Source organism: Zea mays, chromosome 8 (genome assembly GCF_902167145.1).
Source record: "Zea mays cultivar B73 chromosome 8, Zm-B73-REFERENCE-NAM-5.0, whole genome shotgun sequence".
NCBI classification, from domain to species: Eukaryota; Viridiplantae; Streptophyta; class Magnoliopsida; order Poales; family Poaceae; genus Zea; species Zea mays.
Window position 1 is genome coordinate 165691402 of NC_050103.1, and position 71678 is coordinate 165763079.

Here is a 71678-nt window from a genome sequence, read left to right on the forward strand (position 1 = left end):
GCGACATCCCTCGGTATGCTGGGCATGTCCGAGGGACTCCACGCGAAAACGTCGGCATTTGCGCGGAGAAAGTCAACGAGCACTGCTTCCTATTTGGGATCGAGCTTGGAGCCGATCCGGATCTGCTTGGAGGCGTCGCTGCTGGGGTCGAGGGGACGGACTTAACCGTCTCCGCTGGCTCGAAGTTGCCGGCGTGGCGCTTCACGTCTGGCACCTCCTTAGAGAGGCTCTCCAGGTCGGCGATGAGGGCCTCAGATTCGGCGAGGGCCTCGGCGTACTCCACGCACTCCACGTCACATTCGAACGCGTGTCGGTACGTGGGGCCGATGGTGATGACCCCGTTGGGGCCCGGCATCTTGAGCTTGAGGTAGGTGTAGTTGGGGACGACCATGAACTTCGCGTAGCATGGCCTCCCCAATACTGCGTGGTAGGTTCCTCGGAACCTGACCACCTCGAGCGTGAGGGTCTCCCTTCGGAAGTTGGAGGGTGTTCCGAAGCAGACGGGAAGGTCGAGTTGTCCGAGGGGCTGGACGCGCTTCCCGGGGATGATCCCGTGGAAAGGCGCAGCGCCTGCCCGGACCAAGAACAGGTCAACACGCAGGAGCCCGAGGGTCTCGGCGTAGATGATGTTGAGGCTGCTGCCCCCGTCCATTAGGACCTTGGTGAGCCTGACGTCGCCGATGATGGGGTCGACAACGAGCGGGTATTTCCCCGGGCTCGGCACGTGGTCGGGGTGGTCGGCTTGGTCGAAGGTGATGGGCTTGTCGGACCAGTCTAGGTAGACTGGCGCCGCCACCTTTACCGAACAGACCTCCCGACGCTCTTGCTTGCGGTGCCGAGCCGAGGCGTTCGCCGCTTGCCCACCGTAGATCATGAAGCAGTCGCGGACCTAGGGGAACTCTCCTGCCTGGTGATCTTCCTTCTTGTCGTCGTCGCGAGCCCTGCCACCCTCCGCGGGTGGCCCGACCCTGTGGAAGTGGCGCCGAAGCATGGCGCACTCCTCAAGGGTGTGCTTGACGGGCCCCTGATGATAGGGGCACGGTCCTTGAGCATCTTGTCGAAGAGGTTGGCACCTCCGGGGGGTTTCCGAGGGTTCTTGTACTCGGCGGCGGTGACAAGGTCCGCGTCGGCGGCGTCGCGTTTCGCTTGCGACTTCTTCTTGCCTTTCTTCTTGGCGCCGCGCTGAGTTGACGCCTCGGGGGCATCTTCCGGTGGGCGGCCTTGGGGCTGCTTGTCCTTCCAGAAGATAGCCTCAATCGCCTCCTGGCTAGAGGCAAACTTGGTGGTGATGTCCATTAGCTCGCTCGCCCTGGTGGGGGTCTTGCGACCCAGCTTGCTCACCAGGTCGCGGCAGGTGGTGCCAGCGAGGAACGCGCCGATGACATCTGAATCAGTGATGTTGGGCAGCTCGGTACGCTGCTTTGAGAATCGCTGGATGTAGTCCCGGAGAGACTCTCCCGGTTGCTGTCGGCAGCTTCGGAGGTCCCAGGAGTTCCCAGGGCGCACGTACGTGCCCTGGAAATTGCCGGCGAAGGATTGGACCAGGTCGTCCCAGTTGGAGACCTGCCCCGGAGGCAGGTGCTCCAACCAGGCGCGAGCGGTGTCGGAGAGGAACAGGGGGAGGTTGCGGATGATGAGGTTGTCATCGTCCGTTCCACCCAGTTGGCAGGCCAGCCGGTAGTCCGCGAGCCACAGTTCCGGTCTCGTCTCCCCCGAGTACTTTGTGATAGTAGTCGGGGGTCGGAACCGGGTCGAGAACGACGCCCGTCGTATGGCGCGGTTGAAAGCCTGCGGACCGGGTGGTTCGGGCGAGGGACTCCGATCCTCCCCGCTGTCGTAGCGTCCCCCACGCCTGGGGTGGTAGCCTCGGCGCACCCTCTCGTCAAGGTGGGCTCGACGGTCGCGGTGATGGTGCTCGTTGCCGAGGCGACCCGGGGCCGCAGACGCTGTGTTGCGCGTGCGCCCGGTGTGGACCGAGGCTTCCCGTATGAATCGGGAAGTCGCGGCGCGACGCTCCGAGGGGTACCCCTGCCTTCGGGAGGCGGAGCTTTCGGCCCGTCGGACCGCGGCGCCCTCCAGGAGATTCTTGAGCTCTCCCTGGATTCGCCGCCCCTCGGTGGTTGATGGCTCCGGCATCGCGCGGAGAAGCATTGCTGCTGCAGCCAGGTTCTGGCCGACTCCACTGGAAGCGGGTGGCGGCCTCACCCTGACATCGTTGGCGATGCGGTGCTGGAAGCCCTGGGGTAGATGACGCACTTCCCCGGCCGGAGGTTGGCCCGCCCATTCCTGCCCGACGTCCCGGCGGATCGGCTCAAGTGTTCCTGCTTCCTCGTCGAGCCTGGCCTGCACCCCGCGGATTTGCTCGAGCTGTGGGTCATGAGCCCCCACCTGAACGGGGACCACAGCTAGCTCCCGTAGGATGTCAACGCGAGGCACAGGCCTAGGGAGATCACCGTTCTCCGGCATACCAAAATGGTTGCCTTCGGAGGGACCCCCTAGATCGACGTGGAAGCATTCACGACTTGGACCACAGTCCTCGTCGTCGAGGCTGCGGCTACCTTCGGAACAGTCGGAAAGGCAGTAGTCGCATGCGGTCATGAAGTTGAGAGCACCTAGAGGGGGGGGTGAATAGGTGATCCTGTAAAAGTTCAAAACTTAAGCCACAAAAACTTGTTAAGGGTTAGCACAAGTATGGCCAAGTGGCTAGAGAGAACTCAAAACACGATAACCACAAGAAGGCAATCACAGAGTTGACACGGTGGTTATCCCGTGGTTCGGCCAAGTACAAAACTTGCCTACTCCACGTTGTGGCGTCCCAACGGACGAGAGTTGCACTCAACTCCTCTCAAGTGATCCAATGATCAACTTGAATACCACGGTGTTTTTCTTTCCTTTGATCTTTTCCCGTTTGCGAGGAATCTCCACAACTTGGAGTCTCTCGCCCTTACAATTGAGTTCACAAAGAATACGGAGTAAGGTGGGAATGAGCGACGCACACAAGACTCGAAAATCAGAGCAACAACACGCACACAAGTCGCAACAAGAGCTCGCAACGCAACACAAAGAGTTCACAACTCCACAAGAGCTCTATATGCTATCACAATGAAACGAATGCGTGAGATTGATGTCTTGGTGCTTAGAAGAGTTGTAGGAATGCTTGGTGTTCTCCTCCATGCGCCTAGGGGTCCCTTTTATAGCCCCAAGGCAGCTAGGAGCCGTTGAGAGCACATCTGGAAGGCTATCCTTGCCTTCTGTCGTCGGGCGCACCGGACAGTCCGGTGCACACCGGACACTGTCCGGTGCCCGATTTCTTTCCTTAACAGGCGCAGCCGACCGTTGCCGACCACTGCAGATCTGGCGCACCGGACAGTCCGGTGCACACCGGACAGTCCGGTGCTCCCTTCCGACCGTTGGCTCGGCCACGTGTCGCGCGCCGATCGCGCGGCCGACCGTTGGCCTGGCCGACCGTTGGCTCACCGGACAGTCCGGTGCACACCGGACAGTCCGGTGAATTTTAGCCGAAGTCGCTGGAGAAAAACCCGAGAGCGGCCTCTTCGGCCGAGGCAGCCTGGCGCACCGGACACTGTCCGGTGCACCACCGGACACTGTCCGGTGCACCACCGGACAGTCCGGTGCCCCAGACCGAAGCAGCCCCTTGGCTGTACACAGCCAAGTCTTCTCTTCTCTTCTTCTATCTGTTTCTAACACTTAGACAAATATATTAGTACACAAAACCAATGTACTAAGGCTTAGAAACATACCTTAACTTGTGATTTGCACTTTGATCATCCTTGGGCATATTTTCACATTTAAGCACTTGTGTTTGCACTCAATCACCAAAATACTTGGAAATGGCCCAAAGGCACATTTCCCTTTCAATCTCCCCCTTTTTGGTGATTTATGCCAACACAACATAAAGCAACTAGAACAAGTGCAAAATTACTTCAAATAAAAACTCAAATTGGTTTTATTCAATTTTGGCATATATGGATCATCCTTTGCCACCACTTGGTTTGTTTTTGCAAATCAAACTCAAATCTCTATCTCTAAGTCAAACACACATGTTGAAGCATAAAGAGAGTTATTCCAAAAGAGATTGATCAAAGATTTCAAAAACTCCCCCTATTTCCCATAATCAATACTTCTCCCCACAAGAAGCCAACTTTTGACAAGAGAGACAATAAAAGCTTTTGACACAACAAAAACTCTATTCTATTATTTTCAAAATCTCTCAAGTGGTAGCTGATCCATTTATCGCTTTGGCCTTTATTTTCTCCCCCTTTGGCATCAAGCACCAAAACGGGATCAATCTTGGCCTTTTAACCTCATTGCCTCACCAAAGTCTTCAATTAAGAGCAAATGGCAATAAGATTTCATGAGATGAACTTGGAATTAGTTACCCTCTCATCGGAGTGCAGTGGAAGTCTTTCATGGTCCAAGTCCACCTTTTCCCTTTCAATCCTCCTTCGAGACTAAATTATCAAACTCAAGCACAAGGTTAGTCTCAAAGGGTCAAGTTGTAACATATCTCCCCCTAAACATGTGCATCACTTTGCAACGGACTTGTGAGGTCCAGGGAGTGTTTGTACAACTTGAGCACCATAATAAGCAACATAATGCAAAAAAAAGAACATGATCAAAAGCATAACTACATGTATGCTACAATTCAATCCAGGTTCCGCGAATCTAAAACATTTAGCTCACTACGCAACCTGCAAAAGGTCTTCTCATCTAGAGGCTTAGTGAAGATATCGGCTAGCTGGTTCTCGGTGCTAACATGAAACACTTCGATATCTCCCTTTTGCTGGTGGTCTCTCAAAAAGTGATGCCGGATGTCTATGTGCTTTGTGCGGCTGTGCTCAACAGGATTCTCCGCCATGCGGATAGCACTCTCATTGTCACATAGGAGTGGGACTTTGCTCAGATTGTAGCCAAAGTCCCGGAGAGTTTGCCTCATCCAAAGTAGTTGCGCGCAACACTGACCTGCGGCAACGTACTCGGCCTCAGCGGTGGATAGGGCAACGGATGTTTGTTTCTTAGAGTTCCATGACACCAGGGACCTTCCTAAGAATTGGCACGTCCCCGATGTACTCTTCCTATCGACCTTACATCCAGCATAGTCGGAGTCTGAGTATCCAACTAAGTCAAAGGTAGACCCTTTTGGATACCAGAGCCCGAAGCAAGGCGTAGCAACCAAATATCTAAGAATTCGCTTCACCGCCACTAAGTGACACTCCTTAGGATCGGATTGAAATCTAGCACACATGCACACGCTAAGCATAATATCCGGTCTACTAGCACATAAGTAAAGCAAAGAACCTATCATTGACCGGTATGCTTTTTGATCAACGGACTTACCTCCTTTGTTGAGGTCGGTGTGTCCGTCGGTCCCCATTGGCGTCTTTGCGGGCTTGGCGTCCTTCATCCCAAACCGCTTTAGCAGATCTTGCGTGTACTTCGTTTGGGAGATGAAGGTGCCTTCCTTGAGTTGCTTCACTTGGAACCCAAGGAAGTAGTTCAACTCGCCCATCATCGACATCTCGAATTTCTGCGTCATCACCCTGCTAAACTCTTCACAAGACTTTTGGTTAGTAGAACCAAATATTATGTCATCGACATAAATTTGGCACACAAACAAATCACCATCACATGTCTTTGTAAAAAGAGTTGGATCGGCCTTCCCAACCTTGAAAGCATTAGCAAGTAAAAAGTCTCTAAGGCATTCATACCATGCTCTTGGGGCTTGCTTAAGTCCATAGAGCGCCTTAGAGAGCTTACACACGTGGTCGGGGTACCGTTCATCCTCGAAGCCAGGGGGTTGCTCCACGTACACCTCCTCCTTGATTGGCCCGTTGAGGAAAGCGCTCTTCACATCCATTTGGTACAACCTGAAAGAATGGTGAGCGGCATATGCTAGCAAAATACGAATGGACTCTAGCCTAGCCACAGGAGCAAAGGTCTCCTCAAAATCCAAACCTGCGACTTGGGCATAACCTTTTGCCACAAGTCGAGCCTTGTTTCTCGTCACCACCCCGTGCTCGTCCTGTTTGTTGCGGAACACCCACTTGGTTCCCACAACATTTTGCTTCGGACGAGGCACCAGTGTCCAAACTTCATTGCGCTTGAAATTGTTTAACTCCTCTTGCATGGCCAACACCCAGTCCGGATCTAGCAAGGCCTCTTCTACCCTGAAAGGCTCAATAGAAGAGACAAAGGAGTAATGCTCACAAAAATTAACTAATCGAGATCGAGTAGTTACTCCCTTGCTAATGTCACCTAGAATTTGGTCGACGGGATGATCCCTTTGAATCATCGCTCGAACTTGGGTTGGAGGTGCCGGTTGCACTTCTTCCTCCATCACTTGATTATCTTGTGCTCCCCCTTGATCAAGCGCCTCCACTTGAGGTACCTGTTCGTCATCTTTGGTTGGGGGATGCACCATAGTTGAGGAAGAAGGTTGATCTCGTTCATCTTGTTCCTGTGGCCGTACTTCTCCAATCGCCATGGTCCGTATAGCGGCCGTCGGAACATCTTCTTCATCTACATCATCACAATCAACAACTTGCTCTCTTGGAGAGCCATTAGTCTCATCAAATACAACGTCGCTAGAGACTTCAACCAAACCCGATGATTTGTTGAAGACTCTATACGCCTTTGTATTTGAGTCATAACCTAACAAAAACCCTTCTACAGCTTTGGGAGCAAACTTAGAATTTCTACCTTTCTTCACTAGAATGTAGCACTTGCTCCCAAATACACGAAAGTAAGATACATTGGGTTTGTTACCGGTTAGAAGCTCATACGACGTCTTCTTGAGGAGGCGATGAAGGTAGACCCTGTTGATGGCATGGCAAGCAGTGTTCACGGCTTCCGTCCAAAAGCACTCGGGGGTCTTGAATTCTCCTAGCATCGTCCTCGCCATGTCAATGAGCGTCCTGTTCTTCCTCTCTACCACACCATTTTGCTGTGGTGTGTAGGGAGCGGAGAACTCGTGCTTGATCCCTTCTTCTTCAAGGAACTCCTCCACTTGAAGGTTCTTGAATTCGGACCCGTTGTCGCTCCTTATCTTCTTCACTTTGAGCTCAAACTCATTTTGAGCTCTCCTGAGGAAGCGCTTGAGGGTTCCTTGGGTTTCAGACTTATCCTGCAAAAAGAACACCCAAGTGAAGCGGGAAAAGTCATCAACAATAACTAAACCATACTTACTCCCCCCTATGCTTAGATAGGCGACGGGTCCGAAGAGGTCCATATGCAGCAGCTCCAGGGGTCTTGAAGTGGTCATCACATTCTTGCTGTGATGCGCTCCTCCCACCTGTTTCCCTGCTTGACAAGCTGCACAAGGTCTATCTTTTTCGAATTGAACATTGGTTAGACCTATCACGTGTTCTCCCTTTAGAAGCTTGTGAAGGTTCTTCATCCCCACATGTGCTAAGCGGCGATGCCACAGCCAGCCCATGCAAGTCTTAGCCATTAAGCATGCATCTAGACCGGCCTCTTCTTTTGCAAAATCAACTAAATAAAGTTTGCCGTCTAATACACCCTTAAAAGCTAGTGAACCATCACTTCTTCTAAAGACAGACACATCTATATTTGTAAACAGACAGTTATATCCCATATTGCACAATTGACTAACAGATAGTAAATTATATCCTAGTGACTCTACTAAAAACACATTAGAGATAGAGTGCTCATTAGAAATTGCAATTTTACCTAACCCTTTTACCTTGCCTTGATTCCCATCACCGAATATGATTGAATCTTGGGAATCCTTATTCTTGACGTAGGAGGTGAACATCTTCTTCTCCCCCGTCATATGGTTTGTGCATCCGCTATCAATAATCCAGCTTGAACCCCCGGATGCATAAACCTGCAAGGCAAATTTAGGCTTGGGTCTTAGGTACCCAACTCATGTTGGGTCCTACAAGGTTAGTGCAAATATCCTTAGGGACCCAAATGCAAGTTTTGTCTCCCTTGCATTTTGCCCCTAACTTCCTAGCAACAATTTTCTTATCCTTTCTACAAATAGCAAAGGAAGCATTTAAAGCATAATAAATTGTGGAAGGTTCATTCACTACTTTCCTAGGAGCATGAATAGCATTCTTTCTAGACACATGATGAATAGTATTTCTCTTAGGAACAACATTTCTCCTAGTAACATTTCTATCATACACATAAGAGGAACTAGGAGCAAACATGGCATGAGAGTCAAAAGCATTATAACTCCTATAAGCATTTCTAGTTTGTCTCCTATCATAATACATAAAAGCATGGTTCTTTTGCACATTACTAGCCATAGGGGCCTTCCCTTTCTCCTTGGCGGGAATGGGAGCCTTATGGCTTGTTAAGTCCTTAGCTTCTCTCTTGAAGCCAAGTCCATCCTTAATTGAGGGGTGTCTACCAATTGTATAGGCATCCCTTGCAAATTTTAGCTTATCGAAATCATTCTTGCTAGTCTTAAGTTGAGCATTAAGACTAGCCAGTTCATCATTAAGCTTGGAAATTGAAACTAGGTGTTCACTACAAGCATTAATGTCAAAATCTTTACACCTAGTACAAATTTCAACATGTTCTACACAAGAATTGGATTTATTTGCTACTTCTAATTTAGCATTTAAATCATTGTTGACACCTTTCAAAGTAGAAATGGTTTCATGACAAGTAGATAGTTCAAAAGAAAGCATTTCATTTCTTTTAACTTCTAAAGCATAGGATTTTTGTGCCTCAACAAATTTATCATGCTCTTCATACAACAAATCCTCTTGCTTTTCTAAAAGTATATTCTTTTCATTCAAGGCATCAATTAACTCATTAATTTTGTCTATCTTAGATCTATCTAAGCCCTTGAACAAACATGAATAATCTACTTCATCCTCATCACTAGATTCTTCCTCACTTGAAGAAGCATAGGTAGAGTTGCGAGTACATACCTTCTTCTCCCTTGCCATAAGGCATGTGTGACGCTCGTTGGGGAAGAGGGTTGATTTGTTGAAGGCGGTGGCGGCGAGTCCTTCATTGTCGGAGTCGGACGAGGAGCAATCCGAGTCCCACTCCTTGCCTAGATGCGCCTCGCCCTTTGCCTTCTTGTAATGCTTCTTCTTTTCCCTCTTGTTTCCCTTTTCCTGGTCACTATCATTATCGGGACAGTTAGCAATAAAATGACCAAGCTTACCGCATTTGAAGCATGATCGCTTCCCCTTGGTCTTAGTCTTGCTCGGCTGTCCATTGCGACCCTTTAGCACCGTCTTGAATCTCTTGATAATGAGGGCCATTTCTTCTTCATTAAGACCGGCCGCCTCAATTTGCGCCACCTTGCTGGGTAGCGCCTCCTTGTTCCCTGTGGCTTTGAGAGCAAAAGGTTGCGGCTCGTTGATCGGTCCATTCAAGGCGTCGTCCACATACCTTGCCTCCTTGATCATCATTCGCCCGCTGACGAATTTTCCTAGTACTTCTTCGGGCGACATTTTGGTGTACCTGGGATTCTCACGAATATTATTCACCAAATGAGGATCAAGAACGGTAAAGGACCTGAGCATTAGTCGGACGACGTCGTGGTCCGTCCATCGCGTGCTTCCGTAGCTCCTTATTTTGTTGACAAGGGTCTTGAGCCGGTTGTATGTTTGAGTTGGCTCCTCGCCCCTTATCATCGCGAACCGTCCAAGCTCGCCCTCCACCAACTCCATTTTGGTGAGCAAGGTAGCGTCATTTCCCTCATGAGAGATCTTGAGGGTATCCCAGATTTGCTTGGCGTTATCCAAGCCACTCACTTTATTATATTCATCCCTGCACAATGAGGCTAGAAGAACAGTAGTAGCTTGTGCATTCTTATGGATTTGCTCATTAATGAATATAGGACTATCCGAACTATTAAAGTGCATTCCACTATCTACAATCTCCCATATGCTAGGATGGAGAGAGAATAGGTGACTACGCATTTTGTGGCTCCAAAATCCGTAGTCCTCCCCATCAAAGTGTGGGGGCTTGCCGAGTGGAATGGAAAGCAAATGTGAATTTGAACTATGCGGAATACGAGAGTAGTCAAAAGAAAAGTTAGAATTAACCGGTTTCCTTTGTTTGTCGTAGTCGTCGTCCTTTTGGGAAGAAGAGGACTCATCGCTGTCGTAGTAGACGATCTCCTTGATGCGTCTTGTCTTCTTCTTCTTCCCATCTCTTCGCTTGTGGCCCGAGCCCGAGTCATTGGACTTGTCATCCCTTGGCTCGTTGACGAAGGACTCCTTCTCCTTGTCGTTGATCACAATTCCCTTCCCCTTAGGATCCATCTCTTCGGGCGGTTAGTCCCTTTCTTGAAGAGAACGGCTCTGATACCAATTGAGAGCACCTAGAGGGGGGGGTGAATAGGTGATCCTGTAAAAGTTCAAAACTTAAGCCACAAAAACTTGTTAAGGGTTAGCACAAGTATGGCCAAGTGGCTAGAGAGAACTCAAAACACGATAACCACAAGAAGGCAATCACAGAGTTGACACGGTGGTTATCCCGTGGTTCGGCCAAGTACAAAACTTGCCTACTCCACGTTGTGGCGTCCCAACGGACGAGAGTTGCACTCAACTCCTCTCAAGTGATCCAATGATCAACTTGAATACCACGGTGTTTTTCTTTCCTTTGATCTTTTCCCGTTTGCGAGGAATCTCCACAACTTGGAGTCTCTCGCCCTTACAATTGAGTTCACAAAGAATACGGAGTAAGGTGGGAATGAGCGACGCACACAAGACTCGAAAATCAGAGCAACAACACGCACACAAGTCGCAACAAGAGCTCGCAACGCAACACAAAGAGTTCACAACTCCACAAGAGCTCTATATGCTATCACAATGAAACGAATGCGTGAGATTGATGTCTTGGTGCTTAGAAGAGTTGTAGGAATGCTTGGTGTTCTCCTCCATGCGCCTAGGGGTCCCTTTTATAGCCCCAAGGCAGCTAGGAGCCGTTGAGAGCACATCTGGAAGGCTATCCTTGCCTTCTGTCGTCGGGCGCACCGGACAGTCCGGTGCACACCGGACACTGTCCGGTGCCCGATTTCTTTCCTTAACAGGCGCAGCCGACCGTTGCCGACCACTGCAGATCTGGCGCACCGGACAGTCCGGTGCACACCGGACAGTCCGGTGCTCCCTTCCGACCGTTGGCTCGGCCACGTGTCGCGCGCCGATCGCGCGGCCGACCGTTGGCCTGGCCGACCGTTGGCTCACCGGACAGTCCGGTGCACACCGGACAGTCCGGTGAATTTTAGCCGAAGTCGCCGGAGAAAAACCCGAGAGCGGCCTCTTCGGCCGAGGCAGCCTGGCGCACCGGACACTGTCCGGTGCACCACCGGACACTGTCCGGTGCACCACCGGACAGTCCGGTGCCCCAGACCGAAGCAGCCCCTTGGCTGTACACAGCCAAGTCTTCTCTTCTCTTCTTCTATCTGTTTCTAACACTTAGACAAATATATTAGTACACAAAACCAATGTACTAAGGCTTAGAAACATACCTTAACTTGTGATTTGCACTTTGATCATCCTTGGGCATATTTTCACATTTAAGCACTTGTGTTTGCACTCAATCACCAAAATACTTGGAAATGGCCCAAAGGCACATTTCCCTTTCAGAAGTCCCGCATGGCACTGGGGTTACCAAGTCCGGAGAAATCCCAACAGAAGTTGGGCACGCCATCTTCCTCGGACCCCGAGGGCCCGTAGGTCGAGGCGTCCGTCAGCCGGTCCCAGGGCGACCGCATACGATATCCTAGAGGGTTTGGACTCGCCTCTACAAGAGTGCCCGCCAAAGCGAAGTCGCTTGGCGGGTCGAGGCTGAACCCAAAAGGTGTGAGATGGGAATCAGTGGGTACCTCTTGGTCGACGGGCGGTGACGGTGTCACGTCAGGGACAGACTGCACCGTCGTCTCAGGTACGAGGGTGACGCCCAGCAAGTCCTTCGTGAGCGTGCTGGCATCGTCCGTCTGCTTGGGATTGGCGCGTTGCGGGGAGATGACGCTCGTCTTCGTCTCAGACGCGAGGTCGAGGCCCGACGTGCCCCCCGTTGGGGCACCGGCGCCGTCGACTCGCTAGACAGCCGACGAGGCGCTGCCTCCTGCTTGGCCTTGGTTGCCCCGCCTCCTCCTCCGTCGGCGGGGGAGAGGGCGGGGTGACCTCGAATGCTGTTCTTCCACCGCGCGGGGAAGACGTCGTCGATTCCGCCACCGGCGGGCGGGCTGTCGGCCGCCATTGTCGTTGTCGCACGGCGGGGGAAGGAGTATCATGTCGTAGCTGCCGTCGAGGGACATGAACTCAAGACTCCCGAAACGGAGCACCGTCCCGGGCTGGAAAGGTTGCTGGAGACTGCCCATCCGTAGCTTGACGGGAAGTTGTTCGTCAACACGCAGCAGGCCCCTACCTGGCGTGCCAACTGTCGGCGTTTCGAGACCGGGGGGTCCCTGGGCCGACGAGTGAAATGTCGCCGCGTGCCCCAGCCCAGATGGGTCGGCGCGAGACGGAGCGCGAAGGGGGGAAAGGCAGCCGAAGAGAGAGAGAGAGAGGTGGAAATCCCGCGGCCTTCGTGTTTGTCCCGCGCCCAGGTCGGATGCGCTTGCAGTAGGGGGTTACAAGCGTCCACGCGGGAGGGAGCGAGCGGCCTCGCGCGAGCGCCAGTCCCGTCCTCTTCCCCGCGCGGCCAACCCTCTGTAAGAGGGCCCTGGTCCTTCCTTTTATAGGCGTAAGGAGAGGATCCGGGTGTACAATGGGGGGTGTAGCAGAGTGCTAACGTGTCTAGCGGAGGAGAGCTTGCGCCCTAAGTACATGCCATCATGGCAGTCGGAGAGGTTTTGGCACCCGGTTCGTGTGGTGTCGTGGCCGTCGGAGGAGCGCTGGAGCCTGGCGGAAGGACAGCTGTCGGGGCTGTCGAGTCCTTGCTGACGTCCTCTTGCTTCCGTAAGGGGGCTGAGAGCCGTCGTCGTCATGGAGTGTGCGGGGCGCCATCATTACTTGTCTGGCGGAGCGAGCCAGATGGGACGCCGATCTTGTTCCCCGTAGCCTGAGTCAGCTTGGGGGAGGGTAATGATGGCGCCTCCTGTTGACGTGGTCGGTCCGTGCCCTAGGTTGGGCGATGTGGAGGCTCCTCCGAGGTCGGGGTCGAGTCTGTCTTCCGAGGCCGAGGTCGAGTCCGAGCCCCTGGGTCGGGCGAGGCGGAGACCGTCGGCTGAGGCCAGGGCTGAGTCCGAGCCCTGGGGTCGGGCGAAACGGAGTTCGTCGTCTTCCGGGGCTGAGCCCGAGTCCGAGCCCTAGGTCGGGTGGAGCGGAGTTCGCCGTCTTCCGGGGCTGAGCCCGAGTCCGAGCCCTGGGTCGGGCGGAGCGGAGTTCGCCGTCTTCCGGGGCTGAGCCCGAGTCCGAGCCCTGGGTCGGGCGGAGCGGAGTTCGCCGTCTTCCGGGGCTGAGCCCGAGTCCGAGCCCTGGGTCGGGCGAAGCGGAGTTTCCTACGGTGCCTGAGGCCGGGCCTGGCTGCCTGTCAGCCTCACTCTGTCGAGTGGCACAGCAGTCGGAGCGGCGCAGGCGGCGCTGTCCTTCTGTCAGGTCGGTCAGTGGAGCGGTGAAGTGACTGCGGTCACTTTGGCTCTGTCGACTGGAGGACGTGCGTCAGGATAAAGGTGTCAGGCCACCTTTGCATTAAATGCCCCTGCGATTTAGTCGGTTGGTGTGGCGATTTGGCCAGGGTTGCTTCTTGGCGAAGATTGAGCCTCGGGCGAGCCGAAAGTATGTTCGTCGCTGAAGGGGGCCTCGGGCGAGGCGTAGATCCTCCGGGGTCGGCTGCCCTTGCCCGAGGCTGGGCTCGGGCGAGGTGTGGTCGAGTCCCTCGAATGGACCGATTCCTGACTTAGTCGCACCCATCAGGCCTTTGCAGCTTTGTGCTGATGGAGGTTACCAGCTGAGAATTAGGAGTCTTGAGGGTACCCCTAATTATGGTCCCCGACAGCACTAATATGCATTCGCTTGCACTAATAAGTTTTTTGTTATATACTAAATCATGGTATTGTGTTGCTACCATGTTGGTAAGCTGGTGAACTGTCCTAGTATTTGAGAACTAAGCAAACCTATTAATTATCATGTTGTGCAACTAACTAAACAATGGCTAACTGTGTTATTGAAGTCTTCAGTCCCATGAATCATGTGTTAATGTCCCTAGTCTTAAATACCCTTGGAAACATATTGCTCTTAGTCATATATCTTGACTTATTGCTTTTTTTCATAAATTATAAATATTTTTTTATGTTTTTTTATAAATTTGCTATTTGCTATAGCTACGACGTAGCCTAAAAAATGATGCCGCTATTTTGCATAGCCCACTATTTTAAACCTTGGTTTATATTATTTTATTTTAGGTGTTGATCATTCAACAAATGATTTTGCCTAAGTATAAGTTCACCTTTCATCCATTTGAATTATACCATGTATACTAGTAAAAATATATTAGTTCAAATGATCAATGTTGTTCATGAAACACTGAAATCTAAACATAACGGCTCATAAGGTCTATTTTACTTACACGGTCCACTTAACGTCGTATTTGTTGAGGTAATTATTTGTCTCGATCTTAAGGGCCCAGAGAATTTCTGCGTTCGTCCACAGCCTGCTCGTTGCTTTGGAAATGATACGATGAAGCAAAGCAAATATTGATGTCCATATTTTTTGCAATAATCGTCGAACAGGCCAGATGATTTTCTACAGAAAGTTTAGTGAATATCATTGCCTACAAAAAAACTTTCTAAATCAATAATTTAGATAGTTAAACTTCTCTCTAACATTTCTCTAAATAAACTTTCTAGATTTAGCAACTTCTTATCAAACCTTATTTCCTCTTTGTATTTGGCAACCATTTAGCAATTTCCTAAATAAAAAATGTTGACTGCATTATGTACATAATAAAGGTAACTGATGACATTTTTTATTTTTTTGATGTGGATAGATATAAAACATAACTACAACCTATAATTAGAGAACTATTGGAGAACTCATATTTTTTACTCTTAAATTATTTAGCAACTTCTTAAATCTGTGATTTAGAAAAATAAAATTTATATAATTATTGGAGTTGCTATAAGGCCCCAACAGCTAGAAAAACTTTACCCCCACGTCAATCATAAAAAAACTTACTCTTATCTCTGCTCCTATAAATTATCAATTTTCCTGATTTCTATTATTGCTCATTTTATTAAACAAAGTTCTTATATTTTCCTAATCTAACCCATTGTCTAAGCATCTTTATTATCATATCGCACAAGTTTCACCATCCTACACGTATAGTTCTATTTTTCTCCCCTTGCCTAACAAGATAAAAATAAGACTTATCTTTTGCTAACCAAATCCATCGACACGAATTGGTATCCCAGAACAATAAAAAACCCATCAATGGAACCCAATCAACCCATCTACCCATTTTTTGACTTAGCTTTGTCGTTCAAAAGCTGAACAGTGAACAGTCAACAGTCCTTACTGCGTCACATTTGCCGGCCCACCACATAGTATGGGTTGTATTCCTTACTGGGCCAAGCCGTATGTTCTCTCTGCAGTCCTCGCCTCCGCCCTCCGGCGCGGCGGGGGAGACTTTGCGCGCCGACGCGGCCGCGCCGTCTCATCTGTATGGCGCCCGGTGTCTCCACGCGCTCTCCACTCTCCCGCAGCCCGCAGGAGTGCAGGACCCGGCTGCCGCAACCGCCCCGTCGCAGCGCCAAACATCGGTCTCTGCCCCCCTCCTGATTTTCCCAAGGTTTTGTTTTTCAATGTTTTGTTTGCTAGTGTAAATTCAATGTTTATGTTTTTTCGACAATGCCTAAGACAGCTGCTGGTATGTCTCAATCTGATGAACTGAAAATACAGTAAAGCCTAAAAGAGTGAGGCTACCTGAGCTAGCTAGAGGAGCTACATTACTACATAGTTGTTGGTCCTAAGACTCTCTCTAGGTCCTAGTGTAAAATAAGATACGCAAAACTTTAATAACACTGGTTGCGGAGTATAGCTTGAAATAGGGAATGAGATAAAGTATCTGATAAAAGATAGCCTAAGTCCCTGCTAAGGTAGAAGACCGATTTATGCTAATTACATTCTCTCTTTTTTTAGAGAGAGAGAGGTCGTGCTACTGGTACAATGCATCCATGTGACCTGACCCGTCGGATGCAGCTACTGTATAGTAGTACCCAAACCAAATGATCAATATTCATACGCTGCTGCGTCAGGCCATCGCTTTGACCAGCGTACAATCCTAAATATCTCATGCCCAACTGCACGTCGGCACCCACACACATCTAGCAGGCTGCAGGCCCCATTGGCTGGCACCCGGGCCTATGCTGCTCTGCGTCCATGATCAGACAGCAGATACCAGTGTCGCAGCCTATTCTCTGGTCACCACTCACCACTGCTGGATCAATCTTACAGGCTGCAGCTCCCAAGGGGGCAATGCACACAGTATGTATGTGCCTGTCTGCACGTCAATGGCAATGGGATTCTGGCCGGTGACGCAGAAAACTTCAGATGCAGCGGGCACAGGACAGCAGGAGGAGGCAGAAGGGAGTTTTTGGTGTCTTGTCGTTTCAATCTTGCGGCCTTTCATTCTCCCCGCTCCCCCGTTCAGTGCAGATCTCATGCAAAACATGAGACCAAACTTGTTGAGAGGCATGGAGATGCAGCAGGCATCAGAAACACACAGGACCATCAACCCTAGTGCACTGCAAACCATGTGTTGAGCGGGCTGGCAGTCACAGAAGAACAGCGTCCATGCAGGCCGGCTGTGGCTTCACTGGCTTGTGATCTCCAGTACGTCCAGGCTGCACACCTTTGCTGGCAATCATGCCGGCCGGCTCTACAGCTCTCCGTTCGCTACCACCCATCTCTGTCTTTTCTCCCCTACTACTCCTGTTCCAAGGGAGCCGCCGCATCAAATGCTGCTTGGTTCTCACCCAACCTGTGCAATACATTCATCACTGCTGCCATAAAGGAACCTGTAGCTCTCTTTTTTTTGTACGTTTCTCATTAAGAGGAAAGCAGTCGAAGTACAAATCATACGTCTCCAGTAAAACCTAGGCTTTTCGCGACATGGAATTGTAGTTTAATAAATCCTGAAGTCCTTTCGGATAGATTTCCTAGAAGATGTTCACTCAGAGTCGTGTTCTAGCCTATGATTACCTATGCACTTGTCGGCTAGCTTCTAGCCTTTCCACTGTCAATTGGTGGGGGGAAATCAAATTATCTCACTGTGAAAGTGGTACACTGACGACAGTCTGTTTTCCATGATGTTTTGTCTGTCAGCTAGCAGCTTCTACTGATTCTGCAAGAATCACAAGATTCAACAATGAAAATGAAGCTCAAGCTGATGCGCTGAACTTCGGACAGTCTTCAGGTTCACTAAAAAACAAGAAAGTGACTTCAGCTTTCAGCATACTGCTGTACATTCTTGATTCCCATTAACCGAGAATATAGAGGTCGAAGCTAACACATAATTTAACACTTCCCAGACCCAGAAAGTACAGCTGACATTAGAGTTGCTTCGGTAGGCTTTCTGTTAGACTGTTACTGGTTTTGGATCGCTAGCTTGTTGAGCAATTTCAGCATCACCTGTGGCAGACTAAAACGACGCCTTTAGGTAAACACCTACTATATATCTGTACATGGATATGATAAGAGTGAGGTGAAAGGGCTAATGGTTAAGGCTCTCGTTTAGCGCCTTTAGGTCCCGGTTCGATCCCCCTTGGAAGCGAATCTCGGGTTTGGTTAAAAAAATCTTTGCTGTGCTCCACCCGCTCTCAAGGTTACGTCCTGCGCACCACCCTCTAGCTGGACCGTTGTAGAGTGAACGATGACGGCACGCTAGTGATGGGGAGCCATATTTCTGTCTCTTCTTAATATAATATCAATATCGGGAGAACGGTTTTTTCTTCCACGGTCGAGTTTTTTTTTTTTTATGATAAGAGCGAGTATACCTCATAATTCTGATTTCTCCAGGTTGGAAGTTGGCCTCTTCTGATGAACACTCGGTATTGTGGCAGTCATTGGATTCTCGTCTATAGAAGGGCACCATGCAAGCATGTGCCGCTTATTTCTTTAATTTGGTTCCCTGGCTCTTGTGGAGTAATTCTAGCACTCAGAAGATGTTTCTCTTGATGATATATATATACACTGTCACCAGCAAAACAGCTGAACTTCTCATCCTAGATCATGTCCAAAGGCAGTCTAGGTTCAGTGCAGATTTGTATTCATGCAAGCATACAATGATATGATAATACTAACATAGTATACGCTGCTGCCAGAGACAATTAAGACTGAACAGTTTTTTTTTTTTGGGAACAGATAGATTTGACCACATTGTTTTTTGTTTTATAACAGCATCCAGAAGTTCATATGAAAAAAAAATGCTTTCTGCAGAACGAAATAACCTTAAGCTACCAGAGATAGGTTTGGAATTTGAAAAGATGTCCAGATGTCCTCCAGTTTTCTACCTGGCGTTTTTGTGTGTGCGCGCGCGAGAGAGAGAGCAAATCTGATAATCTATTCGATCCAGATTTGGATCTCGGAGGAAGAGTATCTGACTGGACCCCGTCTTGCTGCTGTCACAGCTCTCCTGGGACTAGAATTTGAACAACTTGCGCCTGCTAGCCTGCAAGGAGTTGTACTGCACATTGTTTTCCGGAATCATTCAGATTCTTGCACCAACTAACAGCATCGAAACCAACTGCACGTTCCATCATATCTTCTTTTACGGGAAGAAAGCACGTTCCTTAATCTGAAGCAGAAACCAATGGAGCTCTGAATCCGCTGGAGGAAAACAGACTGTACTGTAACCTACCGGCGCAGTTCGGGACTTGTTAGCCTGCTACGCTTAGTGACGCTGACCGCACAGGAACCTGGAGGACTCCATAGTTCGTCAGCGTACGAAGAAATCACATATATTCTTAAGGACTCCAGCAAGAAAAGAACCCCAGTTGGGGCGGCTGTAGTTAGCATGTGACATGATGATAATGCAGCAGCATGCTTCTATGTTCTCTGAGTGTTAGTAGCATGACAGTTCTGTATCTGCATGATGAGCCAAACGCACTTGTTTTTTTTTTCTCCCGCCGGGAGCGAGCTGCCCAATTTGCAGTAGTTTAGTTAGTTAGTCTATATATGACAGGTGCTAATTCGGGAGCAGCCACTGCTAATACTCCTGTCCTCCATGTTGCAGCTTGGCAGCGTGGCGGAACTGTACTTTGAGCATTGCATCGATGGCTGGCCGCGTAGCTTATGAGCACATGACGCTCAGCTGCAGGTGCTGTAGTATTTTTCTTTTCCTTCAGCAACAATCTGATGCCACTCCTCTGCTCAAGCCTCACATCTGCACCCAGGATCCGTTCCAGACTCCCCACCAGTCGCTCTCACAGTAATGTCTAAAATTGAAGGATCGGATCGAATTATGATTATACTCTATTTCTATTCATTTTTGAATTGTAATCATCTAGTAAGGGCTAAAAAACATTTGGATCGTGATTCATTCTTTCTCACCGGGTAACTCTTCAGTCTTGGTTGATTGAGAGTTTTCTATTAGGAAAAGCAGGGACAGGCTTTCAGTCACTTCCCCGTGCTTTTGGGCGCCCGAAAAGCGAGTGGTTCGGCTTCCTTTTCGGACGTCCATGGCAGCCATGGCCTCCTCCTGTTCTTCATCTTCTCCTAACGAGAGAGAGAGAGAGAGAGAGAGAGAGAGAGAGAGAGAGAGAGCACGCTAGGTGACAAGCGCATCATACTGCTCTCGGCTTTCCAGCCTATCATGGACTCATGGTCAGTCAAAGGAGAGCCCTACACTACACTACACTAGCCAGCCATGCGGTCCCCAGTCGCAAACAAAGGTCCAGCTGGAGCGCCCGTAGCAGCTAGCGCAGGACGGACGGCCATGGCCACGGGCACCACCGCCGGCTAGACGATGGCCCGGCCTGCCCTGGCCCAAGTAACTGACCGATGCCAATTATACATGCTACTGCTCGAGTGACTGGCCACATTTCTGAGTTGTGATGATTTCTGGCCAACAGAACAAGAAGAAGAAGAAAAGTTTCGCAACATGCTATTCAGTGGTTCTCGTTTTCACCCGGATCGATGAACCAATTCAAACGACTCAGTGACGTTTCTGCTTTCAGTTGGGATGGAATGGGGAAGCTTTTGCCTTTGCACTCTGCACTCGGTTCACGTTTAGGCATCTATACGTGGGTGGGTTTCGCTTCCGCGACGAGCACGTCACGTCACATCCATAGCTGGACCTGGGCCAGCGTCGTCGTCTTGTCTTGCTCCGCTCCGCTCCTCTCCTCTCCTCTCCTCTATCATATTTACCACCAACGGCATGCCGCTGTCGCTGCCTTTAAATAGCCGGCGGGGGGCAAACAGCTCGTCAGTCAGGCTCGCGGCCGAGCCACCGAGGAGCAAAGCAAAGCTCTCGTTGGTCGTGGCGGCAGCGGCGGCGGTGGCGGTGTCGAGCTGCGGTGCTGAAGGCAAGAGAGCCGCGCGCCGTGAAGAGTCGTCGTCGATCCGGCCGAGCTCCGTCGCTTCATTGATGAATGCCGAAGCTATAGCGGTCCTTGCTCGTTCCAAGGTTCGCCGGCTGACCTTTTTACCCTTAAAACAGAGAGCCACGGCAGATAGGTAGGTAGATTCTTGCTTGCTTGCTCTGAGTCTGAGCTGGGTGGCCGGTCGTGGGCCGCGACGCACACGCACGCAGGTTCGATGCCCCGGTCGCCGCCCGGATGACACTGCCAACCCCGGTGGTAGCCGGCGTTGCGGCTGGCGCCGCCGCGCTGCTACTGGCCGCCGCCCTCGCCGTGGCGTGGTGGTGGCTCGTGATCGTGAGGCGGCGCCGGCGCCGTGACCGGAGCTCCGACACCGGATCCTCGTCGGAGGCTCCTCCTCCCACGCTGGGTACGTGCGTGAACTGATGACTCACCCAGCCCGACCATGCATGCCGCTTGCTTTGCTCTTCGATCGCCCGCCCGCCCGCTTACGCGTGTGTTGTTGCAGCGGAGTGGGGCCGGTGCGGCCGCACCTCGTCGGCGCCCGAGTTCCACGGCGCCAGGCAGTTCTCGCTGGAGGAGCTGGCGCACGCCACCAACGGCTTCGCCGAGGCCAACCTGGTCGGCGCGGGGGCCTTTGGCCTGGTGTACAAGGGCCTGCTGCTAGACGGCACCGTCGTCGCCATCAAGCGCCGCGCGGGCGCGCCGCGCCAGGACTTCGCAAACGAGGTTTATTAATTGTATAGCCAAACGCAAACGCAAACGCAAACGCCACCAGGAGGTTGTGTTGTTTATGCCTGTTGAAATGCAGATCAGGAGGCTGTCAGAGATCTGGCACCGCAACGTCGTGACGTTGATCGGCTTCTGCCAAGAAGGCGGTCTACAGATGCTGGTGTTCGAATACCTGCCCAACGCCAGTGTCAGCGGCCACTTGTACGGTAATGAGCTGAGCTGAAGATTCTCCTCCTATAGTACTACTACTAGCAGCAGTAACCAATTAACACCATGTTCTGTTCATCAGACACCGGCAAGGAGACGATGACCAGGCTGGAGTTCAAGCAGAGGCTGTCAATAGCCATTGGAGCAGCTAAAGGTGACAAGATTGCCAAGTCACGCCATCATCCTTTTACACCTGTCATGCACAATGCACGCACGCCCCCAGCCCAGGGTGTTCGAAGCAAAAAGACAATCATGGTGGTGCCTCAACTCTCTCTCTTTCTCTCTCTCTCGCAACTGCAGGTCTGAGTCACCTCCACAGCCTGGCGCCGCCGCTGATCCACAGGGACTTCAAGACGAGCAACGTGCTGGTCGACGAGAACTTCATCGCCAAGGTGTCCGACGCCGGGATCCACAGGCTGCTGCGAGGGCCTGATGGTGGCGCCGTCGCCGCTCTGGCGAGTCGCGGTGTCTTCCAAGACCCGGAGTGAGTCGTAGCAACCAGCCCGGCCCTGGATGAAATGTACGTTCTGCTGCCATCTGGATTCTTACCATGCATGCATGCACTGCAGGGTACATTCATCGGCGCAGGCGCAGCTCTCTGAGACTGAGAGCAGCGACGTGTACAGCTTCGGGGTGTTCCTTCTCGAGCTGGTCACAGGCAGGGAGGCTGCGGGGCTGATGCCGCCGGGGTCCAGCAAGGACTCTCTCGCTCAATGGGTGAGTTAGTATATGATCAAAATTCTCTCCGGTGTTCGGACGGGCGAATGATGAAGCCATGAAGGTCGTGACCTTGTCCCTGTTGTGTTGTCAGATGGAGGCGCGTTTCGCCTCGAACGAGCTGGTCGACCCGAGACTGGGAGGGAGCTTCACCTCGGAGGGTATGGCGGAGGTGGTGGGCCTGGCGTCCAGCTGCCTGAGCCCGTCGGCGAGGCGGCGGCCCAGGATGCGGCTGGTGGCGGCGGAGCTGGACCGGATCCTGGAGAAGGAGATGGCCCTGACCACCGTCATGGGCGACGGCGGCACCGCCATCGTCACGCTCGGCAGCCAGCTCTTCACGTCCTGACTGACCGGGATCCGATGGCTGGCATCGTCGGCCCAAGGAGGAAGCATGGTCGCCGACGAAGAGACCCCCGCGTTGCTTCCTTCGTGTCCTGGGCCGGGAGCTGAACGACGCAACGCGATGCAAGCAGTTCGTGGCCGCCGGTGATTCTCCAGCTCACTGCTCACCTCAGGAAATTTCAAGAGACGGCGACAGGCGCGCGAACCTGTGTCCTGCATTTTCTTCAGTCTTCCATGTTCAGAGTTCCGTTGGATTTCATCCAGCAGCTCAGCCAAAATATGTGTATGTGTAAAAATTCACATCTGGAATTGGAAGATGGAATTTATACTAGTACTAGAGGCATATTTTGGGCTGTGGAACCTCATCACCCAGGGTCACTTATTTCCATTTGTTTATTCTTTCTCTGAAACAACATGCGATGCGATGCGACACTGCAGCTCTCCCAAACCGAACTGTACCCAACCGAAGCGTGTCAGTCCAGTTCAATTTTACCACTAGATCGAGCTGCTCCTACTACTAGAACTACAACTGAAACAGAAAGCATTGTGCATGAATTATCTGCCCAACTAGTGAAGAGTGACGAATAACAGAGGTAAATAAACGGCATTCTCATGAACAGGTTGAAGCTCTAGTGAATTTAATGAAACTGTCTGAAAGCTTGGGGTCTGATTGGTTGTCTGAATAAGACCTGGCCAGGCCTGTCAGATAAATTAAGTTGTAGAGCCCGTTAAAGCCTTCTCAAATTTCAACTGTACACATGTTTACAATGAAGGATGGAGTAAATTAAGACTGTCCCCAACACAGGACTGTAAATGCTCATGTATGCTAAATTTAGCGTGTGCAGCCTTGTTTTCGGTCTCCAGCAAAGCAAGGTCCTCTAAAGAACTCGGTAAAGTAGCGAACCGCCAGCGCTCACCGTAAACATGGGGTGCTACTGTGCGTCCGCTATCAAGTACATTGTCTCATGGAAAGACTACGAGCCGATTTTGGTGGCCATAGCCGTGCGTACCGCGACGAGCAGCTCGTCGAGCAGCAGCTCCCGTACCTTGTGTCCACGGTAGAAGACGACGGTGGAGCAGACACAAGCTAGGATGGGGTAGGTGCAGAAGACCTGCAAGGCTGCAACGCCACTCTTTCACCTCCCTTACTTGTAGGCTTGTCCTCCACATCGTCCCCAATTCATGCGTGCGAGCTGCTAGGTGTGGCGGATGGAGCACAACAGGGAGGTGAGACGTGCCAGAAAGAAAAACAGCACTCGAGAGATTGATATAGAGGACGTGGTTTAAAGGACGTTGTTGAAGTAGATGATATAGAGAATCTAATCTTCTAGAGTGTATGTATAAAATATTTCTTTAGAAAATGGAATTTATGAGATGCTGCTATAGACATCCTAAGTTTGTTCTCGAGTTGTTTTAGTGAGAACAGGAGCATCCGAAATTATAACCCTATACCTTGTTTAATTGCATGGAGATGAAAAACGAATCGAAGGGAATTATATATCTTTTTTCTATTTAATTTTAACTAACAAAGGATTTAGCCTAACCAGCCCTTAGTGAAAACCGAGAAGGTGATACATTAACCAGTATGGTTTTACATATTAACAAAAAAAACATTACTCAATATTTTATGAAATACCCGCCAGGCGCCAGCCCGCATTTGTTTAAAAAAAAACACGACAAAACTGGACAAGACAACAATGCTACAATATACTCTCTTCGTCTTAAAATAGTAGTAGTTTTAGAAAACTAGTAGGTTCATACAATTGTTGATGTATATACTTTGTATATGTGTAGATTCATTCTCATTCGTTTGAATATAGACATAAAAATCAAGAGGTAAAACAACTATTATTTTGAAACGGAAGGAGTAGAACCCTGACCAGTTTATAAAGATGATGCATATATTTCCATCACATAGCTCGCAGAAAAAATTACAGAGCATGCATGCAAATATGCCAAATGAGAAACATCACCGTCTAACATTGTGCTGGTTTATTTAGGCTAAAAATAATATTAACAAAGAAGTCTGCCTTCTTCTCTACAAGCTGAAACTTGGCCCAGAACGAACAAGCCTGAACTCCTTCCACACCACAATCCGCAGACAGCACTGAAGGGAAAACAGAAACGAAGGCTATTAGCTTAAACCGGTTTCTAAGGGGGTGTTTGGTTAGAGGAACTAAAGATTAGTCTCTAGTTTTTAGTCTCTTTTAGTCCCTTTTTTGCCAAACACTAGGACTAAAATATGGACTAAAATGATTTAGTCTTTAGTCCTTCACATAGGTGCTAAAAGAGACTAAAAGCTCATAATTATCATGTTGCCCTTACCTTTTTATAGATAACTAATATTATGAGTATATTCTAAGGGTATTTGAGTCTTTGGACAATGTATTTAATGACTTTAGAATCTATTTAGTCCCTAAAACCAAACATATAGGGACTAAAGTTTAGTCCTAGGACTAAAGTTTAGTCCTAGAACTAATTGAAACCAAACATGCCCTAAGTTAATTTCCACCTATGAAGGAGAGCAGAAAGTTCCAACAGGAACATACCAAGCATTGCCCCGACCGGGTATCCACATGTGAGCTTCGGCAATGGGCCTTAAGCTAAACATAGTAGATCATGCCGACTTCTATCAGACTAATGTGTGGAATGTGCAGCGTGACTGATGGGCCTCTGCAGTTCTTCCGGAGGAAAGAGTAACCAACATCAATAGCAAACTTCTTCAGGAAATTTGAGTTCCTCCTGGCTTTGATATAAGAATGCCCCATGATGTATGCGATCCCAGCATGTTTCGCTTCAACTAGTGCCGTGAGTTCTTCTTTCACTTGCTGACCCATGCCATCCTCCTCTGGGACCTCAAAGCGGACACGGCGGCGCCGGTTTACACTCGGGGATTCTTGCTCGTAGGAGGATTGCAAACTTCGAAGGCTTTCTGATTTACTGCTCCTCGTAGACATGGAGTCAGCTAGGCCGTCGAAATCCCTCATGGCCAATGGGCTGCCAGAGGCATCAGTGGTTGTTATGACCGCCATCCTTCCTTCGTTAGCGATATCATAACTTGCTGAAGAAGCATCTTCTGCTTCCATCATAATAAACTTTGCGATGCTCATAACTAACATGTTCTCAAAATTGTCATCATCTCTCTGCACATCTTTGTAACCATATCTAACAATGCAACGGTACATCCGATATTCTTTAGGTCCAATCCTACCCACAAGGTATCGCTCATCTGGTGAAACATATGGCACTGGCACTGACTTCACACAGAGAAAGACTAGAACTTCATGGAAGGCAGGGAGATTCGTGACAAAATGGGAGAAGATGGAGGGTACACCAGTGACCAGCTCTGTGTAAATCAATCCAACACCAGGAACCCGAACTATGCCAAGGCTTGGACCGAGAGATAGGATGGATCTCATTGATACTTTGTTCTGTAGGTCAAACTGGTACTTCCTCCTTGACCCATAGTGCCAGATGTACATGACTGACATGAATATGAATGCAAGCACAAGAGGCACCCATCCTCCCTGAGGAACCTTCATGAGAGATGACGAAAGATATACAGCTTCAATGGATCCAAAGAAAACCAGGAAAACTAGGGAAAATATTATGTTCCTTTGCCAAACAAAGATGACTATTAATGCCATCAAGAATGTAGTAACAAGCATAACAGTCATGCATGCAATACCTGGAAACACAGAAAGAAAGAAAAAACACTACTATGCTTAGACTCCCAGTGCATGAGAATGCTGGATTTTTGTTTTCTAAAAAAATATAGACAAGAAGGATGCCGATGATTGTGAATTAATGCTAAAAACTTACCGTAGGCATTGCCAATAAGAGTAGTATCACGAAATGCAATAGTGACAGCGACGCAAAGAACCATAAGAATCCAATTTATTTCTGGAATATATATCTGCCCATAGATCCACCTCGATGTGTGGACAACCTTCACTCGCGGGAAACATCCCAAAGCATGGCATTGTTTCACAATGGAGAATGTTGCTGAAATAACAGCTTGGCTACCAACAACAGCAGCAAGTGTGGCCACCACAAAGACAGGCCAAAACACTGGTTCTGCATGACATTACAAACGTAAATTACACTGTGTTCAGGAAAAAAGAGGGGACTGGGATGAGCGAGGAGACAAACCTGGGATAGTATCATAAAAACCTGTCGGCATGTGAAATGTGTTCTTCGACAGAAATGCAGCATGACCCATATATTGTAGCATAAGGCATGGGTATATGACGGTAATAAAAGCCACCTGAACCGAGGAGAAAACTATTGTACGCTTTAAACAAGTTCTTTTTTCAGAAGAAGGTGCATGGTTCAAACAAACATAACCTGTGTCCTCTAGTTACAGACAATTCAGACAATTAGAAAATTTAATAGGAATCCCCCCAATTAACTAGGTTGTATTCTTTTGGATATATCTCAAATACGCAGGTTATATCCTTTTGAAATGAGCATGTTGGACTAAATGTCTTTTTACATCCATAAATTGTTTAGCACAAATAACTTTGGTGTTGTTTCTAACAGGGAACATATTAGATTATATCTAAGACATTTTTCATGTTTGCTTCATCGCACAGCACACTTCACCTGTTAACCACCAAATATAATTACAAAAAACATAAAATAACATTAAACAAAAGGACCGAATGCTTTCCAGTTGAAATTCCAATGGACAGATCATAGCTAGGTTGCTGACTCCGGGGGTTATATACCGGTGTGGTTAGGTGGTCATGTAGTTTTTTGGGGCAAGTTTTTTATCTGTATTGGGTGTGTGTTTGGGGCCTCGAGTCTGGTTTTTCTAAATACGGTATGTTGTACCTTTTCTCTCTTAATGAAATGATGAGCAGCTCCCCTCCATGGTTTGAGAAAAAAAAATGGACAGAGGATCATACTAGTTCAACTTACCCTGACAGATGCACTCGTAAAGTGACCAAGGTCAGCAAACATTGCCTCACTGCCTGAAAAGTGGAAAGTAGACCTGGTGATTAAAGTCTAAATAGCAACCAGGTTATAAAAAAATAGGAAGGGAAAGGCAAACATGATACACCGCCCCACTGTAGGGCTGATAGTAACTAACCTGTCATAGAAAGAAGGATCCCTCCTAAAGCAATCCATCCATCTTTACCTGTCTTTCTAAAGAACTTAACCATATAATATGGAGAGAGAGCTTGATATACATTTGGGTTCCAATGAAGAATGTTGTATAAACCAATTCCTCCAATGGAAAGCAGCCAGATGATGACAATTGGTGCAAACATGAATGCAACCTTCTGAGTACCTCGGTGTTGCAATGCAAATAGACCAACCAACACAATGCATGAAAGGAGAACTACAGAACCTGGATAGGACACAAATTGCATGTGAAACACAACATGGTTAACATCTGAAGTAAACTGGCTGGTGATTCTAAAAAGTATGCCAGAGAATCATTATATATAAATGATAAGGTAATCTTCATAAAAGACACATAAATACAGGGGAAGAAATGCAAGAATTTTAGTTCATCAACTGATGTTCTATGATAATATGTGCAAATTTATATCGTTCTATGGTAATGGTTCCAAAATGTGCAGCCCTGGGATAATTTTAAGCACACAAGTATAAATATTTGAATTACGAGTTCACACAGATGATTTGTACTTACTATGATGTAGACCAGTAGCTCGAACGTGTAATCCAGACATAGACGAGAGTACTGCAAGCAAAATTGCGAGCAGAATGAAGCATGACAAATTTATATAAAAAAGGTTGATAACTGCAATCTTGCTCAACATGAGAGGCAATCAAATAGATTATTGTGGTAGTAAGTGTCCACCTGAGATTGCTGGGGTAAGGACACCATCACCAATCACCATGCTAGCGCCACAGAGAACTATGAGAAGAAACAGAGTCCTCATTTTTTTGTGCTTCTCCAGAAACCTTCTTGACCAAGGTGAAGATCCATTGCGAGGCGCGAACCCATTTCTATAGTATGAAGATAGCTCCTCATCAGCTGCTTGTTGATTTGGCAGCAAGCTGAGTTTTGCATGCCTGCAAAGGAGCGAATAGAGAGCGAATGGTCCACCTACAAAGGTGCAGACAGCTCTTATTCATTTGTAAGATACAAGTGCCAAGATAGGCCTTATTTCAGAAGATAGATTAAGGCATATATTTGTTTAATATAAGATGTATCAGGATGATAAACAGTGTTGCTTTAGCTTTTTCTTACATATTGTTGTTAGCCAATATTCATGTTGGATTACAACAAACTAGTCCCATTCCATCCAGCCAGACATATAGAACGATCAAAGAGGATGTTAAGGAAGGGATTTATACGCACCTTCGCCGTTATCATCAGCACTCAAGACGATGATGACATACTTAAGCAAAGGAATCAGAGTGAAGGTCCAAAAGATGAGCGAAAGTACGCCGAACACTGTCTCCTCGTCTTGGTAGTGTCTGAGCTTTCCAGAGAACGTACTTTTATACACGTAGAGAGGCGATGTGCTCAGGTCCCCGTAAACAACACCAAAGCTCTGGTAAGCTAAAAGCAGTAGATTCAGGTAGTACTGCCTCCGCTGAAATTGCAAAGGCAGAACGACAGCCGTTAAGAAATATTTACTCAGAGCAGTGTTCTAAACAATGGTCGCCAATTTATTACCAACAAGCCAAACGGTCCGTATATTGGCAACTAAATATACTGTGCCGCCCTAACATCAGTAAACCCCGATTGATTGAATTGAAACCAAATCGCGTAAGCAGGCCGGGAAACGTTTGCGGCGGAGAAACCGAACAGGAGTCGGAAGTACTGAACCCTTCAGATTGGAACCCAGCCACCCAGGAGAGGAATGGATCAGAGAGGGAGAGAACTAGAGTGGTCGAGAAGGAGAGAGAGGTCGATCTCGCAGATACGGGCGCGCCTGTCTAGTCCATGATTCCCGTGAGGATCCCGCGCCGGGAAACCCTCCCCTAAATCTGAGACGACCCCGATCGCGGCGCAGGCACAGCCGCCGGGGTGGGCGGCAGGCGATCCATGCCCACCCCGAGGTCGACCAACACCAAAAACGGGCGAACGACGGCGCGGGGAGGAGGAAGAGGAGGAGGAGAGCGGAAACACGGCAATGAGAGAACGAGAGGTGCCCTCGCCGTACCGGAAGCTGGTCGGCGCCGGCGACGCCGGCCTCGGCGTCCATCGATTCGAGCGGAGGCGTCCGGCCCGGAGCGCGCGCGCGGCTCGGCTGCGTCACGTCACGGACGGCAGGAGGGCACAGGGGGCTGTGTGTGGTGGTACCACTAGTACGATGGATTGAGATTTGAGAATCATTTGGCACTCTGCAATTATTAATATTCCCTGCTTTTTATTTAGGGAAAACTGCATACACCCACTTGCAAGTTTGGGGTGTTTTCAAATACCCACCTACAACTTATATTCTGTCAAACTCCTCCCTCCAAATTAGGTGGTCTAATCTTATAGCAAACACGTTTGGCTCCATCCTTAAAACACTAATCGGCTTGGCTCCTTGGCTTGGTTAGCTTAGCCAAAACCGAGCGCTCCATCCAGCTCATACAATATGCCATGAAGAAAATCTGAAGCCAGAAGGTACGGCCTTATCAAATTGTCATCAATCATCCAACAACAAGAGAACAAGCTTTTCCAGAAACTAAACTACCAGTAACACTTTGCCGAGGTCACTTGTAACTTTGTAAGGCGAGTGAAGAAACTAGTAACTAGCACTAGCAGTCAAATGTCAGGGCTGCTGAAAAGCCAAGACGGCGCAACAACCGGTGGAAATGGAACAGGAGTGAAGGGCATGCTGCACGTGGCTAGTCTGCTTGTGCATACGCAACCAACTATGCTGCAAAACTCATTGTAATTTGTAAGTAGGCGCTCCAACAACCCGCATGAGCTCACGGGCGAGTGCTCTATCCAGCTCATACAGCAGGGCTAATAAAAATCATTTCAGAATGCAATTACCAAATAAAAAACCAAGCGCTCCATCCAACACATCCAGACATAATGTAGTGACCCAATAAAAATCGTTTCAGAATCATATTTTGCAGTAACAAGGCGCAATAGTCACAATTTACATTAACAAGGCACATATCACAGTTAATTATTCCTTTTCCTTATTGAGAACAACTTTTGTGGCCTAATTCCAGGTCCTCCTTCGATGTTCTGACAGACTCCATTGCCTTCATCATTGTTCATGTAGTTTTGGCCTTCAAATGGAGCTGTTCGAACCAGAAATGAGCCGGCGGACTGTCCGGCCCTGAGGCCGGACGGTCCGCGGTCCGGACGGTCCGCGCCTGTGGGCCGGACTGTCCGCGCGTGCACAGAGCAGATTAGGGTTCCGAGTTTTGTGCTACGGTTGTTGGCTAAAATCGCGGGATTAGCTCGAAATCAGTTGTGTAAAGGGTCCAGCCCCCCTCCTCTATAAATAGAGAGGTCTACGGCCGATTTGTAATCATCAACAATCGAATCAATACAACTTCTATTCGCATTTTACCCTAGGAGTAGTTCTAGTCTAGTTTAGGTTTAGCCTCCCAATCCCCAAATTCTCCGCCTCTCCTCGACTCTACGTCGATTAGAGGAGTCTAGGTCGGCCGGCCCGAGCCTAGACAACCCCTAGGATCTCTCCTTCCCGACGGGGTCCCTCCCGGGAGCGAGATCCAGGCGTCGTCGGCGATCTTCCGCCGCCCCTGCGCACGCGCGGACCGTCCGGCCCCAGGGCGCGGACCGTCCGGCCGTCAGGCAGGAAAACCTAGCCCCTGCGCCAGGTCGCGGACCGTCCGGCCCCAGGCCGCGGACCGTCCGCGCCTGACCAGAGAGCACCGCCGCCGGTTCTTCTTGAGTATTTGGCGCTCCGAAAAGGCGTCAACATACTTTTTGGCGACTCCGCTGGGGACAACATATCTAAGTGAAAGGGAATTAGGCTTACACCTAGTTCCTATATAATTTTGGTGGTTGAATTGCCCAACACAAATCTTTGGACTAACTAGTTTGCCCAAGTGTATAGATTATACAGGTGTAAAAGGTTCACACTCAGCCAATAAAAAGACCAAGTTTGGATTCAATAAAGGAGCAAAGGGGCAACCGAGGGCACCCCTGGTCTGGCGCACCGGACTGTCCGGTGTGCCACCGGACAGTGAACAGTACCTGTCCGGTGCACCAGGGGACTCAGACTCCAACTCTTCGCTCTCGGGAATTCTCGGAAGCCGGCGCGCTATAATTCACCGGACTGTCCGGTGTGCACCGGACATGTCCGGTGCTCCAAGGAAGCTCGGCCTCCTGAACTCGCCAGCCTCGGGTTCGCGCGGCAGCCGCTCCGCTATAATTCACCGGACTGTCCGGTGTGCACCGGACTGTCCGGTGTGCCAGCGGAGCAACGGCTCCCTGCGGCGCCAACGGCTCTGCCGTGCATTAAATGCGCGCGCAGCGCGCGCAGACGTCAGGGCTGCCCATACCGGTGCACCGGACATCAAACAGTGCATGTCCGGTGTGCACCGGACACCCAGGCGGGCCCACAAGTCAGAAGCTCCAACGGCTAGAATCCAACGGCAACGATGACGTGGCAGGGGGCACCGGACTGTCCGGTGTGCACCGGACTGTCCGGTGCGCCATCGAACAGAAGCCTCCAGCCAACGGTCAAGTTTGGTGGTTGGGGCTATAAATACCCCAACCACCCCACATTCATAGCCATCCAAGTTTTCCCACTTCTCAACCACTTACAAGAGCTAGGCATTCAATTCTAGACACATTCAAAGAGATCAAATCCTCTCCAATTCCACACAAAACCCTAGTGACTAGAGAGAGTGATTTGCCGTGTTCTTTTGAGCTCTTGCGCTTGGATCGCATTCTTTTCTTTCTCTTTTGCTCTTGTGATCAACACTCAATTGTAACCGAGGCAAGAGGCACCGATTGTGTGGTGGCCCTTGCGGGGAAGTTTTGTTCCCGGTTGATTGAGAAGAAGGAAAGCTCACTCGGTCAGAGGGACCGTTTGAGAGAGGGAAGGGTTGAAAGAGACCCGGCCTTTGTGGCCTCCTCAACGGGGAGTAGGTTTGCAAGAACCGAACCTCGGTAAAACAAATCCACGTGTCACTCTCCTTATTTGCTTGCGATTTGTTTTGCGCCCTCTCTTGCGGACTCATTTATTATCACTAACGCTAACCCCGGCTTGTAGTTGTGATTATTTTTGTAAATTTCAGTTTCGCCCTATTCACCCCCCCCTCTAGGCGACTATCAATTGGTATCAGAGCCCGGTACTTCATTAGAGCCTAACCGCTCGAAGTGATGTCGGGAGATCACACCAAGAGGGAGATGGAGACCGGCGACGACAAGCCCACTACAAGCCAAGGGAGCACTTCATCGGAAGAATCCCGCACCAAGAGAAGAGAGAAGAAGAAGAAATCCTCCAAGCGGAAGGAGAAAAGATCTTCCTCTTCTCACCATAAGGAGAAGAAGGAAAAATCTTCTCACAAGCCGCATCGGAGTGGGGACAAGCACAAAAAGATGAGGAAGGTGGTCTTCTACGAGACCGACACTTCATCGACCTCCACCTCCGGCTCCGACGCGGCGTCCGTCACTTCTAAACGCCAAGAGCGTAAGAAGTATAGTAAGATCCCCCTACGCTACCCTCGCGTTCCTAAACATACACCTTTACTTTCCGTCCCATTAGGCAAACCACCAACTTTTAATGGTGAAGATTATGCTATGTGGAGTAATTTGATGCAATTTCATCTAATCTCTCTCCACAAAAGATTATGGGATGTTGTTGAGTATGGTGTACAGGTACCATCCGTAGGGGATGAGGACTACGACACGGACGAAGTAGCCCAAATCGAGCACTTCAACTCTCAAGCCACAACCATTCTCCTTGCCTCTTTAAGCAAGGAGGAATACAACAAAGTACAAGGGTTGAAGAACGCCAAGGAGATTTGGGACCTACTCAAGACGGCGCATGAGGGTGATGAACTCACCAAGATCACCAAGCGGGAAACGATCGAGGGGGAGCTCGGTCGCTTCCGTCTTCGCCAAGGGGAGGAGCCACAAGACATGTACAACCGGCTCAAGACCTTGGTGAACCAAGTGCGCAACCTCGGGAGCACAAAATGGGATGACCACGAAGTGGTTAAGGTTATTCTGAGAGCCCTTATTTTCCTTAACCCTACCCAAGTACAATTAATTCGTGGCAATCCTAGATATACACAAATGACCCCCGAGGAAGTCATCGGGAATTTTGTTAGTTTTGAATGCATGATTAAGGGCTCCAAGAAGATCAACGAGCTTGATGAGCCTTCCACATCCGAGGCGCAACCCGTGGCCTTCAAGGCAACGGAGGAGGAGTCTACACCAAGTAGACAACCAATTGACGCCTCCAAGCTCGACAACGAGGAGATGGCCCTAATCATCAAAAGCTTCCGGCAAATCCTCAAGCAACGGAAGGGGAAGGACTACAAATCCCGTTCCAAGAAGGTTTGCTACAAGTGTGGTAAGCCCGGTCACTTTATTGCTAAATGTCCATTATCAAGTGACAGTGACAGGGACAACGACAAGAAGGGCAAGAGGAAGGAGAAGAAGAAGTACTACAAGAAGAAGGGCGGCGATGCCCATGTTTGTCGGGAGTGGGACTCCGACGAAAGCTCAAGCGACTCCTCCGACGACGAGGACGCCGCCAACATCGCCGTCACCAAAGGCCTCCTCTTCCCCAACGTCGGCCACAAGTGCCTTATGGCCAAGGACGGCAAAAAGAAGGTAAAATCAAAATCCTCCACTAAATATGAAACATCTAGTGATGAGGATGATAAAAATGAGGAGGATAACTTGCGTATTCTTTTTGCCAACCTTAACATGGAACAAAAGGAAAAATTAAATGAGCTAATTAGTGCTATCCATGAAAAGGATGATCTCTTGGACTCCCAAGAGGATTTCCTAATCAAGGAAAACAAGAAACATGTTAAGGTTAAAAATGCTTATGCTCTAGAAAGAGAAAAATGTGAAAAATTATCTAGTGAGCTAAGCACTTGCCATGAGATTTTAGACAACCTTAGAAATGAAAATGCTAATTTGTTGGCTAAGGTTGATTCTCATGTTTGCATTGATCCTAGAAATGATGATGTTGATTTGCTTGCTAGGATTGATGAATTGAATGCTTGCATCGCTAGCCTTAGAAATGAGAATGAGAAATTAATTGCTAAGGCTAAGGATTTTGATGTTTGCAATACTACTATTTCTGACCTTAGAACTAAGAATGATTTGTTGCATGCTAAGGTTATTGAATTAAAGTCTTGCAAACCCTCTACATCTACTATTGAGCATGTGTCCATTTGCACTAGATGTAGAGATATTAATGTTGATGCTATCCATGATCACCTTGCCTTAATTAAAAAACAAAATGATCACATAGCACAACTTAATGCTAAAATTAGAGAGCATGACTTAGAAAATGAAAAATTTAAATTGGCTAGAAGCATGCTCTATAATGGGAGACGCCCGGGCATTAAGGACGGCATTGGCTTTCAAAGGGGAGACAATGTCAAAATTAATGCCCCTCCTAAGAACTTGTCTAACTTTGTTAAGGGCAAGGCTCCCATGCCTCAGGATAACGAGGGTTACATTTTGTACCCTGCCGGGTATCCTGAGAATAAGATTAAGAAAATTCATTCTAGGAAGTCTCACTCTGGCCCTAATTATGCTTTTATGTATAAGGGTGAGACATCTAGATCTAGGCAACCAACACATGCCAAGTTGCCTAGAAAGAAAACTATTAATGCATCAAATGATCATGCCATTTCATTTAAAACTTTTGATGCATCTTATGTGTTGACTAGCAAATCTGGCAAGGTAGTTGCCAAAATTGTTGGGGGCAAACACAAGGGCTCCAAGACTTGTGTTTGGGTACCCAAAGTTCTTGTATCTAATGCTAAAGGACCCAAAACCGTTTGGGTACCTAAAACAAAGAACTAAACTTGTTTTGTAGGTTTATGCATCCGGGGGCTCAAGTTGGATACTCGACAGCGGGTGCACAAACCATATGACAGGGGAGAAAAGGATGTTCTCCTCCTATGAGAAAAACAAAGATCCCCAACGAGCGATTACATTCGGGGATGGAAACCAAGGTTTGGTCAAAGGTTTGGGTAAAATTGCTATTTCACCTGACCATTCCATTTCCAATGTTTTTCTTGTTGATTCATTAGATTACAACTTGCTTTCTGTTTCCCAATTATGTCAAATGGGCTACAACTGTCTTTTTACTGATATAGGTGTCACTGTCTTTAGAAGAAGTGATGATTCAATAGCATTTAAGGGTGTGTTAGAGGGTCAGCTATACTTAGTAGATTTTGATAGAGCTGAGCTCGACACATGTTTAATTGCTAAGACTAACATGGGTTGGCTCTGGCACCGCCGACTAGCCCATGTTGGGATGAAGAATCTTCATAAGCTTCTAAAGGGAGAGCACATTTTAGGACTAACCAATGTTCATTTTGAGAAAGACAGGATTTGTAGCGCATGCCAAGCAGGGAAGCAAGTTGGCACTCATCATCCACACAAGAACATAATGACGACTGACAGGCCACTGGAGCTCCTACACATGGATCTATTCGGCCCGATCGCTTACATAAGCATCGGCGGGAGTAAGTACTGTCTAGTTATTGTGGATGATTATTCTCGCTTCACTTGGGTATTCTTTTTACAGGAAAAATCTCAAACCCAAGACACCTTAAAAGGATTCTTAAGACGGGCTCAAAATGAGTTTGGCTTAAGGATCAAGAAAATAAGAAGCGACAACGGAACGGAGTTCAAGAACTCTCAAATTGAAGGCTTCCTTGAGGAGGAGGGCATCAAGCATGAGTTCTCTTCTCCCTACACACCTCAACAAAATGGTGTAGTAGAGAGGAAGAATCGAACTCTATTGGACATGGCAAGAACCATGCTTGATGAGTACAAGACACCGGACCGGTTTTGGGCCGAAGCGGTCAACACCGCCTGCTACGCCATCAACCGGTTATATCTTCACCGAATCCTCAAGAAGACATCCTACGAACTCCTAACCGGTAAAAAGCCCAACATTTCATACTTTAGAGTTTTTGGTAGCAAATGCTTTATTCTTGTTAAAAGAGGTAGAAAATCTAAATTTGCACCTAAAACTGTAGAAGGCTTTTTACTAGGATATGACTCAAACACAAGGGCATATAGAGTTTTTAACAAGTCCACTGGACTAGTTGAAGTCTCATGTGACGTTGTGTTTGACGAAACTAACGGCTCTCAAGTAGAGCAAGTTGATCTTGATGAGATAGGTGAAGAACAGGCTCCATGCATAACGCTAAGGAACATGTCCATTGGGGATGTGTGTCCTAAGGAATCCGAAGAGCCTCCACATGCACAAGATCAACCATCCTCCTCCACGCAAGCATCTCCACCAACTCAAAATGAGGATGAAGCTCAAGTTGATGAAGGACAAAATCAAGAAGATGAGCCACCTCAAGATAATGGCAATGATCAAGGGGGAGATGCAATTGACCAAGAAAAGGAGGGTGAGGAAGAACCAAGACCGCCACACCCAAGAGTCCACCAAGCAATCCAACGAGATCACCCCGTCGACACCATCCTCGGCGACATTCATAAGGGGGTAACTACTCGATCTCGGGTTGCTCATTTCTGTGAACATTACTCTTTTGTTTCCTCTATTGAGCCTCACAGGGTAGAGGAAGCTCTCCAAGATTCGGATTGGGTGGTGGCAATGCAAGAGGAGCTCAACAATTTCACGAGGAACGAGGTATGGCATTTAGTTCCACGTCCTAACCAAAATGTTGTAGGAACCAAATGGGTCTTCCGCAACAAGCAAGATGAGCATGGTGTGGTGACAAGGAACAAAGCTCGACTCGTGGCCAAAGGGTATTCACAAGTCGAAGGTTTGGATTTTGGTGAAACCTATGCACCCGTAGCTAGGCTTGAGTCAATTCGCATATTATTAGCCTATGCTACTTACCATGGCTTCAAGCTTTATCAAATGGACGTGAAGAGTGCCTTCCTCAATGGACCAATCAAGGAAGAGGTCTATGTTGAGCAACCTCCCGGCTTTGAAGACAGTGAGTACCCTAATCATGTCTATAGGCTCTCTAAGGCGCTTTATGGGCTCAAGCAAGCCCCAAGAGCATGGTATGAATGCCTAAGAGATTTCCTTATTACTAATGGCTTCAAAGTTGGCAAGGCCGATCCTACGCTCTTTACTAAAACTCTTGAAAATGACTTGTTTGTATGCCAAATTTATGTTGATGATATTATATTTGGGTCTACTAACGAGTCTACATGTGAAGAGTTTAGTAGGATCATGACACAGAAATTCGAGATGTCGATGATGGGGGAGTTGAAGTATTTTCTAGGATTCCAAGTCAAGCAACTCCAAGAGGGCACCTTCATTAGCCAAACAAAGTACACTCAAGACATTCTTGCTAAGTTTGGGATGAAGGATGCCAAACCCATCAAGACACCCATGGGAACTAATGGGCATCTCGACCTCGACACGGGAGGTAAGTCCGTGGATCAAAAGGTATACCGGTCGATGATTGGTTCATTGCTTTATTTATGTGCATCTCGACCGGACATTATGCTTTCCGTTTGCATGTGTGCAAGATTTCAATCCGACCCTAAGGAATCCCACCTTACGGCCGTAAAACGAATCTTGAGATATTTGGCTTATACACCTAAGTTTGGGCTTTGGTACCCTCGGGGATCCACGTTGGATTTGATTGGTTATTCGGATGCCGATTGGGCGGGGTGTAAAATTAATAGGAAGAGCACATCGGGGACTTGCCAGTTCTTAGGAAGATCCTTGGTGTCTTGGGCTTCAAAGAAGCAAAATTCGGTCGCTCTTTCCACCGCCGAAGCCGAGTACATTGCCGCAGGACATTGTTGCGCGCAATTGCTTTGGATGAGGCAAACCCTGCGGGACTACGGTTACAAATTAACCAAAGTCCCTTTGCTATGTGATAATGAGAGTGCAATTAAAATGGCCGACAATCCCGTCGAGCATAGCCGCACTAAGCACATAGCCATTCGATATCATTTTCTTAGGGATCACCAACAAAAGGGGGATATCGAGATTTCTTACATTAATACTAAAGATCAATTAGCCGATATCTTTACCAAGCCACTTGATGAACAATCTTTTACCAGACTTAGGCATGAGCTCAATATTCTTGATTCTAGAAATTTCTTTTGCTAAGCTTGCACACATAACTCATTTGAATACCTTTGATCATATCTCTTTTATATGCTATGACTAATGTGTTTTCAAGTTTATTTCAAACCAAGTCATAGGTATATTGAAAGGGAATTGGAGTCTTCGGCGAAGACAAAGGCTTCCACTCCGTAACTCATACTTCGCCACCACTCCGAGCAACTCTCTCTTCTTTAAAGGAGAAATGAGCATCAAGGAAAAGGACTTCATCCTTGGGGGAGAGATTAAAAGCTCAAAAGCAAAAGGACCGGATTTCGTCTTTGGTATAATCTTAACTCATTTACTTTTTGACCAAAGGGGAAGAAATTACTCTGAGGGCTCTAATGATTCCGTTTTTGGCGATTCATGCCAAAAAGGGGGAGAAATGAGCCCAAAGCAAAAGGACCGCACCACCACCACCAAATTCAAAAACTTAGTGCTTTCCAAAAGTCTTTATCATTTGGTATTCTATTGTGTTCAAAAGGGGGAGAAAGTAGTATTTCAAAAATGGTATATCAAAACCCTCTTGAACACTAAGAGGTGGATCTCTTTTAGGGGGAGTTTTGTTTAGTCAAAGGAAAAGCATTTGAGACAGGGGGAGGAAATTTCAAATCTTGAAAATGCTTTTGCAAACTCTTATTTATTTACCTTTGACTATTTGCAAAAGATCTATGAAAAGGATTTACAAAAGGTTTTGCAAAAACAAAACAAGTGGTGCAAACGTGGTCCAAAATGTTAAATAAGAAAGAAACATTCCATGCATATCTTGTAAGTAGTTTTATTGGCTCAATTCCAAGCAACCTTTACACTTACATTATGCAAACTAGTTCAATTATGCACTTCTATATTTGCTTTGGTTTGTGTTGGCATCAATCACCAAAAAGGGGGAGATTGAAAGGGAATTAGGCTTACACCTAGTTCCTATATAATTTTGGTGGTTGAATTGCCCAACACAAATCTTTGGACTAACTAGTTTGCCCAAGTGTATAGATTATACAGGTGTAAAAGGTTCACACTCAGCCAATAAAAAGACCAAGTTTGGATTCAATAAAGGAGCAAAGGGGCAACCGAGGGCACCCCTGGTCTGGCGCACCGGACTGTCCGGTGTGCCACCGGACAGTGAACAGTACCTGTCCGGTGCACCAGGGGACTCAGACTCCAACTCTTCGCTCTCGGGAATTCTCGGAAGCCGGCGCGCTATAATTCACCGGACTGTCCGGTGTGCACCGGACATGTCCGGTGCTCCAAGGAAGCTCGGCCTCCTGAACTCGCCAGCCTCGGGTTCGCGCGGCAGCCGCTCCGCTATAATTCACCGGACTGTCCGGTGTGCACCGGACTGTCCGGTGTGCCAGCGGAGCAACGGCTCCCTGCGGCGCCAACGGCTCCCTGCCGTGCATTAAATGCGCGCGCAGCGCGCGCAGACGTCAGGGCTGCCCATACCGGTGCACCGGACATCAAACAGTGCATGTCCGGTGTGCACCGGACACCCAGGCGGGCCCACAAGTCAGAAGCTCCAACGGCTAGAATCCAACGGCAACGATGACGTGGCAGGGGGCACCGGACTGTCCGGTGTGCACCGGACTGTCCGGTGCGCCATCGAACAGAAGCCTCCAGCCAACGGTCAAGTTTGGTGGTTGGGGCTATAAATACCCCAACCACCCCACATTCATAGCCATCCAAGTTTTCCCACTTCTCAACCACTTACAAGAGCTAGGCATTCAATTCTAGACACATTCAAAGAGATCAAATCCTCTCCAATTCCACACAAAACCCTAGTGACTAGAGAGAGTGATTTGCCGTGTTCTTTTGAGCTCTTGCGCTTGGATCGCATTCTTTTCTTTCTCTTTTGCTCTTGTGATCAACACTCAATTGTAACCGAGGCAAGAGGCACCGATTGTGTGGTGGCCCTTGCGGGGAAGTTTTGTTCCCGGTTGATTGAGAAGAAGGAAAGCTCACTCGGTCAGAGGGACCGTTTGAGAGAGGGAAGGGTTGAAAGAGACCCGGCCTTTGTGGCCTCCTCAACGGGGAGTAGGTTTGCAAGAACCGAACCTCGGTAAAACAAATCCACGTGTCACTCTCCTTATTTGCTTGCGATTTGTTTTGCGCCCTCTCTTGCGGACTCATTTATTATCACTAACGCTAACCCCGGCTTGTAGTTGTGATTATTTTTGTAAATTTCAGTTTCGCCCTATTCACCCCCCCCCCTCTAGGCGACTATCACTAAGCTTATCAAATCGGCCCTCAATGGCCGGTTCAAGGGATAGCTCTGATATTTCTCCAAGCAACATCATAGAACCGACTTGGCATACCTTGCCGGCTGACGAGCAGCTCCAGTTTGAGGAGCACAAGGAGCGGATGATCCAGGAGGCGAAAGCAAAGTTCTTGGCCAACTTCAAAGTGGACAGGAACAACAAGGTCGTCTGACATCGGGCGACGGATCCAGCTTCGCTCCAACCCACGCCAGATATCCCCAATGTAAGTAATACCAACGATCTGCAATCTCTTAGAAATTATGTAGAAGATCAGCGTGAACAAATGCAGAACATCATAGGGGGTATGCAAAGCGATCTTAAGAGACTAGTACGTGCATTTGATAAATCTAGTACCGCAAATTTTCCTTCGCACGAGGTTGAGTTAGGAGATAACGCGTGTAACACATCGGCTACAGGTTGTCACGACCAGTCACAACCCCTTTATGGGATGCCGATGGACACATACCCTAAGCAACCGCAAATCGGCAGCAAACCAGCCGATCTGCACATGCCCGGACCGTCCGCACGTGAGCGCGGACCATCCGGGCCAGCAACGGTCGGGCCTATTTTTAATGAGTTACCTAGATATGCGCCCGAGCCACCACACACGGCACAGAGCCCAAACTACCCAGTCGGACGGTCCGCATACAACGACGGACGGTCCGCATATAACCACGGACGGTCCGGGTACGTATCCGGACAGTCCGCGCATGGGTCTTTTGAGGAGGATTATTACATGAATCCTCGCCCGTCCCAGCAACACTTCCCATCACACTATGCGATACACCAGCCCATTAATTCAGGATCCAAAGCCCAGGAAAGCTTTCCGGCCCCACCTAGAAGGTCGGAAAGGAACGATCAAACCTATGACCCATATAGGGCAAATGAAAATGCACCACGTAACTCAAACCAATGGGGGGAAAGACAACATGCTAATGTCCAGCCAACCCCACCTATGTTTGACCAGAGAGCCGGTGGTCTCGCACCGGCTGCCATTGATATAGTAAGGGAAGAAATAGCCGGGGCGTTCCGAGATAAGCTCGGAGTAAGCATGGTCCCTGGGGGGCAATCATATCAGAAACCTTATGACAGCCGATTTGATCACCACCCATACCCACAGGGAACCAGGATACCCGAATTCGCAAAATTTTCGGGTGATCAAGGAAAAAATACACGTGAACATATAGGCCAGTTCTTAGCACAATTGGGAGAATTGGCCGACACAGAGGCATTCCGCGTACGTTTATTTTCATTATCGCTAACAGGAACCGCGTTTGCATGGTATGCCACTTTACCTCCTAATTCCATTTCATCATGGGGGGATCTAGAAAAAAAAATTTCATGATCATTTTTTCTCCGGTGATTATGAATTGGATTTGGTAGATTTAGTGTCATTGCGACAGACAAAAGACGAATCGGTTAATGATTACATCCGGAGATTCCGCGATACAAGAAACCGATGCTTTCAAATTCATTTAGCAGAAAAACAGCTAGTAGGATTAGCCTTTAATGGTCTACGATATTATTTAAAAGAGAGATTAGAAGGCATCCAATTTTTTACACTAGCACAGTTACACCAGAGGGCTTTGGCTTGCGAAAGCCGGAGCAAAGAAACTGCTAAAACAATGCGTCACAACGTACATATAGTAGAATGCGACCAAAGTAGCTCAGATGACGAATCAGCCGGAGTATATGCTGCTGAAATGGTTTGGCCAAAACAGGCCAAATCTTCGGCTTGTTCCTCCTTGCAGCCGGTTCAAAAGAAACGGCAAGAGGAGGTTAAGTTTACGTTTAATGTTGGTAAGTGTGATAAAATATTTGACGAATTACTCAAAAATGGCAATATTAAAATAAATCACACTGTTCCATCCGCCGACGAGCTAAAACGTCGTGCATACTGCAAGTGGCATAACTCATTTTCTCATGCCATTAATGATTGTAATGTATTCCGACGACAGATTCAATCGGCCATTAATGAGGGACGATTGAAATTTCAGGAAATGCAGGTGGATACAGAGCCCTTTCCAATGAACGTGATCGACTTTGAGGGCAAGAAAGTCCTGGTTCGGCCAAACACGGCCGATAAAAGCAAAGGCAAAGAGGCAATCATCGGCAATTCTAAAAAGGCCGATGAGGATCATAAAGTTTCTGGCAGAAAAGTGGTAGCCGAGAAGACTCCCGATGGAGGGGAGACCCTAAAGGTGATCATCATAGCCTCCAGCACTGGGGGGCAAGCGCAGACGGGGAGACAGATGCAGGAACCCGTGCTGCGTATCCCGGACGGTCCGACACGTAGGCGCGGACGGTCCGGGACCCCACCGGACGGTCCGGAGAGCTCCGGCGGACGGTCCGGCCGTACTCAGGACTCGCAGCGACCACGTACCTTCAAACCACGACGACCAGAGATAGGTACGTGGAAAACAAATACATTTAAAGCAGCTGGTCGGCTGATCAAGCCTGGCTCAACTTTCGATCAATTGTTGTCTAAATATGTGAAAAAGAAGGCCGGCCCCAGTGATCGGCCACCGAAGCGACCCCGCTCACCCATTCATGAGCAACGTCAGGTCAGGCCGATTGGACCACCTCACCAATCGGAAGAAATGAAAGGTCCTATTGTACAATTGAGACCTAACATGCCGACATGGACCCCTCCACCTCCTTATCCATCTATGCCATATCCATACACATACTTACCTCCACCATATGTCCCAAATCAAATGTGGGGCATGCCACCATATCCATTTGGGATGCCACAGTACCCCGCCTGGGGGGCACCCCAAACGTCCGTTTTTGATAGGTTGGCGCCGCCAGTGCAAGACCGATTGAGCGCTGCTGAATCAGGTCACCAGGCACAGGCCCAACAAGATTGCCGGACTACTCGGCCTCCTAGGCCGACCAATCCGGTAGGGGGCATATGAATGTAGCAACTCAAAGAACAACAAAAAAGGACATCATCAAAATAGGCACCGCAGATGTTGTCATACAGGGAGACAATAAAGGACCGATGATTTTCGGCGAATCGGCCAACACAACCGAAAAGGATACGGCTACCATCAAAACAGCCGATCCAAAATACTCCATGCCTCGATGGTGCCCAGCAGGATTGACACGATCCCAAAAGAGAAAATTACAACGCCTAAGAGCAAAGGAGAGCCAGGAGAAGGAGGCGGAAAAGACATTTAATGACACACATCCATTATACCCGCCACCCCAAAAGAAATGGAGACCGAAGGCCGTTGAGAAAAAACAAACGGCCACAGAAATAGAAAGTCAACCTGCACCAGGCGCGGACCGTTCGGCCTTCGCGCACGGACCGTCCGCCGTTCACCAGGAAGTCTCTGGACAACCTGCACCAGACGCGGACCGTCCGGCCACCGCACGCGGACCGTCCGCCGTTCACCAGGAAGCCTCCAACGACACGACAACATCAATGGAAGAGGACGACCTGCTGGGAGAAGACCTGGTCGACTACGAGGCTTCTCCAGAACACCCAGGTATGGATGTAAATATTATTACATTTTCTGCCGATTGTACTATTATCGGCGACGATGAACCTGTTGTTGCCCAATTTGATTTTGGTCCTAAAGAAGCCGCCTTTACTAAACCAAAAGAATCGGTAAATCATTTAAAGCCGCTCTTCGTACGCGGCCACATTGATGGGATACCGATTGCTAAGATGTTGGTAGATGGAGGGGCGGCTGTAAATCTAATGCCTTATTCATTATACAGAAAATTAGGTAAACAAGATGACGAACTTGTCAAGACCAACATGACCCTCAGCGGTGTTGGAACTGATAGTTCGATCAAAGCCAGGGGAGTCACGTCCGTTGAATTAACCATCGGGACTAAGACCCTTGCTGCTGCATTCTTCGTCGCTGATGTAGAAGGAAATTACAGTTTAATCCTAGGCAGAGATTGGATTCACGCCAATCAATGTATACCTTCTACATTACATCAAATGCTGATACAATGGGTAGGCGATGACATAGAACAAGTACATGCTGATGTATCGGCCTGCATCGCTGTGGCCGATGCCCCTGTACTCTGGACTTATGAGACTGCTACATGTCTCACAGGAGTAGACTTTTCTGATTATCAATTCATAAGTATAGATAAGAAAGGTTTCATTCCTGTAATGCTAGAGCCGATGGAGAATCGGCTAAATCCTAAATAAAGTTAAATGATGAATATACACAAAGTTCATGAGTCTTTGGTCACGGACAGTTCGGCCGCCAAGGCCGGATGGTCTGGTCTTTCACAAAAGAGTTCGGGCTTTAAGACCGAACCTCTTCCACAGCGAAAAGACAGTATTACGGATGATCTGGTCCCTGAGACCGGAAAGTCCGCCATCACACAAAGATCATCTGATTCCTCTGTGGGGGATATGATAGAGGAATTCAGAGATCTTGATAAACTAGGACAGGGGTTTACATCGGCCGATCCTTTGAAGGAGATTGACATAGGAGATGGTAAAACTCCAAGGCCGACTTTTGTAAACAAGACCCTGGAGACCGATTATAGAAATGAGATGATCGGTCTATTGAAGGAATATTCAGATTGTTTTGCTTGGAATTACACTGAAATGCCTGGACTAAGCCGAGAAATTGTCGAACATCGGCTGCATATTAAGCCTGGTTTCAGACCTTTCAAGCAGAAAGCTAGAACATTTCGTCCAGATCTTCTCCCACGAATCAAGGACGAAATCCACCGGCTGCTAGAAGCTAATTTTATTAGACCTTGCAGATACGCAGAGTGGGTCTCCAATATTGTGCCAGTGGAGAAGAAGGAGTCAGGTAAGCTTAGAGTATGCATTGATTTTCGTAATTTAAATAAAGCAACTCCTAAAGATGAATATCCCATGCCCATAGCCGACACATTAATCAATAATGCATCAGGGAATAGAATTATTAGCTTCCTTGATGGTAATGCCGGATATAATCAGATTTTCATGGCCGAAGAAGATGCGTCTAAAACGGCCTTTATATGTCCAGGCTTCATTGGTTTATTTGAATGGGTTGTCATGACATTCGGTCTTAAAAATGCTGGTGCTACTTATCAGAGGGCTATGAATCTGATCTTCCATGAGTTGTTAGGAAACACTGTGGAAGTCTACATTGATGATATTATAGTCAAATCGGCTGAGGTTAGTTCTCATATAGCTGATTTGCGCAAAGCCTTTGATAAAATGCGTCGGTATGGTTTAAAAATGAACCCACGTAAATGTGCTTTTGGAGTGTCGGCTGGTAAGTTTTTAGGATTTGTCATCCATGAACATGGTATAGAAATAGACCCTGACCGAATCAAGTCTATTCGGAATGTGGGGCCTCCGACGTGTAAGGTCGAAGTGCAGAGGTTTCTCGGCAAGGTGAATTATTTACGAAGGTTTATTTCTAACTTAGCCGGGAAAATTGATGCCTTCACCCCTATCCTTCGGCTTAAGAATGATGCTGAATTCACTTGGGGGGCAGAGCAGCAGGAAGCATTTGATCTCATTAAAAAATACTTGTCTTCGGCTCCCGTGTTAAAAGCACCACAAGTAGGAGCACCATTCAGATTATACATTGCAGCTGAAGACAAGGTTATTGAGGCTGTTCTGACACAAGAAACTGAGGGGAAGGAGCATGTGGTGACATATCTAAGCCGAAGGTTGGTGGATGCTGAAACAAGGTACACTTTTATTGAAAAGTTATGCTTATGCTTGTTTTATGCATGCACCAAATGTAGATGTTATTTACTGTCTAGTCATTGCACTGTTTCTGGTCAAGCCGATGTAATCAAGTACATGTTGCATAACCCAATTATGAGTGGTAGAATTGGTAAGTGGGCTTATGCACTCATAGAATATGACTTGGCTTATGAACCCTTGAAATCTATGAAAGGCCAAGTCGTAGCGGACTTTATTGTAGAACATCGGGTTAATGATATTCATGAACTAGACATATCATACCTCACTATTACTCCTTGGACTTTATATTTTGATGGATCGGTTTGCAATAAAGGGCAAGGAATTGGCATTGTGCTTGTTTCATCAAGTAATGTCTCCTTTGACTTCTCTAGCCGATTGAAAACGTATTGCACTAATAATCAAGCTGAATATGAGGCCCTCCTATTCGGTTTAGAGCTTTTAAATGGTATGGGAGTAAAACATGTGAAGGTATTTGGTGATTCTCAGCTGGTTGTCCAACAAGTGTTAGAAGAATATCAATGTCTTGATGGTACTCTAAATAGTTATCTTGAGAAATGTTGGAGCATAATCCATTCTTTTGACGAATTCAGTATTCGGCATATCTCTAGAGTTGAGAATCATAGAGCTAACAACTTGGCACAAGATGCATCGGGTTATCGGATAAAGAGAGGGAAATTTCACAAAACTGAAAATCTGATAACCAGGGCAGAGCCAAATTCCCAGGTCGCGGACCGTCCGCGTGATGACGCCGGACCGTCCGAGGTTGCCAGAAAGGTTCTCTTAATCGATTCGGCTGACAATGAAGCCGATGCAGGTGATTGGAGGACACCTATACTTAATTATTTGCAAAATCCCAATATCAGGACAGATAAGAACATTCGGCGAACAGCTTTCAAGTATGTTTTGATGAGTGATGAACTTTACCGCCGAACGGTTAATGATGTCCTGCTTAAGTGCTTGGGCCCAGATGATGCTATATTAGCTATGGCCGAAGTACATGAAGGAATTTGTGGTACCCATCAATCAGCTCCAAAGATGAAGTGGTTGTTGCGAAGGTCTGGTTTTTATTGGCCTAGTATGACAGCTGATTGTTTCAAGTACTACAAGGGGTGCCAAGTGTGTCAAAAATTCGGCGACCTACAGTTGGTCCCTGCAGCCGAATTACATCCTATCATCAAGCCTTGGCCATTCAGAGGATGGGGATTAGACTTTATTGGAGAAATTCATCCTTCATCATCAAAAGGGCATCGGTTTGTGTTAGTTGCCACTGACTATTTCACCAAATGGACTGAAGTCGTTGCTCTAAAGAACATGACGCACAAGGAGGTAATTGAGTTCATAACTGAGCATATTATTCATAGATTCGGCATTCCCCAGACTTTGACTACAGATCAAGGTACTTCTTTTATGTCAAAGGAGGTACGTGAATTTGCTGAATTATACAGAATTAAGCTGCTTAATTCGTCTCCATATTATGCTCAGGCCAATGGACAGGCCGAGTCTAGTAATAGGACGTTGATTAATTTGATAAAGAAGAAGGTATCTGATAATCCTAAACATTGGCATAAGATTTTGTCTGAAGCTTTATGGGCTCATAAAATATCTAAACATAGTGCTACTAAAGTATCTCCTTTTGAGCTTGTCTATGGGCAGGAAGCAGTGTTACCTGTGGAAATAAGTTTGAATGCTGTCAGGTTTGCCAGACAAAATGATCTAACTGCTACTGATTATTATAATTCAATGATGGATAATATTGATGAGGTTACCGACAAGAGGATGATAGCTTTGGGAGCAATAGAAAAGGACAAGATCATGGTAGCCAGGGCCTACAACAAGAAGGTCAAAGCAAAATCATTCCAAGTAGGAGACTTGGTGTGGAAGACCATTTTACCTCTAAGGAATAAAGACCGAAAGTTCGGGAAATGGTCGCCAAGCTGGGAGGGTCCTTATAAAGTGAAACAGGTGATGTCTGGTAACGCTTATTTACTACAAACATTACAAGGCAAGGATTTACCTAAGGCTTTGAATGGGCGTTTCCTCAAACAGTACCATCCTAGTATGTGGCAAGATGCCTAAGAAAATCGATGTGATCACATCGAGTTAGTTGCTTTTGGTTCGCCCAGCTCCACCAAAAGGCAGGGGGGCATATGTTCGAACCAGAAATGAGCCGGCGGACTGTCTGGCCCTGAGGCCGGACGGTCCGCGGTCCGGACGGTCCGCGCCTGTGGGCCGGACTGTCCGCGCGTGCACAGAGCAGATTAGGGTTCCGAGTTTTGTGCTACGGTTGTTGGCTAAAATCGCGGGATTAGCTCGAAATCAGTTGTGTAAAGGGTCCAGCCCCCCTCCTCTATAAATAGAGAGGTCTACGGCCGATTTGTAATCATCAACAATCGAATCAATACAACTTCTATTCGCATTTTACCCTAGGAGTAGTTCTAGTCTAGTTTAGGTTTAGCCTCCCAATCCCCAAATTCTCCGCCTCTCCTCGACTCTACGTCGATTAGAGGAGTCTAGGTCGGCCGGCCCGAGCCTAGACAACCCCTAGGATCTCTCCTCCCCGACGGGGTCCCTCCCGAGAGCGAGATCCAGGCGTCGCCGGCGATCTTCCGCCGCCCCTGCGCACGCGCGGACCGTCCGGGCCCCAGGGCGCGGACCGTCCGGCCGTCAGGCAGGAAAACCTAGCCCCTGCGCCAGGTCGCGGACCGTCCGGCCCCAGACCGCGGACCGTCCGCGCCTGACCAGAGAGCACCGCCGCCGGTTCTTCTTGAGTATTTGGCGCTCCGAAAAGGCGTCAACAGGAGCCAAATTGTATTGGCTTAAACCTTCAAATGTTGACGGGTTTGGTTGAGATGAAGTAGGAACACCAATTGAGGCCTAAAATATAGAAATATAGCTATGTGAGTTGATACCTTTTCCATGGAAAATGCAAAATAAATAGTGAGTCACATACCCTCGTGTACTTAGTTCCCTTCCTAGGCTCCCAATCAGCCCTAAGTGGCACTCCACATCCCTTAACATTGTGACCATAAGTGTGGGCAATTGGAGTATTTCACTGCAGCCCTTTTTGAGGCTCTGGACTCAACACGAGGTTCTCCTTGCGCTCTCACTCGCTTCTTCTTTGGTCTTCCAGGCTGGGCATGATAAAATGGAGGATCCACATCAGGCAAGTCTGTGCTTAACCATTGTCTCTTGTCTGGCACAGGCATAATCATACCCTCATATGTGGCTACATATTTCTCCCTTTTATCAATTTCATTTATCAATTGTCCTGTATGATCCTTTTGAATTTGTTTCAAATCACTGTTATTCTTGATAACATATAAATCTCCATCATCTTCTTCAGTTTCCCATGGGACATATTCTTCATCATCTTCCCATACATCCCTTTCTTCACCTTCCCATACATCACCATCTCCTTCTTCGGTTCCCAAAATGAACAATTTGCACACCTTAAGGCCCTCATGGTCCTTCATCAACTGTTGTACATGTTCTGCACTATCCATCAAAACAAGACCTTGTGGTGCCGTATGGCCAGGTTTTAAATAGTACAAGGTGGCATTTCCTTCGTAGCCATGATACACAAGATTTTCCTGCATTATAAACCAATCAACCCCTTGTGGCTCCATAAATCTCATGTAACCAACCCTTCCACCAGAATAACCATCTACACTACCATCAAATTTCACTCCAACATGCACTTGAAACTCCATACAAAGGATCTGCGTAGTCCCAAAAATATGCAGGAAACAATATTCAGTTTTCTGTTCCGAGATGGTACCGAAATTGAATGGGCAGTAGCACTGAAGCTCCATACGAAGGGAATACCTGTGGTGTAGGTGATGATAGATTGTCGTCGTCCTCAGATCCAGCAGCCGCCATTGTGAACGGTTAGGGGAGAACGAGTTAAAGAGGATAAAGTAGAAGAAAATGCATCGACACAGGGTCAAGGTGAGGAATATGACTCCAGGGAGCCAGTTCGAGGCGATGGGCCGTGGCTCCAGGGACCTCGTGCCCTCGCTGATGCGTCGCGGCTCCATTGCAGGGAGCTCACGCCCTCGCCCTCGCGGCCATCCGCTAGCACAGGGACCAAGCCTTCGCGCCGGGATCATGCCTCCGCGCCGGGGAGCTTCGCCTGCTCTAGGAATCATCCTCGCTGATGGGTCGCGGCGTTGGGGGCTCACGCCCAGGCAGCCCGCCTACGCGCTGGGATCGTCGTTAACCCGCCTCGAGGGCCATTAGCAAGAGCGCCAGTGATGTTGCACGGTGGCGGCGTCGAGGGGCGTGGGTGCCAGCGCCGCCGGGAGCCAAGCTTAATGAGTTTTAGATGAGCCAAAGATGGAGCCGCGAGCCAAGCTTAATGAGTTTTAGATGAGCCAAAGATGGAGCCGCGTGTCTGCTATAGATTTAGACCACCTAATTTGGAGGGGGGAGTTTGGCATAATAAAAGTTGTAAGTGGGTATTTGAAAACACCCCAAATTTGCAAGTGGGTTTATACAGTTTTCCCTTTTATTTATTTATTTGTTTGTTCCGATTGGGCCTTTTTTTTACTGGTATTTCCGGGAAAACATAAACCTGGGAAGGAAATCGAATGGACCTGGAGCCTGGAGGGAGACGGGACGGGAGAGACGAAAGTGACGCGGGTGGATGGGTTCAGTTTTGGTTTCTTGCGGCCTACCAGGCTACCACAACTACCTGTGGGCTGGGCAGCTGATGATGATTGAGCCATCTCCATGGACAGTTGCGCAGCGGCGGCACCGTGAGGATGGACTGATGGAGACGAAGCGCGTTGGGTTGTGGTTGTGGATGATCCAGGTGATCGACGAGTGGATCAAAACCAAAAACATTCATGGCAGTCACTGCTCCTGTCGTGATGGACAGGGTGCAATGAGAGAGGCGGATCCGGAGCAACGCACGAGAACGACCGTAGAAATAGCAGAGTAGTATCTCCCTCCAGGAATGAGGGAGAATTTTTAGCCCCCCCTCAAATTTCAGGGCCCCGTAGTTGGTGGTCATGCTATAACTTAATTTTGAGCTTCGAGCGTTAAATTTGGTTTGGTTTTAAAAGAGCTTAAGTGTCCTACTGGCGTTTCTCTAAACACTCTAGACTTTGCTTACCTAAAAATCGTACTTTACGAGTATTATTACAGCTACGCTTTCTCAATACCATGGCTTCACAAAATCCCAAACAGGGTATTAGGCTTATCGATGGCCCAATACGCTTTTCTAGGCCCAGGTTACTAGGAGTTACGTGGTGGGCTTCACAAAAATTCCTTTTCCTTCTCCGGAAAGAAGCCAGTGAAAACGTGGCCTCATGATGATTTGTCAGGGGATTTAAGCGGATCTGAGAATTAATCGCCATCTGCCAGTCACTCCGTACTACTGTATCACTGCACTAGAAACATTTGCCATGCATCCTTTAATTTGGCAGGCACATGACATGCAGCAGAAAGCCAGCTCTGCCTACGGGGCCGGACGGTGCAAATCCCTGCAATGCAAACCACCAGCTCTCAGCCTACCGCATCCATTGGACCCTTGCGACGGGTGTCTGCCGGCGCCAGGCGTCCAGCCGTCGAGCATTAGTTCATGGCGTATTCACTGAGAGAGAGGACCTCCACTCCTCTCCTCTCCACTCCTCCACACTGATGAATCTAGACGACATGAATCGACTCTCCCGGTGCACACAGGACAGACCTGCAGCTGCAGGTGCACACAAAAATATAATGTTTCCTGCACGTTGTCAAATCTTGCACGAGACACACGCCCGGTGCACATCGGAAGGCAGCGTGCAAGCACTAAAAATGCAGCAAACAACAGTGTGTATCCGGTGACAACTCCTTCCTTTGCCACCACAAGACAAGTCCTGTGCACTAAAAACAACTCTCTGAGCTCCATCTGAAATCATCTCTTTCAGCTATGCTAACTCTCAGATGCCGGCAACATAACAACAATCTTTTAGCACCGAGAGTTAGCACTTTCAAAAACCATTTTATAAAGTTTTTTTTTCACTTGATCCTTTCCACGACACTCAATCTAATTCTAAAATGCAACACATGCATGTTAGCTCTCACCTAGTGGCACTTATTCCGCATCGTGAAATTTGTTATTTATTTACTCCTTGAAGAATGAGATCGGCACTCTTTTTTGACCGACCGAGAGTCGAGAGAGGAGTAGCAAGCCGCGATGCCTGCGGCAGGACAGAGGGGCATGCAGCAGCGCAGCAGCTCTAAATCGTCGTCGACCGTCGCCATGCACGCAAGGGCAAAGATGAATCAGATGAGCATGTGGCCATGCTCCGAGGATGCATTTATTTACCTCCGATCCACCGAGGTCAATTTAATTGTACGACTAGTAGTCTATGGCCATGCAGCATGCAGCAGCTAGACGTCGTTCTCGACACCATCAGACGCCAACGCACCAATATGTTTGTCGTTCTCGTCACCACGAACGAATTCATGCTCGCTCTATACACCATAGACGGCCCTAGCTAGCATGCACATCTTACATTTCTGATCTTTCATCGTTTGCACATGTGGTACTCACGCACGCGCGTCACTGTGTTCGTCGAACCAGACGACGGATACAGTTCTAGTCAGACACCGGTTATATTTGACACCAAACACATTTAATCTAAACATATATTTTACATCAAATCTTTATTTGAATTTGGTTAAATTTTAATTTGTTTGATCTAACTTTTATGGTCATGAGAAGGATGAACATATAATACTTAGTCATATATATGATAGTGCACGTGAAATTTTAAAATAAAAAATGCTGAGTTTGTTTCTATAATGATAAAACTAATAATTGTTTCCTTTCTAATATTGGTATTTTAAATGTGTTTATGAGTGATGATAATGGAGCATGGATACAACAAGACAAGACTGACCAAGCCCATCGAAAACCAGAATTCGGTCTATTGATTGACAAGGGATTTGGAAAGACCATAACTCATGCAAATAGAGTGAGTTGAGGTCAAATGAGCACTTGATGAAAAAAAAAATATATTTTATAAGCTTTCAAATGAATCTAGTCTCACATCAATATCACGTACGTACGTGAGCAAAGTTTTCAAATCATCATAACGACATATGTTGTTGTTCTTGCCTATCACTACGACGTATAGTAAATGGCTTGTTATTCACATTTGTGACCTGGTCCAAGTTAGAGCAAGACCCAACTATATATACAAAGAACACCAACACCTCAAGGATGCTCTCTCTCTTGGCCACACCCCTTTCATATGTGTAATTGTTAATTTGTTTGACTTGTGTTTTATCTTGTTATTGTTTGTGTTCTTTGATTCACAAATAGGGATTAGCTTTATACTCAATCGGATTACGCACGGTTGATAACCATGGTAACAAGCAGGGTAAGGTAGTAGCAGTCAGCAGCCCGCGAGGAGGACAGTTTTTATTTGGTGTCAGGCATTTTAATGAATCCCTGACCCAACGTCGTACACTCTCCGGAAGTTAATCACCACTAACTACACTCCCGGGCCGGGGGGCCCAGCTAGCAGACCTGACCTGGATGTCGATCTCATCCTCATCTCTCCCCGGCCCGGCTGCATGCTACACAGGAGGCCGGCCACACGCAAAACCACTGTATGGCTGCACTGCAGCAGGCCGCCAAGAGCTTGTAGCAGCAGATGCATGTGCATGATGCATCGATCAATCAACAGCTTGGACTATTATATATAACCCGGCCTATCACGTACAGTACCACTACCACACTTGACACTGCAGCTACCTTCGCTCGTCTTGCATTGTGTGTACGCCACCCCAGACCAGCAGCCATCTTCTCTCTCTCTCTCTGCCAATCTCTCTTTCACTCCCATTTTTAAGTTTCAGGCGCCATTTTAACTTGTTCAAAGCTAAACAAACCAGATTTTCTCTGACTTTGATTAAGCTTGCAGAGAGACGCGTATTGTTTTGTAAGTACGGTTTTTAGTAATACATGTGTTCTCTTATTTAAAGATCTGGCCAGAGAAATTTGATATATAAAGCGCTCAGATCATGGGTGACCGGCCTATATAATTCGTAAGCAGGGGAGTATATATAAAACTAATTATTAGCTACTAGTTGCGCATATACAATCAATGCAAGTCGTCCTCATCGATGACGCTAAAATCTGAAGTACGTGCTACGTACCAGTAGTAGTAGCTAGAAATAATGCAGGAGCAAATCACATGCATGCTCACCGTACCGGCCGGCCATGGCCCAGACTTATATGCATGCATCTGCGGGCAATAATCAGAATCAGTCAAAAACTAAGCAAAACTAGAAACAGAAACGACGATGCAATTGCAATATGCAACGCGTACACACAGCTTGCAACCGTACGTACGTACGTACGTATTTCAGCAAGCTCAGCTGGCCCGGTCGTCGTCGTCTCTGTCGTTGCTGCTACTCGACAGACAGCGATGGATTATAAATTTCAGCAAACAGACTAAACCACACACCTGACAGTCTGACAGCAACAAAACTCTGTCTGTTTTTGGCTCGCGTACGTGACCTCTGATCTGTATTTGCTCCTCCCGGCCGCTCGTCGTCCTCTCGCCTAGCTTCTTTCTTCTTCCTGTGTCGTTGCCCTCGTCGGCGCCTCTGCTTCTTTTAATCTTTGACGTGGTCCTGCATTAATTGCTACTGCTTTGCAGGCGGGATCTTGATTATTAACTTCGTCCTGATGCTGGAATCTTTCCTAATGCATCGGATGCGTCCCCCATTCCTGCTTTAAGCTAGCTAGCCTCCGTCGTTTCTGTCCAGTTCATCAGAGTATACACTAAATATACTCAGCATGCATGCATTTCCTTCTCTTTAAAGCAGCAAGCAGCAAGGAATCCGCCTCCCCCGTGCGTCCACGTCGTCAAAAAATTTCTTTGCCGTTCGATAGACATCCAGTGGTGGAAAAGCGTTGTATCAGGACGACCAACCACAATGTCCACGTTAGTGTTTCCATTTCCAGCCATTGGATGAGCAACCAACGGACAAGCGAGTGCTCCATTGCCATCGGATCGTGATGTTTCCAGAGAGCGCCTCGGCCTTCTCGGGCCCCACGATGCTACGCTACCGTACTCAGTCAACTTGACGAGCAGCTGCAGGACGCCCTCCGACACAACAAACGCCTCGCAGACGGCGTCCGACCCCGCGACGTGGAACACGGCCACCGTGAGCTTCGCACCACGCTTCACTAGAACGCAGAGCTCCCTCGTCCCTTAATTCTCCGTTCGTCCAATCGCGCTCAACGGTGGCGGTGCGAAGCCTCTCCAATCCTCCATGCAACGCGAAGCTTCCAAGAGCTCCATCCTCTCTAACTAACGGTGGCGTCACGGCTCCGTCCCCACCCCCGGCCAAATGTGCCCCCTACCCTCGATGGTTCCAGATTCTCTGGGAGCTTCGCGACGAGATAGCGCGGAGGGGAAATCATATGCAGGTGCGTGGCAATGCATATCATGGCACACATGCTGCAGTGTGTGGGTGGCGTCCGGGGGAGGGACTCTACACTAGTAGAAAAGAGCTCAAAGCCTGCGGCACCCATAAATTATCACTGGCGGTTTCAGTTATCACGCGCCAGTAAAAAAAACAAGGTGGACCCGACTTAGGAACCGCCAGTGGAAACCTATTTCCACTGGCGGTTATCTTAACACAACCGCCAGTGGAAATAGGGTATTTCCACTGGCGGTTCTGTTACACCAACCGCCAGTGGAAACCTATTTCCACTGGCGGTTGGTGTAACAGAACCGCCAGTGTAAAGACCCTATTTACACTGGCGGTTGTGTTAAGATAACCGCCAGTGGAAATAGGTTTCCACTGGCGGTTTTTCAAACCAACCGCCAGTGAACTGTCTGTTATAAATACCCATCTTCCCCGCGACAGTGAACTGTATGCTCGCAGCCAGCTTCCATTGGAGGCGATTTTGGAGGTCCAGATTTCACAAAAATATAAGGGGGGAGGTTTTGGTCTTCATTTCTTGGAAGAAGGTGGATAAGAAAGGTTGGTTTATGTTTCTTTGTCAATTTTTGTTCATTCTTGCTCAATTTTAGCCACATTTTGGATCTAGGGTTTCACATGTGAGAGAGAAGAGTATAGATTGGTAATTTTCTCTATTTTCTCAAATGAGGTTGCATAAGATGGTTAGTTTTTGTCTATTCCCTCTCTTTTTCATGTTTAGTTGCTTAATGAATGGTGAATGTGTTGTATGGAAGATTAGTTTAATTATATTTCAATTGTTAGTTATTGTTTATTTTTTGCTCAATTTTAACTACATTTTGAAACTAGGCTTTCACCATATGTTAAAGATAGGTTTGGGTATTAATTTTTTTTTGTTTATTAGTTGCTAGGAAAGTTTGGCTTATGTTTCTTTTGCCAAATTTTGTTTATTTTTCCTCCATTTTAGCCACATTTTTGGATATAGGGTTTCACCATGTGTTTTATGTTACTTTTTTACAGGTGGTGATGGAGAGGACATCCTGGATGTATAACTTATCAAGGCTAGATCCATCATACATATCCGAGGTCCATAGGTTTATTGATGTTGCTACGAACCATGCTTGGAGAATAAAGACAAAACACATATATTGTCCATGCATGGACTGCAAAAATGCTGCTGTATTTAATGACACAGAACAAATCATATCTCATCTGGTATGCCGAGGATTTATGAAGGATTACACAATTTGGACAAAGCATGGAGAGGGTAGCTCTTCGCCTTATACGACTGGAAACCCTGAGAACATCGACGACAGATTTCAGTTCGTTCACGAGACACACCAACCTCTTCCACAGAGCGAACATGTAGTGCAAAATGTTACTGATCATGGTTACGCTGGAGGAAATGAACATGATAGACCTCATGTTCTGCCAAGTGTTATGGATGAGGAAGATGCAGAGTTGCTAGAGGCAATGTTGCGTCGTCATACAGATCAATCGATGTTCTTAATGAAAGGTATGGAGTCCCTAAAGAAGGCAGCAGAAGAGCCTTTGTACGACGAGTCTAAGGGTTGTACCAAAGAGTTCACGACGCTCCGGTCTGTGCTAAAGCTGTTGATGTTAAAAGCTAAATATGGTGTGTCTGATGCTGGCTTCGATGCGTTCTTGAGTATTATCGCAGACATGCTTCCAAAGGAGAACAATGTGCCTGCTAACACGTACTATGCAAAGAAACTAATCAGTCCGCTCACTATGGGTGTGGAGAAGATCCACGCGTGTAGAAATCACTGTATCCTTTATCGAGGTGATGATTATAAAGACTTGGAGAGCTGCCCAAAGTGCGGTGCAAGTAGGTACAAGACGAATAAAGACTATCGAGAGGACGAAGAGTGTGTTGCATCCGTGTCTAAAGGGAAGAAGCGAAAGAAAGCCCAAAAAAAGACTTCAAAATCCACGAGCAAAGAAAAAGAAGAAGTAGACTATTATGCGCTTAAAAAGATTCCTGCTTTGGTGATGTGGTACCTCCCCGTCGTCGATCGATTGAGGTGTTTGTTCGCTAATCCTGAGGATGCCAGACTTATGAGCTGGCATGCTTCTGATGAGCACAAAAACGATGGGAAGCTTCGACATCCAGCCGATGGGAAGCAGTGGCAAGATTTCAATGACAACCACCGAGACTTTGCCGATGAACCGAGAAATGTTAGGTTCGCACTGAGTACTGATGGAATGAACCCATTTGCTGAGAGGAGCAGCAAGCATAGCACATGGCCGGTGATCCTCACCATATACAACCTTCCTCCATGGTTGATGCAGAAACGGAAGTACATTTTGCTAACCATCCTTATTTCTGGACCTACACAACCTGGAGTTGACATGGATGTATTTTTGGAGCCCTTAATGGAGGATATGAAAATATTGTGGGAAACGGGTGTTCAAATGTTGGATGAGTATCGTAAAGGTTCATTCACGCTGAGAGCAATTCTTTTTGTTACGATCAACGATTACCCTGCTCTCTTCACATTATCAGGCCAGTTTAAGGGAAAGGTTGGTTGCACAGTATGCATTGATGGAACTGCTTACGTATCCCTTGCTGCATCTAGGAAGATAGTTTACATGAGGCACAGACGCTTTTTATTGGAAGGACACAGGTACCGCATGCGAAAGATGGATAAGTACTTCGACAATAATGGTGAACTACATTCTACTGCTCCATCGGGTAACAATAGAGGTCATAGAGTTTTTGAAATAGTCAGGAATATCAAGTTTGTTTTTGGGAAGAAGACAAAAGACGGAAAACCAAGGAAGGATGTCAAACCAGCTTCGGGGGCTATATTCAAGAAGAAGTCTATTTTCTTCGAGTACTTGCCTTACTGGAAAGAGTTAGATGTGCGGCATGCGATCGATGGTATGCACGTTCAGAAGAACGTGTTTGAAAGCATAATGGGCACCTTGCTAGACATAAAGGGCAAAACAAAAGAAGGGCTCAATTCACGCATGGACTTGGTAGATTTAGGCATAAAAAAGGAACTACATCCCGTTCTTCAAGAAAATGGGAAGTACCATCTCCCAGCAGCAAGCTACAATCTCAATGTAGATGAGAAACATGCGATGTGTGTTTGGCTCAAGAATTTGAAAGTCCCATCCGGATTCTGCTCTAGCATACGGAGTATTGTGTCAATGAAAGACCTGACAATCACCAACTACAACTCACATGATTGCCATGTCATGCTGACTACATTCCTACCTATTGCCATCAGGGCTATAAATCCTTTGTTTTTAAAGATGGCAATCACACGGTTGTGCTACTTTTTCAACAGGATTTCACAAAAGGTAATTGGCCGTGATGAGTTGGCATCTCTTCAGGAATTCGCAGTGGAGACAATATCACAGTTTGAGATGTGTTTCCCTCCATCGTTCTTTGATATTATGGTGCACCTTGTGGTGCACTTGGTGCCACAAATAGAGGCATTTGGTCCTATGTACTTGCATGAAATGTGGACGTATGAACGTTTCATGTCAATACTGAATGGCTATGTATCAACCCGTGCTCGTCCCGAGGCATCCATGATAGAGGGGTACTGTACCGAAGAGGCCATTGAGTCCGGAGCTCCATTCTGCAATAGTATCCTAAAAGACCAGGTTGCAATAGGTCTGCCTCCGTCACGACACGAGGGTAGACTGTATGGAAGCGGGAGGATGGGACGGAAATCTTTCATCCCACCGGATTACGATATAGTACTTGAGGCACATCAGAGCATCCTACATCAGCTAACAATAATGGAGCCATTTATCCAACAACACATCAATGAGCTTCGCGAGCAAAATCCTGGGCATACGGATGATTGGGTAATGAAGCAACATAAGCAGCGGTTCAACACATGGCTAATGGTGAAGGACATTCCACGTGGAGAAACAATAGAAGAACAAACCATCAAGGGCTTGGCATCTGGACCATCACGCCAGGTCACAACATGGCAAACCTATGACATTAGTGGATTCACATTTTGTACCAAGTCCAAGGACAAAAAGAGCATGTCACAAAACAGTGGTGTTCGATGCGAAGCCATAGATGATGAAACTGGTGAGATTATTACATATTTTGGCTTTATTGAGGACATATGGGAACTAGACTATGGTACATTTCAGATCTCGGTTTTCCGATGTCAATGGGTTGAAGACAAACATGTCACGGTAGACAACTATGGGGTCAGAGTTCTTGATCTAAGTAAGGTAGGTTACAAAGATGACCCATGGATCCTTGCTAATCGTGCTGCACAGGTCTTCTATGCTGAACATATCATTTCTAACAATGAGAAGAAAAGCACCGACAAACCGAAGCATGTAGTTTTTCCTGGAAAACAACAAGCTATAGGAGTTGATGGTGTATCTGATTTAGAGGATTTTAACCAGTTCAATGACATGTCTCTTTTCATAGACCATCCAACCAAGATAAGGAACGTTGAGCGAAGCATCCCACGCAATTCGATGCCCTGGGTACGCCACGATGGACAAGGCAGAACAATAGCTCCCTAGATTATATAGTTGTCATGTAATTGATTATTGTTAGGACATGTCATGTAATTGATTATTGTTAGCGACAAACCGAAGCATGTAATTTTACACGACTTTCTAGAGAGGAGAGAGAGAGGATAGAGAGAGAGAGGAGAGAGAGAGGATAGAGAGAGAGGAGAGAGAGGAGAGAGAGAGGAGAGAGAGAGGAGAGAGAGAGGAGAGAGAGAGGATAGAGAGGAGAGAGAGAGGATAGAGAGAGAGAGAGAGGAGAGAGAGAGGAGAGAGAGAGAGGAGAGAGAGAGGATAGAGAGAGAGGAGAGAGAGAGAGAGAGGAGAGAGAGAGGATAGAGAGAGAGGAGCTAGGGAGAGGAGAGAGAGGAGAGAGAGAGGGAGAGGGGAGAGAGAGGGAAGAGAGAGGAGGGAGAGGGAAGAGAGAGGAGAGAGAGGAGAGAGAGGGGAGAGAGAGAGAAGTAATATATAAATATATATATTATGTATACTAAATATATATATTTATATATTTAATATGTACAAAAATTTATATACTTAATGTATGAATATACAATAAAAAATAATATACTAAAAACATTTCTACTGGCGGTTGACAATGAAAACCGCCAGTAGAAATCATTTCTACTGGCGGTTGACAATGAAAACCGCCAGTAGAAATCATTTCTACTGGCGGTTGTCATAGAGAACCGCCAGTAGAAATAGCCTCCACAGTCTGTGGATGGTATTTCTACTTGCGGTTCTCTATGACAACCGCCAGTAGAAATGATTTCTACTGGCGGTTTTCATTGTCAACCGCCAGTAGAAATATCTCCTATATAAAGGAGCGCGCGCGGGGCCGAAATTTCGCTAAGTCTTTTGGCGCCCTGTCTTTTACACTCCCGCCGTCAGGCTGCCGAATTTTCGCCCCGGCGATCTTCCTCCGTGCGCCGCCGTCGTCCACGCCGTCGTCCACGCCGTCGTCCCCGCGCCGTAGGTGAGTTCTTCTCTCTCTCTCTCTCCCTTTCTTCGTTCGCTCGGGCTCGGTCTAGGGCGCCGCCGCCGCCGCCGCGCGCACGGGCGCACGCCGCCGCCGCGCGCACGCGGGCGCCGCCGCCGTCTCTGCATAGAGTGAGAGAGAGGAGGGGCGCGCCGCCGCCGCCGAGAGGGAGGAAGAGAGAGGAAGGAGAGGGAGAGGGAAGAGAGAGGAGGGGCGCGCCGCCGCCGCCGAGAGGGAGGAAGAGAGAGGAAGGAGAGGGAGAGGGAAGAGAGAGGAGGGAGAGGGAGAGAGATAGAGGGAGGGAGAGGAGGGTGAGAGAGAGAGAGGAGGGAGAGGAGAGAGATAGAGAGAGGGAGAGAGATAGAGGGAGGAAGAGGAGGGTGAGAGAGAGAGGAGGGAGAGGAGAGAGATAGAGAGAGGGAGAGAGATAGAGGGAGGGAGAGGAGGGTGAGAGAGAGAGAGGAGGGAGAGGAGAGAGATAGAGAGAGGGAGAGAGATAGAGGGAGAGGAGATAGATAGAGGGAGGGAGAGGAGGGAGAGGAGAGAGATAGTTAGAGGAGGGAGAGGAGAGAGAGGAGGGAGACATATGTGTGTTCATATGTGTTCAATATATATATGTGTTCATATGTGTTCAAATGTATGTGTTCAATATATATGTGTGTTCATATGTGTTCAAATGTATGTGTTCAATATATATATGTGTGTTCATATGTGTTCAAATGTATGTTCAATATATACATTGTAATTTTATCCGTCACAACTCGATAATATACATATCCGATCCGATCCGAATTCGATCTGAACTCGATAATTTCCGTACGACTCTCCCTCTCTCCCTCTCTATACGTCCTATGCGACTCTCCCTCTCTCCCTCTCCTCGTCCTATACGACTCTCCCTCTCTCCTTCTCTATACGTAACTCGATAATATCCATACGATTCTCCCTCTCTCCCTCTTTATACGTCCTATGCGACTCTCTCCCCGTCCTACACGATACTATACGACTATACGATACTATATGGTTACGGTTTAGGGTTAGGGTTATGGTTAAGGGTTAGGGTTAGGGTTAGGGTTAGGGTTAAGGGTTAGTGTTTAGGGTTAGGGTTAGGGTTAAGGGTTCGGGTTTTGGGTTAAGGGTTAGGGTTAGGGTTAGGGTTAAGGGTTCGGGTTAGGGTTAGGGTTAGGGTTAGAAGCCAACTAAGGCAGATTACAAAAACGTGCCTAAAAAATATGTGCCGGGCAGACCTCTGCTACCTCTTGACAAACTAAGAAAGGTCCCGGCTGGTGTTAAAAGGTTGCATGACTGGTACATGCGGGCATCATCGGTTGGCATCGACACAATCAGTGTGCATATACCAGACCATGCTTTTATTGGTTCGAACCAAAAGGCCGTTGTTACATTCGAGGACATGTGGTTAATGATGAACCTTCAGAGACTCGACGTGCAACTTGTAACGATGTTTGCATTGTAAGTGTCGCTCATACTTCCACATATGTGTGTTATTATTAGTGAGCTGTATAAAATTTCAATATCTGACATGCACGTGTGACTTGCAGAATGCAACATGATCAGCAGGAGATTCTTTACGGTACCAAGCCCAATGCTAGTGCCAGTAAAAGGGTTGGGTATCTCAACCCAATACTTATATCCGAGGAAAGCCACACTTTTAGAATCGGGAAAGACAACGATGAAATAAGGGGAAAGACGGACGAAGAAGTTGAGAAGCGTATAAAGGAAATGAAGAAGGATTTTGAAGCTCGATACGCCACATACATAGGACATGCAATGCTTCAATTTCAAGACAGGGAAGCCATAATGGCCCCGTACAACTTTAAGTAAGTGTGATTTTGCATAAATAAAATTAATAATTTCAATACACATGCATCACAAATTTGATTCGTACAGGGACCACTGGATATGCTTCCTCATTTATCCTAAGGTTGGAAAGGTGCTGGTGCTCGACTCCTTGAACTTCGACCCTTCGACATATGCAACATTCCTCAGCATCTTAGAGCTGTAAGCCTTTTCTATGCATGCATACTTTTATCGATTAAAATTTGAGAATAACATGGTGATTCTATTTGAGATCACAGGGCTTTTAGGTTTTATAAGTTTAAAGGTGGAAAGTACGACCTGTCGAACCAACGCGTGCCACTAGAAATCCATCATCACTGGCCGGTAAGTATGTGATTTTATGAATACATATCATACACAATGTTGCAACTAAATAACCAATCTCCCGTTATGTAGTGCCACAAGCAACCACAAGGATCAGTCCTATGTGGATTCTATGCGTGCGAGTTCATGAGAGTGAACGGACGATACGTCACGAACCCTGACAAGGTATTATTAGTAATAGTCAAGTATGTATTTATGTCATTAAAGATGCAAATGTGTATAAATAGATGATGTTTATAAAATTCCTTTACAGCAATTTCAACGAGGAAACCCGGAGAACTTGACCGAAGCTGCATTGTATGGCATAGTCGAGGACCTCTGCACATTCATATTGAAAGAGGTCATACCCGCAGAAGGAAAATATCACGATGCTTCCGGGACATTAGCTTTGCCAGAGTTTAGAATACTAACAGAAATTAGTAGATTATCTCTTAGCCGAGATAGTTATTAGAGCTTAGGTGAAAACTTATGATGTATAGAATGCATGAAGCATATATGGTTGTAAACAGAATACTTTGATGTATATAAATGTATGATAGAATTTAATTTCATGTTGCTTTCAATATCAATATAGATCTATATATATATATGTTTGTGTGTGTGTAAATAAATATATATATAATTCAGTATTGTTTGAAATTTTGAAAAAAGGCGGGAAAACTTTCCACTGACGGCTAAATAAAGAAAACCGCCAGTGAAAATGCACTTTTCACTGGCGGTTCCTTAAGAAAACCGCCAGTGAAAATGCACTTTTCACTGGCGGTTCCAAAATAACCGCCAGTGGAAATGCTGATTTCCACTGACCCCTAGCACTGGCGGTACTGAAAAACGCCTGTGTAAATAGGTTTAGAACCGCCACTATAGAGCTTCTGTGTACTAGTGCTAGCAACGATGGATCCGCCAATGGTCAGTCGAATCGATGGGTAATCGTTGAATTGCTGAGTCTGATTTGGTGCGCATTATCTCTGGCTAGGGGTTTGCAGTGGCTGTTTCTGGGTCGATGGATTGGTCGGTTTTGGATTTTTGGTCACTCCTGTGCCATCACTTGGGGAGCTAATCTTTGGGGAGGGTTTTAGGTCTAAATTAACCATAATAAAAAATTCAATCCATCAGCCAAGTCGATTGATATTGATACACTATGATACAGGGATGTTTAGAAGATTATTACCAGCTGATTCCTGTACCACTTCAGCATGTATTCGAGCTATCATGTTTGGTTATATTTGTATTTATTTTTTTTCCTTGATCTGTTGGTGTCAAAGACCAAAATTTCTCGATTTGCATGTAACTGAACATAAAATTGCTGAAGTTTTTCCAATCTGTGAACAGGTGTGTTCTAAGGTTCCTGATACTCAATCTGGTTGAGGTCATATGCTTTTTAAAATACTAGCAAATTAGTTTAAATGATGTTGCTTAGAACTTACGGAGAAGAACTCAATTAAAACACATTGTTCTTCATGCCTCCATATGAATTGAACATGTGCATTTTTTTAGATTTGTTTACAAAGATTAGTGCCTACTGACTAACGTGTTTCATCTTCTTCCTTGCAGGCTCCACTGACGCTGCTAGCGGAGCAGTTGCCGCAGGACACAGGCATGGGCGAGTAGCAGCCACCAGGTTCTGAGGCCGGAGGGGATGAGCAGGTCAGCGTGCCGAATCTGGGGGAGGACCTGGTGTTCTAGGTGCTGATGCCGTGATGCGTGTGGAGGTCAGGGCACAGACGGTCGCTGCCCGCGTGAACTAATTTGGGAGATATCACACCGATCAATTATATCACCAAACAGGGTAAGCCCTTAATAAATTAGTTGTGTGAGTCCATGGTACGACTGGTGCACATACCATCTCAAAGTTTCGATCTGTCATCTCTTATGAAAGTAATTGCTAATAAGGTATGTGCATGGAAAATTAGTGGGTACAAAAAATAACTATTGTATAGCAGCACAAAGATCAGTGTTTGAGTTGGAAACCTGAGGAATGAGGAGAGCTATAGCAACTCAACAACTGGAAAACAAGTTGTAAATCTATCTTTCTTTCTTTGTTTCAGTTCACTAATTCATTGATGTATGCATGAATCATGATTAAGCTATCTACACTCATGAAACTCTAAATTTTTACACCATATTTTTCAACCGTATTTTAGAGTTACCTTTCGAGTGAACCGCTGCAGCCTGATCCAAACTCTATATCCTATTGTATCCTCAAGACCGTCTTATGCTGCACATATATGTCTAAAGCAACATTTTTAAAATGTATATGTCTAAAGCAACACTTTTAAAATGTAAAACATATTGGTGATCGAGTCGTGCAAGGCACGACCAATTTACTAGTGTACAAGCAGCTGGTGAGATTTGTTGATACTAGCTACTGCGTGCTGTCTGGACTCGGGAGCAGCAGTATATGGTTTACTCAACTTTGTTTTCTTATTTGGATCGTTTAGATGCATGAGTTGCAACGTACAGCGTGGTGACAGTGGATTGATTATTCTGTCTGTCTTGTTTGAATTGGGTAGTGTACGTAGGCATATCCATCTTTCCTGTACGTATGTATACACGAATTGAAACCATCGATCAGGCAGGCATCGTCGTCGACCCAGTTGGCATCGGTTGACGGAGCCCCTCTCCCTGACCAGCTAGGCAGTTCGCATCGACCAAGGCATGCAGACCAAGCATGCAGACTGAGCGCCCCACCAGTACTTACGTGCCCGGCCGGCCGTCCCCCGGCTTTGAGCGGCGACAGGCCATCATATTCATGGCGTACGTGGACCCTTTCATGCAGACGATCGAGGGTGCCTCGTCTCGATGTGTCGAGCGAGAAACCCTACTCTCGCTAGCTAGCACGTCTTGTCTCGTCAGCATATCATCCTTTTTGTGAGGGGCTGCAAACACTCTAGTTTGCAGCAGTGTTGCACCAAAATTTTCCCCCCCGGCCGGTCTGTGTTAGGGGATTTATGCATGGGTGCTAATCAAGCTCATTCTCAAAAATCTCAATGGTAAGTTTCACATGGTTGAATATTCTTTTAGGGCTAGTTTGGGAACATAATTTGTTTCAAAGGATTTCCATATTTCCAAGGGAAATTAGTTTATTGTCCCTAGAAAAAATAGGAATCCTTTTGGAAAATGGTGTTCCTAAACTAGCCCTTATAGCGAGAAAAAAAGGCAGTTAACCCATCAAACACTAACTGTGCCAAAAATCATTGTACCAACATATATATGTAAGCTAAAACAAAAGGTTCGATTTTCGACAGCCCTACAAACATATTTAATTAAGCTACAAAGATTTTCCACAGGCCTACAAAGATATATACTAGCTAGAAGCTAGGTCTTTCTTCTCTTCACCCTCTTTGGCTCCTCTTGCATTGTCACTCTCACGAAATGTCGTCTACCAACGAAATGTCTATTAGCTTATAGTATAACACAAAAAGCTGAGCACACACATCCCAATCCCCGGCAGCATGGCAGATATTAATCGACGGCACCCTCCCTGCCAACAAGAGACTCGAAAAGTCTCTCGTGCATGCAATCACGGACGTGTTGTGTTCACTCCTAGCAGGCAGGCAGGCACACGACAAGCCGTAGCCAATCGCGGCCAAACGAAAGACACAGGAGAGCATAGCTAGCGCATGCATGTGGATAGAACCGGGCCCACGTGCAGCGCCGACACATGTGCACTTGCCCTGCGCTGGCTAGCTCCTCCCACTGGCTGCCTAGCTCTGCGTGCATCGGAGACTGTGCACTGTTGGTCTGTCTGTCTCTATGTATGTACGGTGGGGTACATGTTTCTTTTTATTTATTATCGGCAATGCTGTTTGGGGTGGCTTCCCGCTCGCCCGGGTTCCATGGCCGCTGCCGGCTTGCCTTTGCCTGCTGCCATGCACCTCGAGACTCGAGAGAGCTAGGCCGGCCGGCCGGTTTAACATGCAATCTAGCAATGTGAAGCAGCACAGAAATAAACTGGAGAGAACCAAAAGTTGAACGTAGCTGACGACGATATGGCGATTCGTTCGTACTACTGCCAGTTATTAACTCCTGTGCGTTCGGCTATGTTGCGCTGAAGGAAAAAAGTTTGGCCAAGAGACAATGGTGCAGTGCTGCTGCTGCTGCAGCTGGTGTATCGTATGCATGGATGGGCGTGTCGCCGGTACTACTCTATCTAGTACAGGGGTACGTAGGGCATGCACTACAGGCGGGTAGTCGCCGTTAGAGCCGAGTCATTCATGGAATCCCAAGCTCTAGCTACGTACTAGTTCTCATTTGGCAAATTTTAAGAGCCCGTGACAGTGATTTAGTTGGGTGTATTTTGCAAAGTTTAAACCGGTGGATTATATAGTGGTATAGATTGGTAATTTGTCGGATAATGAGAAGAAGAAAAAAGGTTACACCACTACTAAAGGTGGTCACTTATATATATAGGTTTATAGGAGATGTGAAAGAAGTAACAGTCTGCTTGTAACTTTTGCTGGCTCACCTTGCCTAGCTGGTAGAGATGGGCTACACTAGCTCGACAAAGCAAGGTCAGTGTTTGGTCTAGTATAATGTATCGTTGGCTTGCTTGTACAATAGTGTCGGTAGTGGGTTCAGCCTGAGCAGATAGCAAGTTGGACGCAGCAAGTGAGCTTGCCCAGATGTGAGAGCCAAGTTATCTCTCCTCGTTAGGAATGGAAATCCTTGCCTCTGGTTGAGCAAGTTTGCCAAGCGAAGCGAGCTATTTTGCTACCACACCATACAGCTGTCCTTGTCGAGCTGAAGCTATATACCGTGTCAGTCAAGAGAAACCAAGCAGACTCTCTAAGTTGCTGTGCCCTATCCTAGCTAAGCTAGCTAGCGGCTTTAGGAGGCGCCATTCGTTTATATAGGATCAAGACCATAAACTATTCCAACTAATCAATGTTAATATAAATAATCATATACTCCCTCCGTTTCGTTTTAGTTGTCACTGGATAGTGCAAAATTGAACTATCCAGCGACAACTAAAAAGAAAAGGGGGGAGTACCAATCTAGCTGAAACGGTTTCAAAGGAACTATTATAGAGTAAGCCAAGGGAGCCTTCTAGAACCCCCACCATACAAGTACTGGCCATCCTAAAAAATACTCCCTCCATCATAGAATAGATCAAGTCAAATTGTTTCAAATTTAACTAAAAAAATATAGAAAAGAAAGTATCAATATTTAGTGTATAGTAGAGAGTGCTAGTTAACTTGTTTGATATTTCATCAACCAGGAAGGACAAAGACAAGGAAGAGAAAATAATAATAATAATAATAATAATAATAATAATAATAATAATAATAATAATAATAATATATATATATATATTTCATGCACCGTACCTCAATAGAAGCCTTCAAATCGAAGTCATACTTCATACCGTCATACGTACATCGGATGCGACGGTTAATGATGTTTTAACCTTCCGGAGGCGCGGTAATATAATAAATTTCACACACAACTACTAACGCTTAGTGAAGAACTGATGATGAAGACTCTTACATTTTAAAATAGCACACTACGATTTGTGTACATATATTTATTTAGTTATTGAGGCGGCGGCTTAGGTTTGTATACTATAATATACTATATATATATGGACCCACACATGGAGGAAACGATTAATACAAGAGATAATAAAACTGATGCGTGCATCCCCTCACGTACGGCTGTAGCTGAAGGAACCCAGGAAAGCAAGCAACAAGTGTCCAGTTCCTCGGTCCTTGGAGCTAAAAAACGAAAATGCCACAACAGGTCAAGGCACACGCATACAATAACAACATATACTATATGCGTACAAGTACGTACGGACACTGTTGCTGCTCAATACTGTCAAATTAAACAAACAACACTTGGCAGACATGCTAGCTACTAGTGGAGTGTACTAGTTTGCATCCACTGATTATTATTCTGTGGTTTGCGCTATATATATGGACAAGATCGGCTATTAGTACTTGTTTAATCATTAATGACATAATTTATGGTTTGCTTTAACATGGGTCCTCCTAGCAGCTGCACACCTTCTCTCAGCTCGGTCTCCTCCTCCATACCATACGGTGGTGGACGGTAGTACTATGGACAAGATTAATTTACGACAATTTGTATTTCCCAGATGCGACAATGATTAGGACCTAATTTTGTGCTAGTTCAAGCTGATGTACAACTGTGTATTGTATGTACGAATCCGCAGTCTACACTAGTACAGAGAAGTTCTATAGTGACGGTTGTAAACCTATTTATAGTGGCGTTTTTCGTAACCGCCAGTGCTAGGGGCCAGTAGAAATCATCATTTTTACAGGCGGGTAACTGAGGACCGCCAGTGAAAATCGATTTTCACTGGCGGTCGGCGTAATAAAACCGCCAGTGAAAATCGATTTTCACTGGCGGTCGACGTAATAAAACCGCCAGTGCAAATCGTTTCCAGGAAACATAAAACATATTTTAAAAATAGTTAAAAAATTTATTTTTATTAGGGGGGCCTCAGCCCACCCCACCCGCCCGTCCCCGATTTATCGCGCGCTACGCGGTTGTTAGTATTCGAACCGTCGACCTCACACTCGCGCGTACCCTCCCCTACCACTCCATCTATGGCATGTCTTGTATCTAGTTTGTAGTTGTTTTCTCCACATATTACAACCATTTGAGTGTAAATTGCTTATTTGAGACCCTAAACGAATTCAAATAAAAAAGTTGTCAACTACAAAGATAAATAATTTTTGAAGTTTTACAACTTTTATTTTGACATTTTTTTCATCCGAGGTAGTTTGCAAAATTTGAATTTTAAATTTGACATACTTAGATTCAATTTTTGAGAACCAAAATGAGTTCAAATAAAAAAGTTGTCAACTACAAAGTTTCATAACTTTTAGAGATCTACAACTTTTATTTTGGTGGTTTTGTCATACGAGGCCGTTTGAAAAACTCGAAAAATTAAGGATAAAAATGATTTCTAGTGGCGGTTCCTTAAGAAAACCGCCACTAGAAATCGTATTTCTAGTGGCGGTTCCTTAAGAAAACCGCCAGTAGAAATCCGAAATCCATGATTTGTAGTGGCGGTTTTCTTAAGGAACCGCCAGTAGAAATACGATTTCTAGTGGCGGTTTTCTTAAGGAACCGCCACTAGAAATAACAAAGTCGGTGGATAACCAAATCTGCCTGTAAAAATATATCGTCCCCGCAGGCTTTGAGCCTTTTTCTACTAGTGCTATTCATTATGTTTCTATAATCCCTACAATGTAACATACCTTGTTGTAACACTTATTTCGTGGAACGTACAAACGGCTGAAAACACTATGTCGTACGTGCCAATGCAATTACAGTGGAACATAGTAGTATGATTGTCTCGTCTACTACCACTATCAGAAGGAAAGAGGAGGGGACAAAACTTGATACAGTAGTGACTCGATCGGCACTGAGCTTGACATCATATCATGACCTAGCTATGGCGCTGAGCCATGCATCTAATTAACGATGTTAGCCGCCCGTATATATGCATGCGTGTATATCACCGCGCTATGAGCTTGTTCGGCTGCGATGAATGGAGCACTGTTGCAGCTGCAAAATACTGTTGCAGCTGCAATCCCTAGAGATAAAATACTGTAGAAGCCGCAGCCGCAGTCGGATTAAAGCCGCAGCGAACAAGCCCTATATAGCTAGTTAGCTTTGTGTGGTTGTAAACGGCCTCGTTCGACGACAGCAAACTCGTGACCTAGTTTTTTTTTAAAAAAAGGTCTAAATATAATATAATTGTTTTTCAAAAACTATAAAAAAAATCTGTTTGGTTCCTCTCCGCGCGCATGAATCACGTGGACTCCCTTTATTTCCCCAGGCGCACTGTACGGCGATCCACGCATTAATGCAGGGCTGCAGGCCGGGCCGGGCCTCTCGGCTAGCCTAGCTCCAGCTGCTTGCTAGAACCCTAGGTGGTAAGTCCGAC

At 47.0% G+C, this 71678-nt stretch overlaps 3 protein-coding genes across 8 annotated transcripts; 2 read left to right on the plus strand and 1 right to left on the minus strand.

Moving 5' to 3' along the window:
* Window positions 1–15495: 15495 nt before the first annotated feature.
* LOC109941936 (uncharacterized) lies at window positions 15496–18220 on the plus strand. Of its 6 annotated transcripts, none has more exons than XM_035961891.1 (3): window positions 15531–15721; window positions 17286–17376; window positions 17979–18220. In XM_035961891.1, exons 1-3 carry the CDS (start codon window positions 15539–15541, stop codon window positions 18041–18043), a joined length of 339 nt encoding a protein of 112 aa, XP_035817784.1. In that variant the 5' UTR covers window positions 15531–15538; the 3' UTR covers window positions 18044–18220. The 6 variants fall into 6 exon arrangements, 2 of the variants coding, with proteins under 2 accessions (XP_035817783.1, XP_035817784.1); XR_004852196.1 differs by having other exon boundaries at window positions 15543–15750; XR_004852194.1 differs by lacking the exon at window positions 17286–17376 and having other exon boundaries at window positions 15496–15721.
* Window positions 18221–20534: 2314 nt separating this feature from the next.
* On the plus strand, window positions 20535–22832 carry LOC103636313 (probable leucine-rich repeat receptor-like protein kinase). Its single transcript, NM_001346840.1, is given in 8 exon segments — window positions 20535–20586; window positions 20713–20909; window positions 21009–21229; window positions 21312–21438; window positions 21522–21593; window positions 21740–21923; window positions 22009–22156; window positions 22251–22832. Coding segments are annotated over 7 exon segments (1176 nt in total). The 5' UTR covers window positions 20535–20586; window positions 20713–20737; the 3' UTR covers window positions 22503–22832.
* Window positions 22833–24353: 1521 nt separating this feature from the next.
* Window positions 24354–29789, minus strand: LOC100194111 (uncharacterized). The gene is made up of 10 exons (NM_001139164.2): window positions 29647–29789; window positions 28836–29073; window positions 28332–28580; window positions 28161–28211; window positions 27642–27854; window positions 27422–27474; window positions 26651–26765; window positions 26321–26575; window positions 25048–26186; window positions 24354–24605 (listed from the first exon to the last, which is right to left on the minus strand). Exons 1-9 carry the CDS (start codon window positions 29686–29688, stop codon window positions 25102–25104), a joined length of 2301 nt encoding a protein of 766 aa, NP_001132636.2. The 5' UTR covers window positions 29689–29789; the 3' UTR covers window positions 24354–24605; window positions 25048–25101.
* Window positions 29790–71678: the final 41889 nt, after the last annotated feature.

Excerpts from the sequence above, each read along its gene's own strand:
- LOC109941936 (XM_035961890.1), top strand. The coding sequence starts at position 15,539 with ATGTTCTCTCTGCAGTCCTCGCCTCCGCCCTCCGGCGCGGCGGGGGAG. Across the intron at positions 15,722-17,285 it reads CGTCGCAGCGCCAAACATCG|CTAGCAGCTTCTACTGATTC; the intron begins GTCTCTGCCCCC and ends TTTGTCTGTCAG.
- LOC100194111 (NM_001139164.2), bottom strand. The coding sequence starts at position 29,688 with ATGGACGCCGAGGCCGGCGTCGCCGGCGCCGACCAGCTTCCG. Across the intron at positions 27,855-28,160 it reads AGCTACTGGTCTACATCATA|GTTCTGTAGTTCTCCTTTCA; the intron begins GTAAGTACAAAT and ends TGTCCTATCCAG. Across the intron at positions 26,766-27,421 it reads TTACGAGTGCATCTGTCAGG|GTGGCTTTTATTACCGTCAT; the intron begins GTAAGTTGAACT and ends TCCTCGGTTCAG.